This window comes from Copadichromis virginalis, linkage group LG5, assembly GCF_057382275.1.
Source record: "Copadichromis virginalis isolate Kocher_CV1m ecotype Utaka linkage group LG5, C_Virginalis_male_GT1.1, whole genome shotgun sequence".
Classification (NCBI taxonomy): Eukaryota; Metazoa; Chordata; class Actinopteri; order Cichliformes; family Cichlidae; genus Copadichromis; species Copadichromis virginalis.
In genome coordinates, this window is record NC_140622.1 from 9,930,516 (window position 1) to 9,981,129 (window position 50,614).

General features: G+C 42.9%; 1 protein-coding gene across 1 annotated transcript; it reads left to right on the top strand.

Moving 5' to 3' along the window:
• The first annotated feature begins 10,625 nt into the window (after positions 1-10,625).
• Positions 10,626-28,069, top strand: rybpb (RING1 and YY1 binding protein b). The gene is made up of 5 exons (XM_085455785.1): positions 10,626-10,789; positions 11,401-11,526; positions 25,388-25,693; positions 25,782-25,880; positions 26,213-28,069. The coding sequence occupies exons 1-5, from the start codon at positions 10,764-10,766 to the stop codon at positions 26,460-26,462; spliced, it is 807 nt and encodes a 268-aa protein (XP_085311911.1). The 5' UTR covers positions 10,626-10,763; the 3' UTR covers positions 26,463-28,069.
• The last annotated feature ends 22,545 nt before the right edge of the window (positions 28,070-50,614 follow it).

Here is a 50,614-nt window from a genome sequence, read left to right on the forward strand (position 1 = left end):
AAGAGAGCGCCGGGCTTTTACACTCACAGTTGAAATCACTCATGTGCTTCCACTGTGATGTATCACTCTTGAGATCCCCCCCCCCCCTCTGAAAATTACCCTTATATTGTGTCTACTCCACGTGGAGTACTGTTGGTTTTTGAGGTAGCGCTCTTATTCAGGGGGGTTAGAAAGTCCTTGAAAAGCAATTTATCCTCCTCCGTTCACAGCCACCTTCCTACCTGCTCGCTCTCGCAGCTATTTTCAACCATCTCCTCCTCTCATCTCCTGGAGTCCTGTTACTCCATCTTAATTTTCTGCTCCTTTCATCACCTGCTGACTCACCCTTTCCACCTTACAATCCTTACCCTCCCCACCTTCTGTGCCTCCTATATTGCTCTTTCTCTCTTTCGCTGCATCGCACACTTATCACATCCAGTATCATAAGAATCAAATGTGAAGGCCGGCCACGCTTTTCCTGCTTAAATCTCCCCATAATGGAGCCCAAGGGTATCTGAAATTGAGTGTGAAGACTGCATCAAGGTCATTTACTCCACCCTATAACATAGTGATGGATGTCTTGTCTCATTGCTCGATTTGGCTGCCCTACTTGACGAAGGGGGAGCGTATCCCATTGCACTCTGGAGAGAGTGTTGCTTTTGCGTGGAAAAGTGGCTGAAAAGTCGTTCCAAAGAGGTGAGGAAAGAAAATCAAAGATGAAAAAAGGTGAGAGAGATGGAAGAGGTGTAACAGGAGGATGCAGGTACTGTAAACATCCAATAGGAGGCTGATGAGACAGATGTTCAGTGTCCAGATTCTTGAGAAAACAATTGAAGGGATTAAAATAAAACATATTGATTGCTGGATGGATGGCTCACCATCTGTCAATACACTAATCTGCCAAATTGACTTCACCTCCCAGAGCACTGTGCGCTTCCAAACAGCTGGAGTCAGTCATAGAAAACCATAAACACCAGCCATAGTCAGCTGAAGCCTTTCCCAGGCGCCTGTGATTTATAATCCCTTGGATCATGCGTATGTGCACACTTGTGGGAATTACCATAGCCCGTGGTTGAACATGTAGGGCTCAACCCATGTGCTTGTATTGTAGGGGTATAAAGGGTCGTACACTCTGATAAGCTTGGTCAGAGAGTGGACTCAGTCATGTCTCTGCAATTTTTCTTGCTCCATCTACTTTCTCAAAGGCTGCACAGCAAAGCTAGAAGAAATGACCCATGAAGACCTTTTTATCCGATCAGTCATTTGTCAATTGTCGCCATCTTTTTGCATGACAATTATGAAGTCTTTTTCATTTGATTTACTTTTAATAGACTGCTGAATGGCATTTGGCTTTCAATCCTGAGTGTGTGGTGGCACATTTCAGGTTTAAAGTCTGTATTTTTTTTTACGGGCATAGTTTGTGAGGCAGCGCGGTGGAGCAGTGATTGGCGCCGTCGCCTCACAGCAGGAAACTTCCTGGTTCAAATCTGCCGGCCAGCTTGGTTGTTTCTGTGTAGAGTTTGCATGTTCTCCCAAAGACGTGCATGTGAGGTTAACTGGTAATTCTAAATTGGCCACAGTGAGCTTGCTGTGCTGCAGGCATCAGTGATTGTCTGAATCTCTGTAATTAACTGGTGACCTGCCCAGGGAGTTCCTAGCCTCTTGCCCAAAGCTCAAAAACTTCTTTGACTCTGAATTTGATTGGAATTTGGATGAATGGATGGATGGATGGACATATGGATGGATGGATGGATGGATGGATGAATGAAAATTCCTCAGATATCTAGCTCCTGCTTCTAGGTACTTCACCAGCTCCTGTGCTGATTCAGGTTTATATACAAAATACAAAGAATCAATAAAGCAAGACGTGTTATTATTGTTTAAGACTGGATTCACCAGGGAAAATTACAGAAAGTAATTAAAATTGTCCCCAAAGGCAGCTGCAGCATTAACGCTCATCCTTCCAACATATTTAACATGCAAGGACTGCAGTCCCCGGGGACACTAAGAATTAGCTACTGAAAAAAACACACAGCAAATAAAACTATATGCACACAGTAATAATCTGTTATTCTAAATACTTAAAATATCTTTAAAATGACAAAACACAGACTGCGAGTTAACATGTCACTTGTCAAATAAATACATTAGTAAAACAGAATAATAATATTTAATATATACCTTTATTTTCTTGCAGAAGCCCAATACATTACTAATTTTTAAGTTTATATTCAGTATTTTTTCTTTCAATCTAATTTAAAAAACAAATGTGAGGAGAAGGTTAAAATAGTGTAATAATTTAGAAGCTTTATCCTCAATGATAATTTCCATGTTGCTTTTACACATTTAGAAAAGCATTTCTTTAACCAAAAACTAGCACACAGGTGAAATTTCCCCGGTGAGCATTTCAAACTGCTGGAACAAAACAGCCAATCAGAAAGTACCCACTGCAGCTCTGATTGCACACTCTGAGGCAAGCAAGATGAAGTTACAGCAGACACGTCAAGGCAAAAGGACGGGGGGCATAGTTATTCTTTAATAGATAACTTCTTTATGAAAGATAATGTCTGCAAGTTAAGCACAAATCTTTTTCAGCCTTTAGTTATCAGAAGACTGAGACATGAACGCAACGCTGTAAAACTCATAAAAAGCTTTCAAGGGGATGCAGCGCAGCCGCCAGACGCCGTGTCCTCCAGTCTGAGGTGTTGAGCTGTCAGATTTTTAATCAACAGGCAGGTAATTGACAAGTGAGGTGTGACTGTCTTAGTCTTTATTCAGTGTTATGTTTGAGAGTTAACAAAGCGTGAGATTGGGCCGTGCCTCCACGCTGCACATTCTCAGCTTGCAGGCCTTTTGTTCTGCAGCCCTTTGTGGAGACTGCCCCGGATTCATTGAAACTCTCCACTGCTGAGTGAGCTGAAGGAGCTGGAGCTTTTTTTTTTTGTCACACTCTCATTCTCTCCTCTACACACACACACACACACACACACACACACACACACACACACACACACACACAAAGGCTGAAGCTCTGCCAGCATTTCGTGGGATAATCTACCTTCCTGAACGTTTGCTAAAGCACCCCTGCTTCCCTCCCTCCCTTCCCATCACAACCCCACTTCTTCTCTTCCTCCCCTCTTCTCTCCTTCTCCTCCTCCTCCTCCTCCTCCTTATCGGCCCCAGTGTAAGCAGCATGTGGTTTCCTGCCAACTTCTGGGAGCTGTGAGCAGCCTCTCCAAACAGGAACATGAAGACATTCCACCACTGAGGGAAACAGTGTCCTCAACCGCAGCTCCCCTCTCACTCCCCTTTTTCCCCAGCCCCTCCCAACCAAGAGTCTTCCACACAACCCACACAGCCCCGCCGGGGCTTGACCATCTGACAATCAGCACACATAAACACACACAAACAAGCACAAAAACCACAAGAGCGGGCACAGACTACAACCATTCAGCACAGGCATGGAGATGGAAATGAAGAGGGCTGCAAGTCTGGGTGTGTGCATGCATCTGTGTGTGTGTGTGTGTGTGTGAGAGAGATAAACAGAAATTGTGGGAGACAGAGTATGTGCATAACTATGCATGAGAGGGGTGGGAGAGAGTATGTGCATGGGAATGTATGAGAAAGAGAGAGCATTAACCAGAAGGATTGAAGATTAATGTTGTAAAGAAATCTGTGATAAGCTTATTCCACATGATTTATCACCATGTGCTCACACATCAATTTTTTGGCTTGAGAGCAGGAGTCTCAACTTTTCTTTAGTGTGCTCATTCACCCCACTTGCGTGTAAGATGTTGGAGAGGTTCTTCCACTGTATGTGTTTTTCAAAATTTATTTCTTTTTTATTAGTAGTCCATGAAAGCGCTCGCAGAAAAGCAAGCATTACACTGAAGAGCGCTGAGAGAGCTGTTGGAGGGCTGTTATGCACCTGTTACAAGAGTAAATTTGTTTAACATCGCACGAGCGCTCTTTAAAACCAGACGGCAGATCTGGGTAAAAGCAGTAATAACAACGGCCGTGCTGCCGGTAATTTTGATAAATGGGGCGAGTTAAAGAGAGAACAATACAGAAGCAGAAACAAGACTCACCTGGGAACTGCCTGCAGGTGATGGGTCAACTACATGCAATCGTGGTAACATAGTGGAAATGGAACAGACACAACAGGAGTCCAAAAGCTGTTATGGCAAAGTGGGAAGAGGACTTGTGGTGATATCCATTAAGGAATCTGCACTAAAGGGAGGTGGGGAGCAGAAAGAAGGCTTTAAATCACTTAAATGATTATGTACTAGTGCAGAGCCTGTTTGGAGAGTTTACGTCTGCTTAATTTAGTATAGCCACAATTTACAGGTGCGCCCTAAACGCGTCACGTGCAAAAAACGTGAAGTTCGTTTTTTGAAAAGAATACCGCCAGAAGCATACACTCACTGCATGCATGTTTGTACTTTTTCTAAGTGCGATCGTGCAGGAGATTGTGAACTGCAGGTTTCTCAAGAGCCTCTCGTCCAAACTTCATGACTGAACTAGAAAGTTGATTCTGGTCATCTGGATGTTCACAGGGAGCAAAGTTTCGTCACTCAGCTAAGTGGTTTCTTCAGTGTCGGACTGAGACTGGACTTTTTTCTTCTTCAGTTGCTTTGAAACGCTACGTCCAGATTACCAGAATCAATTTCCTGGGATTTCCTTCTCTTGAGCATGCATCGAGACTTTTAGCAGAGGAAACCAAGGATAAAAACAATTAAGCACAATCTAATAAAAACCTATATGTATTTTCTAAACCTATATTTTCACACCTCTTCAAAGACCCGTTTAAATGCTAAAACTGGCCACTCACTCTTTGCACCCTTGGCTCAATTTCCTCTTTTAAAAGGCTTAACGCAGCTTAAAAGTCATCCCGGTCAGACGGGTATAATTTTTATGTTTTGTGTCATTTGGCTCAGTTTGTGTGGTTCCACTCTGCTTTTTGGCATTGGCTGGTATTTGTTGTAAAACACTTTGTGACTTCCTTCCCCTTCAGAAGTGCTATGTAAAGAACCTCATTACTAAAGCTTGTATTTGATGTTATGAAATTAGAATTAGGTTTAGTTTAGGTTTAAAGAAAAGACAAAAGGCTTGAACTTCATTTAAGTGAACATCCTGCGATAGCTGAACACGTATGTGTGTATGTGGGCCCCTCCCCCACACAGAGAGTGGATCAGGCAGCAGTCACTGGTAACAGAGAACAACTTTTAGATAAAATTTCTTGAATTATGAGTAAAATAAAGTTCTCTTCAGGGATGCAAGGTGTGGATGACTGAAGGAATGTTAGTAGGGAATTCTGTGATAGATGATCATTAGTCACTTTTCTCCTCTATGTGAATGGAACAGTGCCAAAGCGAGAAAGAGAAGAGGTGTCCTTAATCTGCAGTCCCATGGCCTTTTTTTTTATCAGCCATTTCTCCCACTTTGTCCCTCTATCTCAATCTTATCTTTTCTCCCACTTTCAAAATGTTCTCAAGGAATGAGTAAACAGAGTGAAATGGCCCATACAGAGATTTTCAGAAACTGATTTCTGGTGTGTTTTCCTGTGTGGCTGTGCTCACCAGCGTGCACGTCTTTCTGTGTGCCCACACATAAACGGTTCAGTGGCATATTGAAATTGCACAGTGGGCTCCTGTGGTGAAATTGCAGAGGAGTTTCTGATCCTCGATGCAAACCGAAGTGCTTGAGACAAAAGAAGGTTTATTTTTCACTAAGTGCAATTGCAGTTGTTGTGCGATGGTGTTTTACTGCTACTCAAGCTTTGGGCAGGTTTCCTGGAGACATCTGATTTGTTTTTGTCCTGTTAATAAAGGTGTAATCTTTCAGCTTAAATACACCGTGACACGCAGGATAGTCTAAGGATTCAGTGAACAGGACTTCATCTCCAATATTTCTTTTACAAGTGAGAACTTGTTCTGTTTTTCTCTCGTGCACTGATATCTTGTCCAGCCTTGAATTGACATGCAGAGCTCCAACCATTACATCATAGTACACATTCGCCTTCACCCTAACGGTACCACTAACACACTTTGCAAAGCTGTGGATTACATTCGATTTCAACATGTTTTACTGCAGCCATGCCAGTTTGTTTTTTTATTCTCTCTATATGCAGTATCTGGCCACAGCAGCTACTATTTGGTGTCCCGTAGGCTTTCCTCTTGTGTTTGTTGGATAGCGGAACATCTGAGATCCCTGACCCCCGTTTTGGTGTTTGAACTGAAGCGTTTTTCACTTTTCAAATATCCAAATGGGCAGAATATTGTGAATGCCTATGAGGAGAAAAACCTTCTGACAGTTTATGCTTTTATCCCCGTTTAAATGCATATCATGTCTCACCACTCTCTCTGACAGCAGGGTTTTCACCCTGTTTTTGACTGTGAGCCATTTGGAACAGCTATAAACATCTTTTTCTTAAGATGCGGTCGGATGACACACTGTACAAAGTAGTTCACTTCAAACATGGAGAGACCTTTAGGGTTAAAGGAAAACTGTTGCATGATGATTAGATTAGAGCTAGGCAATCACAACACCGGGTTAAGGTCCGACTGTGGCGAGGGGGAAAAAAAGGACAAACGAGAACAGCAGGTTTGTGCAAACTAGAGTTTTCTGGATGAGTGTGTTTGGCAGTATGCTTCACGTGAGTGATGGCTGGTTGGACGAATAGCTTCTAAACCACACTCAAATCCACATTTTCAACAAGTCGGTTGGCTGCTATCTGATAGGTGAGAAAAGAGCCAGGATTCAGAGCTTTTTCCTTTTTTTTTGGTCATAATTGACACAACTGTTTCTTTCTTTTTCCATTTTTACAACCTCTTACACTGCTGTGAACAGCACAAGAGACATCTACTAAACAGAAGGTTGGTGGTTTGCTCCCTGGCTGCTCCAGTCTGCATGCCAAAGCATCTTTGAAGATACTGAACCCCAAGTTGCTCTCCGATGCTTTTGCTGGAGTGTGAATGCGTGTGAATGTTAGAAAGAAAGCACTTAGGTGTAGAAAAAAGTGCTTGGGTGAATGAGGTGAATGAGTGAGTTGTATAAAATACTCTTGAGTGCTCAGGTGGAAAAGTGCTATATAAGAACCAGTCCATTTGCCCTTTGGATGGTCCAAAAATGTGCCCATTATCCATCCATCCGTTTTCTTAACCATTTATCCAGTTTAGGATCCTAGCAGGGCTCAAGCCTATCCAAGCTGTTATAGTGTAAAAGAGCGGGTACACCGTGGACAGGTCACTGCACTGTTAACCCTCTATCCCATGTCCTCATCTTTCTATCGTGGCTATTCAGTCCACTTTAAGGATGAGTATTTGCATCAAAAAAGTAGAACATCAAATCTTACAAGTGACTTTTTCATAACCTATCATTCCACCTTTTTACATAGAGAATACATTGATTTCAGCCATGGCAAGAACTCTTAGTGTTAGAGGTAAACAAAGAGGTGTGGAATTCTTCAATATGGACATCGTTGTTTGGGGGTTTGGGCGTGTATGTGTCTTTGTGTATTGTGTCACAGAGCAATGATTTTTGATGAGCATGTTGGCTGCTGCAGAGACTGAACCCGTGATTCCTCCAAACACCCGACATTACTCAGATTTTACACATTCATGCCTAGAAGCAGTACAACCCCAATCTTTTACTCTCAGACGCTCTGCAGCTCTCTGGAGTTATTGGAATTCAAGGCTGCTTCACGCTTCAAACAAAGTGCTTGTTTGAGATGAGGGATGCAGTCAGATCGAGTCTCAACAGTTCTGAGTTGCAGGTAAACCAACAATCTGACAGCGATTCGCACTTTCTTCGAGCCTGGTGGAATTAGATTTCTTGCAGTTTTGCACCGGCGTGATTGGCATGACTGTCATCCTCCTCGGCATCATAAAATGCCTTCAAAGTTCTTTCTGCGTAGCTCACCCCTGATTTGTTTCACCACCTTAATGCCATGCTGTTCAAACTCGGCTCCTCACCTCTCATAAATAATGGATGAGGGCTAACTGTTTGTTTTGTGAAATCGTCTGCGAGTAATGCAAGCGCCTTGCTTAAGGTTGCAGTTGATGAGGGAAATTCAAATTCAAATTCAAATTTTATTTGTCACGTACACAGTCATACACAGTACGATATGTAGTGAAATGCTTGGACAACTGCTCGTGACCTAAAGAAAACAAAAAAAGGAAAGGCTATGAATAAGATAGGAAATAAATATGAAAAATTAAAAAGGGTAAATTTAACTAGGAAGGAATAAAATATAAATTAAGGTTAAAAATGAAATAACTGCACAACACAAATTAGAATGAAGGGTAAATTTAACTGGGAGAATAAGATGAAATATATAAATTAAAGTTGAAAATAAAATAACTGTACAACAAAATACACAATACACAATATAGAACTATATAAGAATGTATGAAGAAATCTAAATATAAATAAATATATACACAATAACAGCAGCTGTACAAGTATTAACTGGAAATGAAGAATATAGTGACCAGTGTTGTGCAAAAACAATGTCCAGAAAGTCCAGTGTGTGTGTAAGAACCATATGTGTGGGTCAGTACTGTGTGGTGGTGTGATTGTGATTGAGAGACCGTATCGCCTGCAGGAAGAAGCTCCTCCTCAGTCTCTCTGTGTTGGTCTTCAGGGAGCGGAATCGCTTTCCTGACCTCAACAGAGAGAACAGTCTGTTGTTGGGATGGCTGAGGTCCTTCACGATCTTCCTGGCCTTGGTCCAGCACCGCCTGCTGTAGATTGAGTGCAGGTCAGGGAGCTCGGAGCGGATGGTGCGCTCAGCTGACCGCACAACCCTCTGTAGAGCTCGTCTGTCCTGCATGGTGCTGTTCCCGAACCAGGTTAAGATGTTTCCCGCCAGGATGCTCTCTATGGTGCACGAGTAAAAGTTCCTGAGCACCTTGGAGGGCAGTTGGAAGTCTCTCAAGCGTCTGAGGTGGTAGAGACGCTGTCGGGCCTTTTTCACCACGGTGTTGATGTGACAGGACCATGACAGGTCCTGCGTGATGTGAACTCCGAGGTATTTGAAGCTGTCCACTCTCTCCACTGGGCACTCGTTGATGACGGGGGTCTGGTAGTTCCTCTCCTGCTTAGTGCTGAAGTCCACTATCAGCTCCTTTGTCTTACTGACGTTTAGAAGGAGGTTGTTCCTCTGGCACCAGTTCTCCAGATTCCTAATCTCCTTCAGGTAGGGAGGGAAGAATCTGCATCATAAGAGCACTTCTCTCACCTTCAGGCCAGATGTTCTGTTCCTAAACACCTCCTTTAATATGCTCTTCATCTGTGTTGTATCAATAAATTAGCTGGGCCTGCACAAATGTTGTGGTCTTTCCCCCCCAAAAAAAGAAAAACGTTGCTCCAAGGAATCATACAGTGAATACAAATGAACTCGACTCACTACACTCTGTGCGAGTGAGCGGTGTATAACTTGCAAGTTAAAACAAACAAACAAAAAAAACCCAGTTTTTTTCCAGGAACTCATTACAGAAGCAGCGAGGCAATGCGTAATGTTGTTTTGACTGAATTGTAGTTATCAGTAGGCCACCGTGATGAAGCTCAATTAGAGCAGCATGCTATGAGCTAAGCAGAGGTAATCACTGGGCGGAGGGCAAACTAACGTGGAGGAATGGATATTCACTCCAAACAGAAAAGGCGAGGGATTCACAATAGGACCTGGAGTCGTGGAGAGCAGCTAATGAGCCTACATGATTCACGCTTGGCCTCCCCCACAGAGAGCCTTGTCCTGGGCAGAGTGGAGGCGCGCAAGAGGTGCACTGCTTGCTCCAGCACATTCCAGGATGCAGCCTGTTAGAGCCGGGAGGGTACAGTGGATAAAAGTTTCTCTTGTATAAGGATTCTGTGTCTTTGTATAGTTTAGAATCAGTCAGGAGACCCAGAGAGTTACTTGTGCCTGCATGAGTAAACAGTAACTTTCCCACTTAGGCATTTTCTGATGAGGAGTAATACGGTCCATGAGACTGAATGATCAAATGTGGCTATTCACAGTGGATGTATTTTAAATGCAAGAGCATTGCTTTTTGTGACAAACAGTGCACATTTAAGTGGACATAATGTATGTGAAAACACTTTTTATAGAGTTTAAGTGTAGGGCTTAATTACGTGATGATGTTTGCGTGCCCATGGAGATTCACCTGCACGTACCTGGGCTTCTTCATTGAGATAACAGCAAGCAGTCCTGGTGAAGGTGAAAACTGATTGAAATGGAGCAAATATCAAATTGTTGACATGATTAAAGAAAAGAAAAAAGAAAAAACACACATTTGTCTATTTGGCAAACCTATGTCGTGTATATATATGTTTTTTTCTGTGAATAGCTTCAGTGTAACGTTTCTTTATTGTTTCCCTGTATTGTTTCTTTCCTCATTTAACTTCTGAAGCGCTTTTAATGCGCTTTACAAGTTCTGTGTATGTTTGTTTAATCACAAGAGTTGCAAGCTGTATCAGCGCTGCAACGCTGCAATCTGTAGATATGTATGTGTGTGGGTAAAGGAGCGGTCTGTCAAATATCTGTAGTAGTTATTAAAATAGCTACTAAATATCCAAGCCAGACTTTTAAACCCATGGAAGATGTGATTGGCTGTTTGCTGGTCACGTGCTGAAGTGCAGTCAGTCGCTGTGCCGTGCCTCGAGCCAGCACTGAGTGGAGCCTGTCTGCCAACAGCTTCAACAGCGGCTCTACCAGGACCATACTACACTCACTGACAATTAAAGGAGGCCCTTTTTCTTCTTATTTTCGAGGACTGTTCTTCACCATGGGTGACAAAAAGAGCCCTACCAGGTAATGCGACCGCTCGCTGTCGATTTCGACTTGTTTTGCGCGTTTTGAGCTCGATATTTGGATGCGTTTCTCTCACACGGGGATCGTTTCTCCCTTTTTCAGTTGGTATGCCACAGCTAGCTAGAATAGTGCAGTCACTATGGCGGCTACTCGCTGCTTTACAGCCCAGTCAGTTAACAGACAAAGGGAATTTTTTCCGAGGATACGCCTGGCATTCCCTGAAACGCTCTTGCGTCTCGACGAAGCCTTTTGCAGGGTCAATGTCGAAATGGGCATTATTTGATATTGGTTTTGTTAGCCGACATGCTAAGCTTCGATGCCGAAATTTTTAGCAGTGCTTGCCTGCCCGCTAGCCTAGCTGGCGATTCAATCGGACGTTGTGGATAGTCGCTCGCTCCGCCGCTGTGGAGATTTATGAACCAAGGAGCTCTAACTGCCGGGACTCGAACCCAATATTAATGACAACACCACCATGCCCCGGGCTTTGCTGAGGAGCTCGTTTATTACACAACGCGCTCTGTTTGTCACAATCCCCTTTCTTGTTTATTCGTGAATTATATCTGTGGTATTTCAGAAACTAACTTGACCTTAACATTTGTGTCGTTTGTAAGGCCAAAAAGACAAGCCAAACAAACCGCTGATGACGGCTACTGGGACTGTAGCGTCTGTACCTTCAGGAACACCGCCGAGGCTTTCAAATGCAGCATCTGCGATGTGAGGAAGGGCACATCCACAAGGTAACGTAGCTCTCGTTCTCCCTCGCTCTCCCACTCGTCTGAGCGTCTCGTCTCCCCCTCCTCCCCCCCTTGCCTTGCCTTGCCTGGCTGCAGCAGCATTGCATCGCAATTTATGGGAATGACAACTTTGATCGACAGCCTATTTGTCCGTGAGTGAATGGGGACTTGTTGATGGACAGTCTTTGCAAACACATCCCGCTGCTGTCTGGATTATCTGTAGTTTCTCGTCTTATGCGTGCTAAACATTGTATTTCGCGTTTTTTTTTAATGCATCCGTCTAGGTAGGCTGCGTGCTTCACTAGCCAAAGGGGGTGGGGTGGGGAAGAGGGACCGTCCTTGATGATAGCTGTACAGCTACGATGCATCCACAACATCGAAGGAGCTGTATTTTGTTTTTTTCCCCTTGTTAACCCCCCATCGAGTCAAACAAGGTGAATGTGTCTGCGCGCCTTTCACCTACCTGTAGGATTGCAGATTGTCATTTAACACTCATACAGTCGGATTTATTGAGCCTGAGACTGATGGGAAGTTTATTTTTGTGGTTATGATTGGCGTTTGGATGCAAACTAAACATGAATTTTTGGCATTTCAAAAGTCTTAACAGACTTTTTTTTACTGCCTGTGCCAAGTAGTTTAAGGCACTCTGATTTCAAAGCATGGCCTTGTGTCTTGAAAATCATATTTGTCAGTCTAAAACATGTAAATTATTAACCAGAAGTCAAACTTGTTTTATTTCTCCTTAATCTGCTCTCAGATATTGCTCTAGATGAATGTCAACATTTATAGTAACGGGTTTGTGTGACTGTTCCAGACATTTCCCCTAAGTTTAACTCAGAATAAAATCTGTGATGTCAGCAGAAGGCATTGTTTTATGGGAAACTGAGATGAAATCATTGTGTAACTTGAATTTCTTGACGGGATTCCCTTTCGTTTTTGTGTATACTCACGCCTACTCTTTCTGTTCTGGGGAATGTTTTTGGTGATAAGTTGCGTGTGCCGTGACCTGTGTTTGTGTGCTAATGTCACCAGTCGCATGGTGGTAATGGAGAGACAGATGAGTCATTTGTGGGTTTGTTGACAAGTTCCCTCGCATTCTAACCTTTACAGCTGTGGTTTACCATAAGCGGCTTGTCTGACACTCCTGGCACATATGGGGAGAAAACACTAGACTGGTTTGCTGAGAATCCAAAAGATTGAGCCCGATCTTAATTGTAAGTCTCCCCTCCCCCCTGATCTTTTTTTTCCCAGCAGCGTGTAGTTTAAGACCACAGCTGATGATGTAGGCTGAGCACGCTGTATGAAAGCAGGAAGCGGAGACGAGTGTGTCATAGCCTTCCTGTTCCATCCCCATTTACCAAGATTTGGCAACAGTCCAGTTTTCTCTATTTGGTAAAGCGCATGACATCATCGGTGTGGTTGTCACACATTCCTGTTTGATCTGAATAGTTAACCTTTGATTAATGCAGCTGTGTAGTTGTGGGGCTGCCTCTTATTCTAATGAGTACTAATTAGCCATCTTTTTCTTCACTGTTTGATGTATTCCGGCAAAGCTCGGGACGAAGCAAAATGCTCTCAGCTAAATGATTTACACTTAAGGCTGTGTGTGGATGTTTGTCTTGCTGCTTTTATCTGGGGCTCTACTTTGGATGTGTGTTTATGCATGAGGACACACGTGTTTGCTAATTAGAGCTCCTCGCTGCTGAAGTTTGATTTGGATCGCCGGTTTGTGTTTGCTACAAGATGAGCGAAGCTGGGTATTGATTTATTCAGTCAGTGTGACATGATTGTGTTTTAAAGCAAGTTTGAAAAAGCTTGTTCTGCGCAGGGTGATTGTGCATAAGCTGGTTCTTTTCACTCCTTCCACGATATAGAGTTCCTTTTCTGTGTCCTGGCCATCAACATCTGGTCAGTCACAAAACTCTCTGTTATTGAATATGTTTGGGTACAACAGGTAGTAACCAGCTAACAAAGTATCTATTTCCTAGTTACGTATTGAGTCTGGGGGGTCTGGGAATCCAGTATCAGAAAAATTCATTCTGTTGAATTTGATGCATCCTATCCTCACAGTGTGCACGAAGCCAGACACCAGAGGGCTGTACTACAAAGCAGTATCGATGTTGGGAGTTTTCAGTGTCATGCACGTGTTTCTCCTTTTGCCTGCTTAGATCACCATAGCAACTTATGCTGAGCATGCAACCTGGTCCAATGCAGGTTATATTCAGAGTTTCAGTGTAAAATTCAGAGATAATATATGTGTTTACGTAGATTTTTAATTTGCTGCCAAGTCCATTTTACACTGCAGGAATTACAGCTCATAAAACACAGATTAGAAATTAATCAGTTTGTTTATAGGCTATTTATCAGCAGGATTTATAAATCACTTTAAATTATTTAGCTACGATCTGGCAAAAAAAAAAAAACCTTAGTGATTTCTACATCTCTTAACATTCAGCTATAAGACCGTGTTAGAGCTGAATGCACTGATGTTTAAATGTGTCAGTTTGAAAGTGCCAGAGCTCTAATGTGCAGCTGTCAAATCACAAATTAAAATCCAGCACTGACAGTGCACTGAGTGAAGATATAAATATATTTACGTATTAATATTTTTTTCTGCTCTGTTGCCTTCTTTCCTTACTTGCAGTACCAGTGTTGGCTTGGCTTTTGCCATTTTTTTGGGGGGGGGGGGGGGTGTAGGCTATTCATTATAAATCTGTTAAATACGCATAGTTGATCCATTTTGTGTTACTTCTGTGGACGAGTAAATGACGCATAAGACAGCCCCATTAATGTGAGCACCCACAGACAGTGAAGAAGAGTGCCTGGGTTAACAAAGTTATTAGTCACTGTTGTGATACATGTTATTGCACATGTGGTTTTACGGTTTCGTTGAACCGGCTAATACAAAAAATCCTGGCCGTGTCAATCATGTTTCGTTATACACCCCTCTGGTGTTGATGGGAGACACACAAGTGACATGGGTCTTGCAGATTTGGAGATGGTGACCTGAATCACACTTTGTCCCCTGACAGCGAAAGGAAACGTAGTTAGCTGTGAGATATTCACCTGTGATTCATGCTAATGGAGACAAAAATGTGCATTAACAAGAGCAAGACTGTGGCATCAGCATGCAGGGAGAGGCCCCGTCTTCCCCAGTCGAGTACTCGAACCTGTTGACCCAGTTCAGCTCAGTGTTGAAACATGATACCCAAGTAGGCTAAATGTACCCTCTGCCACTCTTGACTCTTAAACAAAAAGCACCCCTGCTTTTGCACCTGACCTTCTGCTAATCTACAAGTCCAAACAGCCCGGGTGTTCAGCCTCTGCATTCAGTGCCCGCTCCTTTGGTAATTGGAGTAGGTCTTGCATTAGCATCCCTTGTGGTGGCCGCTATCATATTTAAATGTTTCTGGCATCTGAACCTGATCACTGTGTGAATGTGACACTGTGTTGCTGTGCATCAGTTTGCTTTGTGGTTGTGTTTGGTATGAACCTCTGGCAGCCCCGGGGCCTAGAGAGAAACCATTAGGAGCCCTCTAAAGTTGATTGATGGTGGAGATCACAGGAAGTCTTGAGGTACCTCAGTCTCTGACTGCTGCGCTGTTATCTCCACTCTGTAGTCAACCATTTCAAGCAGCTTTCATCTCTGCTTTGTATAAAACAGGATAAATGGGTGTCTCTGACACGTAAGCAAAATGCAGTACTGCGTTTTGGTTTAAAAAAGCTTAAATGCAAATGTGCAGCTTATTTGATGCGTAGACTCAAGCAAGGCGGCAGAACCTGAACCTTTAAAAGTAGTTTTCAAAGGTCTTACAAGTTAATTCTCAAACTCTAATGAATCATTTTAAAAGAAAATATTCAACTTGGGTTAAGTCTAGTTAAAACGCAGCGACTGCAGATGGACAAGTTAAAGCATGAAAGTAAAGAAAGTATAGCACTGTAATTAAAAATTTCATCCTTTGTGATGCGTTCCAAGTAAAACATATCTTTGAGTCTAGTAGCCAGGTATTTAGCCTAAAATGTAAACTCTTTTGAACACTCCTGTTTTCTTTTAATTTGATTTAGCTAAAAATATGACACACCCCCACACACACATTTACAAGTGAGGCTCTAAGTGAAAACAAGCTAATTCTCTCCAGTCAGCTGCATTTCATGTTACCTCGTCTTGTGTCTTATGACTGTTGCAAACATGCTGCATTTAAGTCAAATGTTCTCAGTTATTGTCCTCAAGGAGATTCAGAGTGGCTGGAATATAAATGATATCTAGCTCTAAAATCTTAATATAGGGTTAAAAAATGAGGAAAGTCCATCAGTGTTTGTATATGTATATGTTATACACACATAGTATAATTATGTCAGTGCGTTTGCATGTGTCTCTGTGTGTGTTTTGTCTGTCTTATGCTATGACGAAATGGTTATTATAAAGCGTGGATTTTCGCACTGTCACATTAAGGCAGATTGTCTGGAATAATGGAATTACATAAGAGGGCGCTCAATTTATATCCGCACTCCCTCGCACAAGCCCCCACTGCAGCCCCCACTCAGAGGAAACTGCTTTTGCTTATCCAGCATTATCAGCATCTGCACCAAAGCCCTGAGCATGAGCGGGTAGCCCTAATCTTTACATGTTAATTGCCGGATTTAAAAGTTCTTAATTACTTCATGGGATTTGGCAGTGTGAGTGATTAAATACAATAGCCAATTTGGCAATCTGACAAAACCGAGAAATGTTGAGAGAGCTGTTGAATCCAGGGGCTCCTCCCATTCAGGAAAAAGACGAGGCACGCAAATGACTGTGACAGTGAGGGAGCGAGGAGTCCTCTGAAAATACAGGAATGAAAGCATGTGAGGACAAAGAGAGGGGGAGTTGTTAAGTGTAAGTAAGGAGAGGACAGGAGAGAAATGGACCAGTAAAGGGACAGAAGGGGAGCGTTATGTCTGGACATTTATGTGTGTGTATTAAGAGAGAGGGGGTTTGGCTGTAAGGGGGATGTGCTCACTGAGCCAAGAGTCTCCGGGGGATAAAGTAGAGTGAAGCGCATCATTTCCCAGGGAGGGAAAGACTGGACAGCCTATTCCATTTCCACTAGCACCACTATTCATCCATGGGAAGAGAACAGCAAAATTTTACGAGTTTGAGAGCGAATTAGGAATCGACTGCCTTACTAGTGGTTTGATCTTGTTGATTGTTTGGTCTTGCCAAGCCACGGGTTATAGTGCATAATAAATCCTGCAGAAAGAGTCCTGGCTGCCGTGCTTGGCAGAACCTTTGCCCTCTTGATGTCGGGTTTCCCTCACATCTTGTTTTTGTTTGCTTGATAACTGTTGTTCCCTTTGTAGAACACAAGGAGAACACAAGCCTGCTGTGAAGGTGTTGTGTCCCCTTTGGCAGCGCAGTGATTTTTTTTTTCCTCAGGAAATTCCAAACCAGGCTGTGTTTTCTCTAAAGTGAATGGGTAAGAATATGATAGGACAGCAGTAATGATACAGTGATCCAGTTGACGGGTAACAGTCGTGGCAAAGCAACAGAAGAGAGGTGAGGTGAGGAAGAGACGTAGTTAAAGGCTGCAGGATTTATAGAGGATGGGAGGGGGATAATGGACGAGGAGAAAGTGACGAGGAAGTGGGGAAAAGAGCAAAGAGAGAATGATTGAGAGGTGGTGGAGAGGAAAACAAATGAGTGATACAGGGTAATGTGACAGTGCTGCTGATGGAGGAAGCTCATATGTGCTCAGTGCTTTTGCAATGTCTTGCTGTCAGTCTGCTTGATGCCTCGCTGTTCATAGCCTGAAAGGTCAGTCATGGAAAGGCTAGTTAAAGTGAAGATAAAGCATTATTTGCACATATTAGACTTCTGTGCTTTAAATTTGTCCATTATATTATCTTTTAAAACACACATAAAGGTATACAGACTCTCTTTGGGCTGTTGGGAGAAGCAGAAATGCATGCCCACAGCAGTCAGCATGGTGCAAAACACTTGTTGGAGAAAAGTTGAGACATCTTGGAGTGATTTCAGTGAATTCTTCTCAGAATGTCATTTCTTGTTGTTCTATTGTTGTATGAGGATGAAGGTGTCAGTGCTTTCAAGAAACCCAATGTCTATATAGAACACCTAATAAAATTTGATAGAAACACAGTGGCAAATCCACAGAGGACCATGAGTAGATTATTTTTTTAATTCATAGAAACTAGGGGGGTAATGTCTGTGGTTCTGAAACTGAGACCAGACCCACAATAAAAGCATTCTTTGTTTCACTGTGTGTACACATATATATGTGTGTATATACACAGAAAACAGCAAATCTTCAGGTATTTATAGCAAAAGAAAATACAGGACACTTTTAAAGTTTTCAGTAAGGTGAGAAATCTGATTTTAATTTAAGCTATAGATTAAATTTAAAAGAAACTAGAAAAAAAACGCTGATCTGTTGCTCTGATTTTCCAAGTAACAGATTTTCTTCTTCTGCAAAGCTCTTTTGATTTTTTCCTTGTTATAAATCAAGTGCATGCCTTTCCTTCACAGAGGTGTACTTTGCCCCCTACTTAAAAGCCTAAACGTACTCTATTTACAGCTTGAGTCAGGCTGACTGAAAGTTAACAAGATGAGTCTAGAGGAAGTAAAACTCTCAGGGTTTGTAGCTGCCTGCAGCTGTCTTTGTGTCTGGATCGCTCAGGGTCTCTCATGCAGTCCAGTTTAAGCGGTGCGCAGCAGTTGGCTGCCGGCTCATCTCTTTCTCTTGCCCCATGGCTACAGTGCAGGTCTCCTGAGGAACACAAGCCTTTTGTAGCCTGGGATTCTCATCATTCCTGTCTTTACCCTCAAGACTCCCCATAACAGAAGCAGATTGGGTGGGATAGGCAGTTGCCCTTAGGAGATGCTCTTTACTGTCAAAAAGACCTGTTAATCCAGGACTAAAGCTCTCTGCAACCATAATCCATTCATTTAATTTTCATTTTAATTATATTTAGAGAATTGTTTAAACATCAGTAACTGCCTGAATTTTAAGTTTATGAAAAATTGTGCTATATCATACCATTTATGTTTTTTTGCCAAAAACAGGCAGCCTTATTCTTAATGCATGTCTAATTGGGCTTTTGTGCTAATTTATCTCCTAGTTGTGAATCAGAGGCTTTTAAAATTTAGATTAATGGGTTGTGTAGAATTTGTTTGCAAAGTCTGTATGTTCCAGCTTAACTATCAATAATTAACATTTCATATCTACTGCTCTTCGTGTAATTTCAGATTGTAGCTGCAGGCTGTAAAATATCATTGCACTAGCTAAATAATGTTGGGCAGTTCTTTGTGTGTTCATGTTATTAACAGTTATCACAGTGTTCTGCAGGAACGTTTTATTCCTCCCTTTTTATTGTCTTCTCTGTGTTTATTTTTCTAATATAATCAAACAAAACTAGTTATGCTTTATGTGCCAACACAAAGTGTGAAATTTAAAAGTAGTTGAACTGAAAAGTAGTTTTAAGTAAACTGAATAAAAACAGGTATTCACTGTATTCAGTCATGTTCAAATCTGAACACTTGCTTGTGTACACACACACAAGCTAGAGTCAAGTCAAAGCTGACTGAAAAACAAGTGGGTTGTTGAATCAGAGTTCCTTGTGATTGTTTGCAGCCTGTAGTTTAACTGACATGATATGCCATTATATGGTAGCTACCACTGGGAAAAATACTATTTCTGGCTGCTTGCTTTTTCTTAAGATGTTTGTGGTAGAGACAAGAAGTGAAGAAGTGATTCGAACATTAAGCCCTCAAAATCCTGAGTGGAAGGAGCAGATGAAGGGCTGAATGCTTAATGCTTCTGGTGGGCAGTGAGAATGATTTGAGAAGTGCTATAGCCCCAGGCTCTTCTTGAGGTGCTTCGGCCTCTGCAGCACACTCACTTACACACATTACTTTACCCATGGATGGCTGGAGGTGACAGCACTGCTCCAGTCTCTTCAGGTGCAAAATTTCATCACTGGGAGCCTAAGCTCTGCACTTCAGTGGAATTTGTATATGTAATTTCTCAATTTAAATTCACATTAAATAAGGTACGTACTGTATTTGGGTCAGTTAAGGCCAGTGTTTCTCACACATTCTTTACCATGGTGGGCTATGAAGCTATATTAAAAGGAATCAAATTATATTCAGTGTCCCACTTTCACATATTTATGCAAGAGTGTCGTGAGCCGAAGGCATTATTTTTCAGGTTGCTGATCATTCTTGTCAATGCAATATCTCAGAAATGCCTTGAGAGAGGTGTTCTTGGCACCAAGGTTCACTTGTACTCGCAGGCAGGGAGGTGCCGCCCACTTCCAGTTTCTGCTGATAAATGATACTGTCATGTTTTTGATAAATCTGTAAGGTCAAAAGTCACGTTCTTTGTGAAACTTCACTGGAATAGCCTTCCAGGGATGCGTGATCCAACAGTTGGATTTACTACAGCAACTAAGGAAAACTACATATTTTGCAATTGGTGACAGATCTTGTGATTATTTAGACTGAAAATGCCATTTTTAGTGATTGCATAGATTTTCTGATCAGTGTTTAGTCAGCTGCCTCTTCAGTCGGTCTCCGTCTGGTTACTGAAAACTTCACTGCTTCAGAACCTCTGAAAGATTTGCTGTGAGTTGCAGTTCCCGTCTTAACCTGTAGCAGGTTGGGTTCTGGTTCATGTGGTACCATGCAGTGCTCAATGGGGGCAGCTGTGCGGAACAAGAACACTATAAAGCATGAGGTGACTTTAATAAGTGCTAAGCAGTGAACGTCTTTGGGTTTTGTTCTGACATCTGAAGCTGTCGCCCTGTACTTTTACTTATTTATTACACATTTTTGTAAATGTTTTTTTTTTCTTTTTTGCCTGAAGGAATTATTTGCTAGTTAAAGTAAATTCTTTCCAGCCAAACAAAGTGACAGTTCATTAAAATAAAAAAAATCTTGCTGATAGATTTTATGTTTGAATTTGCTTTAACTTTCCTTAAATATAATGGTGGGATGTGCTATAGATGAATAACATGCAATCCACAGGAATTATGACTTTTTTTCACCTTATCACCTTAGACATGAAGATACCACTTTACGCATCATTTCAGAGAAAATCTTATTAGCAGTTAGACCAAACAGTTTAGTAGGCAGGTCCCATGAGCTGCTTGTCATAGAAAGTCTAGAGAGACTGACGAGCATTAAACAACAGACTGAGAAACTGTGCAGACAAATCACCATCTTATAGTAACCACATTCATGGCAGCACTGTCACCTCTTGGCCTGTGCTTACTCTAGTCAGGGGTGGCAAACACTGAGTCTACAGAAAGATCCAAGCATAAAGGAACTGCTGAGAAATATGTGTGCATGTAGAGCATCAGTAGGGCTATAATTTCCAGGTCTTGGGGTTGATTACTTGGCAGTATGCTGTCATAAGCTGTTATTAGTCAGACAGTTGTCCTTCTCATTTTCACAAGAATAAAATGGATGGAGCCTTGCAGGATGATTGTGTTACTTTTCATTTTGGGAGGAGCACAAGATTTTTTTTTTTTCCTGTCAGTGTGGCTGCATTTTGTTAAAAGGGGTTGTCTAAAAAAAATAAATAAACTAATGAATAAAACTTTGCAAGCAATTTGCATGCTACAGTCATATCATCAGAAACCTGTATACTAACTCATCTACTTTGAGTGTGAACATCCTGTAATTTGCATATTTGAATATGCTTTGGCTGCAGCAGCTATCCTCAAACCATACTAGTTCGAAGCCTCCTCTCCCATCAAAACGTGAAGGTGATGTCACAGGATGATTATTGGAATTTGTTGCTCAGGACATGAAGCCTGTTGGTTATTACTCTGTGGTTATAGTGCTGGGATAACCAGTTGATGTAGTTTTTATTTTTATAAAAGCACATAAAGATGTGCATTCGACATCTTGTTAGTTCTGGGTCTATTATCATTTATGTATAAAATAACTAGAATAATATGATTTAACGTGTAGCAAATATCAGCCTCTTAATTGTGTTTGTGAATCATTTAGAATAATGAGGTTAACAGAGTGGGACAATCGATTACTTAAAAATAAGGTGTGATTTCCATTGATCGAGATGTTAAAAGCCCGTGACATTCTCAGATGCAGGATCTGAAACATGTGCTCCAGGCTGAGGCTCTCTAGTCTTTCAGCTGTGAGTGGAGAAACTCAGGTTGGCCATGAATGTATGCAGGATTCAAGTTGCAGAACAACTTTGTAGATCACTGAAGAAAAGGAAGCCCCCATTGTTGCTGCGCTGATATCTGAATGAGGGAGTGGGTGACGTTTAATAGCCTGGCTCTTTAGCGGGCTGGCCTTGGCCAAAGAACTCTGTTGTCTCTTAGTTGTCTCACTCTCTCTCTCCTCTTCGCTCAGCTGTCTGCCGCTGCTTTCACTCAGTTTGGCAGGAAATAATTGCTTGTCCTCCACAGCACTTCAAATAAAAGAGCTGTGTTAATGAGGGCTTTCCTCCTTCTCTCTCTCACTCTCTGTGTCCGTCTGTATATCGCACTCTCCATCGCTCATTCCCTCTCTTCATTAGTCTCTCTCTGTGAAGTGCTCAGGCTCATTGTTTTTAGTTTCTGTAGAAAGAGTTGCCTCTGAAATAGCAGCCTCAGCTTTTGCTCCTGGCTGGCAAGTATCGGCTGCTTCTGACCAGTGAGAGCACCAGCTGAGCAGAGGTGTGTCTGCCTCTGTGACAGTTCAGGCTGAGTGGAGCAGTCTAACTATGGGTGTCAGTCTGACTGAATTAGGAGCTTTTAAGCATGATGATAGTTATTTCAGGGCATCCCGTAGAGGGAGGCTCCCCATTCCTCCCTCCCCCCCGGTCTGTGGAATTTGGAGACACGCATGGGAGGAGCTGTCAATCACAGCCTATTGTTGTGTGAAGGGGAGGTAATATGCTGTAAGCCCTCACAGTGGGAAATGATTCAACAGCAGGCTTTACACACTTGACACCTACGCGCACACACACACACACACACACACACGCGCGCACACACACACACACACACACACACACACACACACACACACACACACACACACACACACACACACACACACACACACACTTTACCAGGAATATATTGGCAGCAGTGGGAGGTTGGAGCAATTTCTGCAATTGGACCCTGGGGTTTACTTTTGGTCCTACTCCCAGTATCCATTTTCCTTTGTGCTATATTGATGCTTCTTATTTGATTTGGATATTCACTTGTAAAAGTAATTTTAGCAGTGTTGTAGTTTAATTAGTACACTCCCATGTTCAACAATGTGGAATAATTCAGTAATGAACCGTAATGGTTTTTAAGCAGGAGACTTTTTCAGGGCCTCTATTATTTCATGAAATCCAGTAGCACACACCGTAGTGTCATGCAGAGCGGCGTGTTAATGAGCCACAGAGCAGCAGTGTGCAAAGTCACGATGTATGGTCAGTGAATAAATAATGGGGTAAAGAGAGCAGTGGCTCTGTCATGCCAGCAACAGCTCATGGCTGACTTACAGCTGGCACTGAATCACCGGCTAACCAGCAGGACGGCTTCTGCTGCCACCAGTGCTGTCGACACAAATCTCAAGCTCTGACCAGGGCATCAATTCTGCAATGGGCTTATCAGTCACTCACTCATTCACCACCTCCTTGACTCACAGCACTGGCTGCCACAAAGAATGATATCTGGTCCTGTTGGATCCTGTCTGTTTACTCGTGGCTGTGGGTTAAAGAAGTAGATTTAAAACCTTCAATACGTTCTCATATTTTGTTAGCTGTGCATATTTCCAGCATGATGATGATACTGAATGAGGTCCAGAGATCTGTTGAATTCCCATAGAGAGAACCATCGAGACAGGACAAGGAAAATCCTATGTCAGGAATTCATGTTAATGTCATCGAACATTACGCTTTATCTCCTTGGAGATGTGACACACAACATCCAGTCCATTACTGTAGTTACTAAATTCATCACTTTGTATTTAAAAGCTTTGCTGAGTTTAGTTTGGCTTTTCCAATTAGGACCTCTCATACTCAGCACAGGAAGTAATTACTCCAAATTAAAGTGGAATTGGGATCTCTTTGATGGGAATAGGATAGGGTTGGCAATTATAAAGATGAGATTTCTCCCAGCTTTAATTTTCACCCACAGAACACTCCCAAAACGAGGCCACACACAGGGGCAGCAGGTAGGAGGGGAAAGAAAACGGGCTCCAGAGAACCACAGCAGCTAATGGATCCTGGATCAACAGCCCAGGGCTCATCAGCATTCAGCACAGCTGCTGTATTGATTGAAATGTAGTGCAAGCATTACAACATGATGCTCTATTATACCCCAATTGATTGTCTTGTGATCAGCTGCGGGTCCCCACCCTCTCCTTCTCACTCTGTAATAGTTCACAGCAGGAGGAGAATAAACGAGCTTGATGGAGCAGTTGAGGATTGGGAGCGAATCAGCAGAAAAAAAACAGAAAAGATGGACACAGCTCTGAGTTTATAAGCAGCGGGCCACTAAAAGGTTGGGAGACTTGGAGAGCGGAGATTCAATTGTGAAAGATGTGCGAGGATTTAAGTGCAGAAACAAGAGTAACAGGAGTGGCAATATGATGTTGCTAAATTGAAACACTGAGGCCTGCCACTTAAGCTGCTGTCTGAAAACCACTCTCTACTGCAAGCCACTTAAAACAGTCTGACACACTACAGCTTCATTTTCCAGCAGTAACCCTTGTTTGTCTGGACTGATACTTGGACCAGCAGAGTTTCTACAACTTTCAAGCCTCACTCCGTGACCACAGGTTTACTAAAGCAGTCAGAGGTCAAGGGATGAGGGCTGCCTTCTGCTCTGCTGGAGTATTGTTGCAAAAAAAGAAGAAAGAAAGAAAGAAAGAAACTTCCTGCCAAGATTAGAAATGGTTTTGGAAAGGTTGGGTATACACATCTAACTAGTAGAACTTGTTCCTGTTGAAAGGGCCCCTGAGCAGCCATTAAGCTGTGCCCGGCTGTTTGTTTGCACGCTAAGCTTTTCGAGTGCATGTTTGTGTGTGTGTGATCGTACTTGTGGTTTACTCCTCACCACGCTTGCCCAGTGCTGGCTTGTGATTATCCATGTTGCTGGCTGCGGTTTGGTCTCTGCTGAGTCTCTGGAAGACTACAGGCATCTTTCCCTCTCCCCCGAGTGGCCCCCCCCCCCCCCCCCATGCTGTCAGCTGATGTTCATCATGCAGCAGGTGTGTGTTTTGGCTCAGTCCCTCCGACTTTGGGTTACCTCACAACTTCCCTATTCAGCAGTTCTGTGGCGTGAGACCACAGAAAAGATGTTTTCAGGAACAAATTGTTTTATGTGAACCTCCCTCTCTGGTTAATTAGAAGTTGCTTGTGACATTTATCTTCCTTGTGTTTATTGTCTCTGCTGAATAAGAATGCTCAGTCAGATTGCGGTTTGTGATTATTTGTGTTTTCAAATGAGTTATAAAAAAAGGGCTCTGTGGTTGCTGGTGAGCTCACTGAGAGGGAGCAGCAATACCACGTCCAGCTGAATCTCAATCTGTGACAAATTGGGCCAACCCTACAGTAATCAGATTAGAGGACCTAAGTGACGTGCTGCAAATGTCCCACCTTGTGATCCTGTGCATTCATTTTATTATGACCGTGAGCTAATGAGATTAGTCCTAAAATAGAGCTGCTCCGCCAGGAAGCGGCTGCACAAACCTGCCTGTGCAGCAGCTGGGAGCAACAAGCCTTCCCCCCCGCTGACCTCCACGTTCAGTCGCTTCTCTTCGTCAGCTGTAGCATGACCACGTTGGTCTGTGGCCAAAGTCAGTTCACAGCTCTACTACAAGGCTAATCCATGTTTGTGCCTTGGATCTCCTCCACAGGAAACCCCGGATCAACTCCCAGCTGGTTGCCCAGCAGGTGGCTCAGCAATACCCGATGCCTCCCCCACCCAAGAAGGAGCGGAGAGAGAGGAGCGAGCGCATAGACAAGGAGCGCCCGGAGGGTGAAGGAGAGCGAGCCAACGGAGAAGGACGCCCACAGGTCGAACGTCCAGAGAGAGTGAGGCCAGAGGGAGACACTCCTGAGAAGGAAAAGAGCGACAAGGAGCAGCCAATCAAAGACAAACCCGACAGAGAGAAGGAGATCAGCCCAGCTCTGACGAAGAAGCCCAGCAGCAAAAAGACCAGGTCAGCGTACGAATCACAGCGCATGTTTCTGCATGCCTGCAGTGGTGCTGATATCAATCCTCACTTGTGTGCGTTTGTTTTCCTCCAGACCCAAATCTGACAGCCATCAGAGTTCACCCAGTGACAAACACAGCATACAGTCTGGCAAATCAGCAACCAAGACCAACAAGAACTCTCACATTTCCAGGTGCGTAGCCCACTCCCCTGCTCTGCATGTGTTTCACAGAGCACGTGGTTTAACTTGTATGACTATGCAGTAGTTCTGGTCAGAGAAACTCATCTAGCACAAGGTTAGTGGGAAAGCTCAGCTGATTCACAAATGATCTTTTACACTAAACGCCCACTCTTACTTTTGATGCACTTGTTCTGACTGTGCATGTGTCACCCGATGAATTGAGCAATTTAGTGTAACCACCCCCACAGTGCTGGAAGCCTCCCATTGTTGTTGCTGAGATGCACATGTTGTAGTTGGCAATTGTGACTACTAATATTTAGTTTTTCTCCTTCTCTTCTCCTCAGGCCCAAACTGAAGAACATTGACCGGAGTACTGCCCAGCAGTTGGCTATCACCGTAGGGAACGTCACGGTGATCATAACAGACTTTAAGGAGAAGACCCGCTCCTCCTCCACATCTTCATCCACCGTCACATCCAGCGCGGGCTCCGAACAGCAGCACCAGAGCTCCGGTTCCGAGAGCATGGACAAGGGCTCGTCACGCGCCTCCACCCCAAAAGGGGATCTCTCTGTGGGGCATGACGAATCGTTCTGAGGTCCCGCTGCCATCCTCCACCACCTATGACCCACCCTTGCACCGCTCCCCCCTTTCCCCATGTTTCTGGACACTATGGATCCCACAGGGGGAGGGATTTCACCTTTTCCCATCGCCGACCCGCCTTCATTCCACGATCTCCCCTGGATGCTAAGAGGAACAGTGAGGTGCCATCTTTTACGGAAAACAAGCGCCCCCCGCTTGGCGAATATCCCTCGTGGTTACACCTGTGGCACAGGCGAGGAGAGGTGGCCTACACGGAATAACACCCTCATTCCTTCCCCTCAGCCCCCTCCCCAGTAGCATCCAGACACTTGTATGTATTGTTTTATATTTGTACGTGGATGTGAGGCCAAGTCAACTTTTGTTTGTTTGTTTGTTTTGTTTTGTTTTTGTAAAGAAGAATTCTCCGCTGGGCACAATAACCACCACTTTTTTTAATAACTTTAAAACTATTATTACCTTTATTTATTACCCGTTGCACCTGTATACTTTGATATTCTCCTTTTTATGTTGAAGCTTTGCTGTGTAGCTCTGCAGATCGATCGTTCCTTCAGTGTTTTTACTACAGTCTGAAAACAATAGGACAACACACACACACGTCAGATACAACACACATATACACTCACACACATACACACACTGGTGCTAGATACACTGTGAAGCGGTTTTGCAGATCTGGGATTGCCCATTCGCTCAATGTGACAAAGTGCTGATGAATCAAATTCTCATTCACTTTTCTCAACAACACTGTCTCGCTGAACACTGTCGGGACCTCCAGGTCCGTCTACTTTTTCTGTACAGGTCATTGTGCATCAGAAGAAGGTCACCTAAAGTTCAGACACCTGACTTTTTCAACTAGATTGTCTATGATTTAGTATGCTATAGCAGATCTCTTATACAGTATCTTATGTCTTTAACTGTACAGTGTAGGCTGTTGTGTAAAACACTAAAAGCTGTCAATATTTTTCTGCATTTGGTACTTAAATATTGAGTTTTCTGGCTGCAGGCAGAGCTGTCCTCTCAGCTGGTGAGGAGCCAGAGCATTTTCTGTTGTGACTGAATGATGGTTAAAAGCAGTTCCACTTGGTAAAACCATATCGAGCTGTAAAAATAGACCTGTTGTGTCAAGCTGTTGTGAGTCGATTTTATTTTATTTTTCCTCCTCCACCTTCTTTCTTTTCTTTTTTTGTGGTCCTGAAGTCCACCCAGAAAACAGAGTGCAGAGACAAGAACAATTTACAAAGACTGACAATTCAATTGACTTGTTTTTATTTGTATTAATTTAAGACTCCTGTCATTGAAGGCAAAACAATATTGCAGTAGTTAAATAGAAGACAATTGTTCTTTCAATTTTAATGCAGCAAGGCTTATTTAAGGGTTTTAATTCACGTTCACCTTAGCTGATACTAGACCAACATAATTTCCTTTTAACTGTATGAAATTGTATAAAGAATAAATGTGTATATGATATCTTAGTTTTATTTATTGAAGGACCAAAGGAATTTCATAATGACATGATACATAGACAGATGAATAACAATTTGAAATGCAATTATCTAATGTGTGAGATGAATAACAGTTTAAATAAAGACTAATATAATCCATGTAAATGGTGTTCTTATTGTCCACTCATCTTTGTGCGTGGCTAAATTGGGGCAGAGGTCATCATGCTGTGAGCGGAGTCGAGGGAAAACCACAGCTCCACACGCAGTGGTGGATGTTGCCTCGTCGTGCACACAGTGAGAAGCAGTGTGGGCGTGGGAAGAGCTCTGGGTCTTAAGACTTTGGCCTTAGCGAGCCCCTCTTCGCTCTGCTGGACTACCATTGTACATGCAGCTCCCCTAACGGAGGCCCCAGCTCACAAACTGAGCCGCTCCCAGAGCAACTAAAAGCCAGGTTACGAGAGGTAACCGTCCCCTCCTTTACCCCCCCCTCCATCCCAAAACTAAAAAACCCTCCTAGGAAGTGAGGGGCAGGATTTGATCTGTGTACACTCAAACGCTTTCCAGAGTCACACGTAGGGATGATAATCATGTGTGTTGTCAGTCCAGGAGATGTGTTTATTTTTTTCTGCTTCTGAGCGATGGTTAATATGTAATTATGTACTTTATTGCATTCAAATATGGAATCAGTGTTCAAAGTGAGGAAAAGCAATGTGAATAGAACTTTTAAAAAAAAAAGTGGGACTGCTGGTCAGAGGGGAAATGTTTTGTCCAATTTTTACAGAGAATGAAACCCTGCTTTGTAATGCAATCGGTTAGAAATGGGCCTAAAAAGCCATCTTTTCACCTGCCTTATCTGCAACCACATTCACTTTGACTGAGTACTCCCAACAGAAAGGATTCATGGTTAAATTATTGACAAATGGGCCATTTGCTGAGTATATGAATTATTGCTTGTATATAGAATTTTAAAAAGGTGCAAAAGCAAACACTATGAATACTGGCATTGGAGCTGAAGTCTTTTTTTTTTTGTTTCCTGTTTCCTTCCCGCGCAAGCAGTTCTGTTCTTGTGTGCGACCAGTAACCTTAATTTACTGTGTAAAGATGGTTACATTTTTTAGCTTTGTTTGTCAGACCCAAATATAGAATGCTTGTTTACTGACTGTATAAGCTTAACCGTGAATTCCACTTACGTGTATTATACAAACTCATTTCTTCCTATAACGATGTCTTGTACAATGCTTTTAAAGTTATTGCTCTGTTTAAAAGAAAAATTAAAAAAAAAAAAAGTAGGGAGAGAACAATAATCCATTCTTTGTTTAATCCAGTTTTAGTTTTTTCTTTCTTCTTTTCTTTCTTTCTTTTCTTTTTTTTTTAAACTTATAGCTGATGTGTCATTGTTTTCCCTTGTGAAATGGTCACATTATGTTCCTGGTGTGGAAATGTACTCAGCATTTTCAGCAGATCACAGCTCCCTGTCTAGCTTATAATGTTGAACTAATACATGTTTCTGGCATGTGCACGACTTTGCGCTTATAGGCTAACCCGATCATTTTCCTCTGCTTCAAATAGAAATGTCTATTTATGAATTTTGCTTGTAGTTTTTCACAAATAAAATTGTTAAAGTTATCTATTTTCTGGCTGTTCTGTGTCCTTTGTATAGTGTTCGGGGTTACAAAGCATTGTAGTCACGTTGCAGTGCTTATGTTACAGCAAATGCACGACATTGCTTTTCCTTAAGTCAGTAATCAGATTTCATTACATTACTTACTGATCTAGTGATTATTCAGTTTTTTTACTTACTGGACATTAAAAAAAAAAACCTTTCATGCACGTTTGAGCAAACGTCAGCAGATCTTAGTTTGTTCACGTGACGGGAACAAATCACTCTACAAACTCTGAAGAGTGGCAATATCGAGTTGATTGGAATTTCTTGAGAAAGGACAAAAAAACCATGTTGGCTCTTTGAACACATTTTTAAATGTGAGAAAAGCCTAAAAGTCATTAACCATACCAAACTTAAACATTGGCCAGTCTGCCATTAAAGATCATCGTTTTCAGTGCTGGTGCTATCTTTAGATGTGCCTGTGGAAAGCCAGCGTCTTCCTTGTTAACTTGTTCCTCTGCACTGTGTCGCCTCCGTTGCCTCAGAATCCTCCAGCTTCCTTTTATCTTCAAGAAGCAGACAAAGTTGCAGGGAGGCAAATCTGGCAAGTCCAGCAGGAGGAGAGCGAACGTAGCAGTGGTGTGGCCAAGAAACTCCAATGCACTCACACACTGCCTCAATGACGCGCACCCCATGTTCTTCCTTAAATGCTTCAGGACATTACAGCAGAAATCTGCTTGATAGTCTTGGCCTGAGGGATGATTTCATACAACACATACACGCAAATATTCTCCTGGTCTCCATCCTCACGTGATGGTGCTGCCTTCTGGCTTGGAAACTGAAAACTGCTCATGCGTAACTGGAGACCAGCGCTTCCATGAACTCCACATGAAACTCGAGTGGGTTTTAAGCACACACCTTATATTCCCTCTCTGTACAAGTTTGCAGTTTGTGGTGGTAAAACGGTTCTTCCAGGAAAAGACCTAAAAATAGCAGCGGTGCTGGAATTCGTCTGGACGTGCCCATGAAGGTGACCCTGACTGTGAGACCGGGCCGATATATTTCAGTCTAGGTTCTTGATTTTTATGAAGATGATCCTAAAACGTTTTGATCGCACCTACTGCTTTGTCAAAAACATCAAATGATGTGATATTTGAAAAATAAAATACACCCTTGGCTTCAGAAGCTTGTAACTCTGCCCCAGTTCACAGCAGTAACTTGTAGGTGCCTCCCTACCAGTTGCGATATGTCTGACGATTTTCAAGCATGCACCGCTGTTTTCACTTCAAATCTGTTTTTTTTCTCAGTTTCTTTTCTGTGTTTTCTTTTTTAAGCGCACCTCTCATGTGGTTGAACTCTGTAAAAATATCTTTGTGACTGTAGATGAATCACCACCAAGATCAGCTGTAGGAGTTATCTGCAGATGCTCTAATGAGATTCTGGGATTGTTGCAGACTTCTTTTTATAGTCTGCGATTGGGCTAAATTTGTTGCGGCAACCAACCAGTCCTGAAAACGGTCACGCTTGTGAAATCTTGACCTCTAGTAGTTCCTTAAAGTTATTTATTTCAAAATATTCTGAGATCTTATAAAATCTCATGGGCATTTGCAGCCTTTTCTGAGGGCCTTAGAGAGCTCTTTGGATCTTGGCATGATCAGTATCTGCAGTGGATGTGAGAAGAATCCCGCTGAGTGTGAATATGAGCAAACCTGCTGGGCATGAAAACATCTCTGGCTGTGTACTAAAAACATGTGCCGATCAGCTAGCTGATGCTATTGCCGGCATCTCACCTGCCTCCAGGCAGTCACCATTATCCCTATACCTGGAAAGTCTGCAGTGTCTTGTCTAAATGAATACTGCACTGTGGCAATCACCTCAATTCGGATGAGTTGTTTTGACTGGCATCCCAGCCAGCCTGGACCCTCATCGCTTTGCATTTATAAACAATCGATCCGCAGAGGATCCAACTCCCGCTGCCCTCAAATCTATAGTCCCGCGCTTTGAAAATAACACCTATTTCTGAATACAGTGATTTGAGCCCAACATTCAATAGAATCTCCCTGAAGAAACTAATTGGCAAACTGAGTGCCACACTTCCTGGTGTGACAGTTGGCAGTCACACCTCCCCCACTGTGGTGCTCAAAACTGGAGCTCCCCAGTGTTGTGTGCTCAGTCCCCTCCTGTTCATGCTGCACACCAATCACCGCATCCACAGACATAGCGAGAACATCACAGTGATTTTTGCAACTGGATTGCAAACAGCGGTGAGAGCTCCCGGGAAAGAACAGTCTTGCTGAGGAAAACTTGCTGCTAAACGTGGAGAAAAGATAAGGAGCTGGTGGCTGATTTTGAGCAGGTGTACAACCAATTCCAAGCAGTCAGTATGACACAGAACATCTCATGGTTGTCACACTTCTTCGTAACGGCACAGCCACATGGCATTTCCACTTGATTGATCTAAACAGCCAAAAAGTCTTTCAAAAACAGCGTAGACATTTGTGCAGCTGTCTCGGGATCTCCTGGGAGCGTTACTATCAGTTATAGCCTACAGAACAATTTCAGGATCTGGCAACAGGGGACTATGGGCATCCAGCCTGGTCATCTTCTCTAAGCACCGTTTTTTAAGGCCTAACCTTAAACAGAGACTTTAGAAACTAACTCCAACCTGACAGCTTATCCTAACCACTAACCACAGGATCTCAACGCCTAATCTTAACGGTGGACATTTGGAGGACTACACCTGAGCATGTGGGTTCATTTGTTGACCCTCCCAGCATGACCTGTGGGCCTGCCCCAGGACAGTTATTATCCAGTGCTGAGGTTCGACCAGACAAATGCATTTAAACTGAAACGAGGATGAGTTTTAGTTATTTTACTTTACCAGGACAGCTTAGTTTAGACCGAGTTGAAGAGGAACGTTCATGCCTTTATCTCTCATGCTGGCCATGATTGACACGTGCTGGTCTGTGAATTATCTTTGGCCCTCTACTCGAAACCAATATCAGTTGATGAACTGGATTGCAGAGGGTCTTCCTGACAGTCTAAGCCTAAACTCTGTTATTTTTGGAAACTACAGCTCAGTTATGATGCTGCCAAATGTGGGTTTTATGGCAAATGCTACATAGGCCTGATATCACCCTAAATGCCATAACACCCCTGACATCTGGCCTACATTATGTAGATCTGTGGCAGAGTTGAGGCATCCAGACTCTGAGCCAGCGCTGACAGTCATGGCCAGATGTGACCCATAGATAACTGCAGATGTCAGCCTCGTTCGCTGCCAATGTTGCTATCTGGTCTGATTCTAATTTCAGAGGTTTGGAGATGTTATTCGGGGATATTGCTGCTTCTTTTTTCGTGACGTACATCAGCTCTGTTTTATGTATTGAGAATTTGACTACTCTGTATTGTTTGTTTGACTATATCAATATTTATATGTAGACACTGTTCAGAGATGTCAAACGGTTTCTATGGGATGTACTTACCTGCTCACATGACTGCATTGTTTCATTGTTTGGACAGGGATTTCTGCTGACGTGTGGGTACCTGCATGTCGCAAATGCAGGGCAGAGTGTGCTAACAGAATACTGCATAAAGTAATACACACCTTTTTAAAAAAAAAAACAAAAAACTGCCCTGTGTTTACAGGTGCTTCTTAGTCCACGTCTTTAGTTGCGCTCTCTGCCAGATAATGGGACGTGTATATGGATCAGAGTTGGCTACTATTGATTGAGATGTCGCAGGGAGCGTGTGTTTGTAAGAGAGGAAGCAGCTCCCACTGTGTGGCGACACATGACTTGAGGGAGCCCTCATACTGACAACAGCTTTCAATCTCCATCTCCCTCCAGGGGCAGGTTAGCAGGCGTCTAATGTAGCATTTAAAAGCTCCAGCCCACGACTGCTTTCCTCTGTCACTGCTGGTGATCTGTACAGATAAGAAAGTCAGCTGAAGTGAATAGCTCACGTTTGTTTTAAGGGTAGATTCACTTTGGTGATGAGATTACCCATGAAGGGAACATGGCTCATTCCCTCTGGGTAATGCAGAGCAATGTTTGTCCAAAATCTCTTATTATTTTGTTATTACAATTTTTTGGGTTCCTTAATATTTCTTTGTTTAAAAAAAAAAGTTACATTCAAAAACTTAATTTTCTCTTCATGAAATTTCATTTTTTATTACAATAGTTTGTTTTCATATAATACAAAAAATCTCTAGTGTTTTTACTGCTGTCCTGGGGTCAAATTGAATGTTCTGTTTGAGGGCTTACTGATCTGCATTATGCTGCAGTCACACTGGTGAAAACAATGGTTGGAGACTGCAATATGGAAAAAATGATTGCAACTGTTTCCCGTGAACTTACGATCTCATTGCCTTTGAAATGGTTGCTTCAAAGATGGGGCCCAGGTCTGGAACCATGCAGTCAGTTATCGTCTCCGAACAGTCTTTGGTGTGTGAAGACAGCAGTTAGCCAGAGCCAATCAGCTATCAGCTTACAATTAAATGGGATCACGTTGGCATCTCACATGTAGCGATGTAGTTGCTGAAAAACTGCGATTAACCTGCCACATGACATAAATGCTCTGAAATCGTGATGTTTATGGGAATATAACTAGAACACAACCAGTTGAGCAAAGTGAAGCGTTGCAGATGAGTTGCCCTCGTTAGTGTCGAATGGCTCAGTTTGAGTGCAACATGGTGGCAATCTGTCTGCACTTATAATTCACATGGCAGTTATTTACAGACTCCCTCAGTCTGTGGTTGAAAGTGGTTGTTCAGAGGCTGACGGTTTTGCATGCTCAACCTCGGAGCGATCACTTGGTTGCTACTGCTATTTGCAACAGTTTTGCCTAAAGTGAAAAAATGCAATACAGTCACCAGGCAACCACTGATTTCTTCTGCTCGCTGTCCTGCTATTACTCCAGTGTTATTAGGCAATGTTTAAAATGATTATATAATAAAGTGTTATCTAAGAAATCGTTAAGAACAACATGATGATACTAACACCCTCTCATTCTTTTTTTTAAATTTAAATTTTTTACTTTCTTTGTTTTTTAATAATTGGACACCTCATTATAATAGACATGTTTCAGCTGCAGGCAGTTCAAATGAACAATGAAATTAGCAGCTGGTAAGTGTAATGGCACCCACAGACAAATAGAGCCAGTTACTGCATGCAGCAACAAATACCATAAATCATCGAGAGGCATCGTAGAGTAACGTGACATTAGCAGATTTGAGAATCACAGTTTTCATGTGCTCCTGTCCCTTTAATCAAGACCACTTAAATTCTGAATATTATAACCTTTGTATGTAAAATCATCCTCGAGCCCCAGTGCCTAAAGAGAGCTGTTTCTTCCTCACTAGTTTCTGTTTCCAGTTTGTATGAAAATACTCCATTAGAAAGATTTTCTTAACAGAAAACCTCATTTTTGAAATATGCAGTCTGGACTAACAAGGGTGTTTCTTCTTTTAGGGTTTTTTGGACCTTTTTCCACAGAGCCACAAAAACAACTTCTCTCTTTGATCTTCCCATGAGCTATCATTCATACTGAGCTGTTTTCTCCACCTGTATCTCAGGCATTGTTTATCAGAAATTTGTTTATGCAGTAGTGGCATTTATTACTACACAGAGTGGAGAAGAGCTCAGTTAATGATGGAAGGTCTCCTGGGAGACCATGGCAACATAAATAAGGTGCGTGGTTCAGGATAACCTAATCCAACCGTAACTATAACCCAAAATGTAAAAGTACAGAGGGTGTTTAAGGCCAGACTGGAAGCTGGATGCACCAGGAGAAGTAGCTAGATAGCTTTTTATGACCTGATATTTTTTTAGTACCTCCTTCATGACCTGCTTTTTTCAGCCTTTTCATGACAGTAAATTTCATGACATAAAATGTGATTAGAGTGTCAGTTCTTCAGCCAAGGCAGGATAGATTTTTGGTATTCTTTCCAATACCAAAAAGCTATATATACGAGCTACATGTGCTCATCTATCCTTGAGCCTTGAGTCTTAACCTACCTGCTCCAGCGATGCTTAGGAAACAAGACTCCCTTGAGGGATAAATGGAGTATTTAATAAAAACATTGCTCTGAGGTCACTTCCCAAGCAGCAAGGGCAAAAAGTGAACATGGGATGTGCTTTATTTTGATGTTGCTTCAGAAGATTTTTCCCTCACATATTGCAAAATGTATCCAAACAGAGCAGACAGGATATTAATAATCCATTTGTGTATTCTCTGGAAAGCAAAAGAAGAAATATGAGGTGGCGAAATCTAGGTCTTAATTTTTTGGCTCTTATTTATCCCCCTCTGTCTTTCTTTCTTTCTTTCTTTCTTTCTTTCTTTCTTTGCTTCAGATCAAAGACCTTCTTTCAAACTGTTTCCATTCAGGTCAAGGTCCAAGCAGACTTAAACCGGCTGCCAGCTCAAACTGCCATACTGTGACTAGATCCATATGTTGAGGAAGGGTTAAACATCTGCAGATAAGCAAACCACTTTTATGTGAAAAGGAAATCAAGACGCCTGGTGCAGAACACTGGCAATGTGTGAACCAGAAGGTGAAGCGAGCCATGTTTCCTCTCACACCACAGAATCTGAGATGTTTACAGTGGTTTCAATACTCAGGAAAATAGACGATGTAAATAACTGTGCAACATCATCGACGACTTCAGTGCACTGCTGTTTATTCTTATTGAGCCGCAGTCGGGAAGAGGAAAATTTGAATGACTCATTCAACCCACTTCTTACTCACTACGCTACTCTAGCTGTACACCACTGAACTGATATTGAAAAATTTCAAGAATCAGGTGTGGTACGGTTCTAGTTGTGCATTACACGGGAAAATTCGAACTACAATATTTCCAGGAAGATGGTAACCAGCACCAACAGCTGTCAAAGCTTGTGCTGGTGCATTTTTGTCAGGCAACACTAAGAAAGAGAAAAACGCGCAGTTCTGATCTTTGCTGCACTTTCATCTTTCAACCAAGCTGAACGAACAAATCAATATTTCCTGTGTTGAACAAAATCATCTGAGGAACAGCTGACAAAGCACCCATAAACTGTATATAAAAGATGGACATAATCACTCTGGCATGAGCTACTAGATTCAGGACTCCACAATTTAAAGCATCGACAGTGACATGTTGGCATTTCTTAAACCAGAAGTCACACTAGATCTACGGTTATCACATTTAGGCCAACAAGATTAGTAAACACGCTGCATATATAAACTGTATGGATGCCTGTTTTTAGTAAAAACTTACAAGCTAATACAGTACTTGAATTTCACTCACCGAAACTGGAGCAGAGACGCCTTGGATGGTCTGTACTGCACAGAAACTTGTGTTATTTTTCAAGTAATAACACTGTAGCCTAGCAGACAGCGATCAGCTACAGCTGCCTGTGGATGCACGTCCAAAATGTCCTCGCTACATGTGTTACAAATGGATAATTAGCTACAAAGACCCTAAAGATAAACCAGACTCTAAATGCGTTATTTTCATAGCTGAAGTGGAAGTGGGGATTTACAGCATTGTACAGCAGCTGTTTTGTTTACTCTCAATTTTGATGGCGCTATTAAAGATTAATATCCATTTGTAAATGCTCCAGATAGCTCCAAATAAACTCGGCGCTTTTCCTTAACATTTTGCCGCGACGTTTCAAAGAGCCGGAAAGTAAATAAACGGCAGCTGGAAATGACGCAGGTCGAATGGTCTTACGTTTCATGCATGCGCAGTACAGGAACGTAGAGTTTTCAGCGTGGATGAAAACAATTGAAAACGACAGAGCATTTTTAGACATTTTCAGATGTATCCGGATGGCTAACGCAGCAATGCAGAGTCAAATGAGAGCTTTAGCTAAGTTCCTATAAAATGTGCCGCACCTCCTTGTTCTTAGTCTGTGTTCTTTTTCTTCCACTGTATTCTGCGTTCACCTGCCTCTGTCATCATATTCAGTGTTAGTCTACTCGTGTCTGTTATTTCTTGCTGATTTAAATCGAACATTAGTGTTTTTCTATGTATTGTTTTGGTTTTACTCTTAGACTTTCTATCCCGCCCTCACTCTTTCACCTGTGGTTCATTGTTTCCAGCTGAACCAACTGTTTTGAACACTTCAGGGACTTCTCATTTGTGACACTTTGAAAGTTGAGCTTTACTACTGGTTCTAATCTCAGCTCCACTTGTTCACTTCTCCCAGTACTTTAGAAAACGTTAAACAGTCCTCGCACAGGTCCAGTCTGGGTTTGCTGGCAGATTGGCAAGATGTGACATTTATTGACGGAGGCTACGGAAACCTTGGCAACAAGTGGTGGTAAAAATGATGGTCGCTCTGTGGGCAGAGCCCTGTTCATGCAAATTTGCATGCACGTGGATAACCAGTCAGCGTGTGCGTTTTCAACACTGCAGGGTGTACCCTTGTGAAAGGGCAGCACTGACCCCTTTTTGTCAAAGCAAAACTAAACCAAAAAAGAAATAAATAAAAATGATAAAGCAGCTCACCTTGCTGTTTTTAGGCTTTTTTCCGATGCTGAAAGGAAAGGTTCCCTATCATTTACGCCGTCCGCGCCTTCCTTATCAGCGAGGTCCAGCTGTCCAGAAGTGCCACAGCAGATCCACCACTTACAGTCAAACAAAAGAGATCTATGTTAGTGATGAAGAAACGAATGATTCACTGCTGACACAGTGGAGTCTTCAAAAGTTTCAAATCTCCCGGTAAAATTTGTGTAAAGATATCGTGAAGTGGACACCGCTGCCCTGCCTCTGAGGGCGACGCTAACTTCTGAGTGGATGCTTTGGGTGTTGCCACAGCGTGTTTGTCAAGTAACCGCTGTTGTGCCTGATACTGAAGCATCTTAGCTGTATGCTTGCTCACAGTTATGAAATACAAACACCCCAGGAATACTGTTAGGTAACAAAAACATTTGCAGACTTCTGTTGTGTTCCTTCTGTTGTTGAAATTGATTTTTCTTTCCTTTTTTGGGGGGATATTTCAGCAGGTAGCACCAGCCAGCCTGGCACTTCTCTCCTCTTTAAGTGCAATAAGTGTAGTAGTTTCTAAATAAAGCAGGGATGGGAAATAAACTAGTATTTTAAAAAGCCACATTAAAAGTTGGATTTTTGTTCTATTTCACATAAACTAAACTTAAAGTTTAAGGACTTTGAATGTGCCATGGTTGTTGGTGCCAGTCAGGTTGGTCTGAGTATTTCAGAAACTACTGATCTACTGAGATTTTCCCCATACAATCATCTCTACAGTATCCGGAGAATGGTTCAAAGAAGTGAAAATTTCCTGTGAGCAGCAGTTCTCTGAGTGAAAGTGCCTTGTTGATGTCAGAGATCAACAGGATAATAGCCATACTGCTTCAAGCTTACAGGAAGGCAACAGTAACTCAAATAACCGCTTTTTACAAGCAGAGTATGCAGAAGAGCATCTCTGAGCACACAACACACGGAACATTGAAGCAGATGTGCTGCAGCAGCGGAAGACCTCACCTGGTGCCAGTGCTGTCAGCTAAGGCAAGGAAACTGAGGCTGCAGTTCACACAGACTAACCAGAATTAGATGATAAAAGACTGAAAAGGCAGAAGTGGACAAAACAACACATCCAGCCTTGTATCAACAGTCCAGGCTGCTCCTGGTGGTATGGGGGATTTAATTGTTACAAACTATCTGAATGTTGTTACATCTCCATCCCTTTATGCCCACCATGCACCATCTTCTAATGGTGGCTGTAGGATAACCTGCTCTGTCACAAAGCTCAAATCATCGGTTAATAATAGTTTTTTTTTTTTGCCTTCACTCCTCAGTGGATGTGGTGGAACGGGAGATTCACAATCTGGATGAAGCTAACAAATCTGCCGCACTGTCTGATGCTGTCGTGTTAATATAGACCAAATTCTCGGGGGAATGTTTACAGCTCCATGTTAGATTTGTGCAATGAAGAGGACCCAAATGCTGTGGAAGTACTAGCAAGGTGAATGTATTCATGTGTTGGGAATCTTTTGCAATTAACGTGAGCATAGATGATGATTCAAATAGGCACCCAAAGGCACTAAAGGGTGGCTTACTTGCAGATGGACTCTGATGCAGGTAAAGAGCAAAAAAGGATGACACTTGGAGATCACATCCATAATCACAGGTTATATATAATGGCTATATAAAATGGCTTTTCAAAAAGTACCTAAATTCATAACAATGATGGTTTGAAAGTGTTGATATCAGCTGGCTACTCCAGAAGCACCAATATCAGCCATTGTGCCCAGAGGAGCATCAGCAGACTTGCAGATGGGTTCCCAGATTAGTTATTCATAAACCCACTACTGAGTTTGTTCATACTACAGCAGACTTTTATTAAACAGGATATTACTTATTAGCAGCTGGGATGTGACCATATTTTCCTCTACCCTCGCAGCATCTGGCAGGTGTAAGTATATACTGAAAGCGAGGAACTCACTTGTGACGTGAAACCCATTTTTATTTGATAACGTGCACTCATTTAGCAGACACTCGGGTACCAGTCTAGGTCTAAACCTATGAAAAACTCAACACTTTGTACACATTAAAGCCTGCCCACAGCCAACCCACCCACCTCCATAAGAGGGCCAGACCAAAACAAGCTAAAACATGTACTACTTTCCCCTCTCCCACTGCCAATCTTTTAATGTTTTATGATAAAAATAATAATAATAAAAGGTGGAGGAGCAGTGGATTCTTCATGTGAGGTGGCTATTGTGACCAGCAGCTTGTTAGACAAGCTTTATATGGTACTTAAAGGTCACATCAGTGTGTTTAAACCATTGAAATCAGCCCTTCTTTCTGTCATTGAGGATCAATGTTGTGATAAGCAGATTCCCAATAAAGATAAGCTGTAAAGATCACACATATAATCACTGCCATTGTTACCAGGCTCACACGAACCAGCTGATATAAAAAAGTGCATTGTGAGACATAAACCTCAGCTGTCCCTGTTTAACCTTTACAGCTGTAAACAATAGAGGGAAACACTTATTTGGCGTTCATCAATCAACGTGACATCGACCTTCATTCTGAGGGAACGGATCTCTCATTGCAAACAGCGCTGTGCAATTGTGGCTGAGCAGTGATGATAGCTCATCCCCGAGATGTCTATTTATGGGCAGACGTCTGACTAAAGAGCTCCGTGGTGTAATTCTATTGACGTTGTTATGACAAAGCCCGTGAACATGTCTCAATCAGTGACACACCGTGCCGCGCACCGGAGTCCAGGCGTTAAGTCGTGCGCTCACGGGGGTCCACGGGGAAGCTCCAGCTTCAGCCGTGATTGCTCACCGCATGAGTGAGCATCGCTCAGCCGTGAGTGTTAACCACACCGACACGATCAGAGTGGGCTGCCATGTACGATCGTGCGCCAGTACGCGCGCGAACGACGCAGTAGCAGAACAAAGAGAACAAAGTAAGACTTTTTTTGTCTGCTGAGATCAAATCTCACAATAAAAAGTGGATTTATTGAGCGGCAGCCCGATGCTCATAAAGTGGGACAGTAAATCTCCGCTGAAGAACTTTCCCTCTTGTGTTTTCCCCTTCAGCCTGTCCACGGGTGGACATCCCCCCCCCCCCCTTTTTTTTTTTTACAGCTGCTACATATTTTCTTGCTGTTTAATGCCAAGAGCTAAACAGAAATGCTCATTGCAGGCAACTGTGCACATGAGGGAGTATTCAATATACCACCACCACACACACGCACAGGGACACACACCCCGCAAGCTTCACTGTAAACGCTCACAAGAGCGATCGGCCTGTTTGTTATTATCTGCGGTTTGTCAAGATGATACAAGATAATGAGGATCATTTTATAACCTCAGACCGATATTTATATGTGCGTATCCATAAGCGTCTGCGCGCACATATTGAAAGTGTGTGTGTGTGTGTGTGTGTGTGTGTGTGTGTGTGTGTGTGTGTGTGTGTGTGTGTGTGTGTGTGTGTGTGAGAGAGAGAGAGAGAGAGAGAGAGAGAGAGGGAGAGCACATAATGAGCACGCTTAAGGATAGTGTTAACATGACCGGCGGTGCAGTAAATTATTGATGAACCCCGGAGCTTTGGGAGGCTGGTAGAGACGCTTCACCTGGAGGTCAGAAATTCAGCTTCTGATATGTCACAGCTCGCCCTCAGGGCCTGCTCGCTGCTCTCTGACACCGTTTAGACATGATACTGAGGCGGGAAATACATTAAACATGACCGCTGTGAGTTTTATTTGGATTTGACTGTAGGGTTTGTTTTTCTTCCTAAGATCACATGACAAACTATGTATGCATCTGAGTGGAGTACGCTCAGATTTAAGCAAATAAACCCTTAAGCTGCACGGGCTGTTGTGGGTTCCTGTGCTTTTTTCCCCTTCTCCTGGATGCTCGATCTTCTCTCCCTTAATGGGGCTATATTACTTTATCATTTAGGCTAATTACTGCTGAACAAATGGTTTCTCGCTGCCTGTCAGCCTGCAGTGTGTAATCATTCTTGACCTACTCACTGAACTCTATGTTTTAAGTATGCGAACTGTATAATATTCGCCCTGCTTAATTATTAATAGGATCAAACAGCGTGGGATGCGCCATCCATTTAATCTGTGCTCCTAATAACTGCAGTTGCACAGCCCAGTGAATTCATGGGAGAGAGAGGGGGGGTGAATTGGAGCCAGGATGACGGAGAGCTGATCCAAGCAGGCTTCTGTAATGAAATATGATAGACAGAAACACACGGGCCAATGCAAAACAGTATGGAAAAAGAAACTCATTTCTGGTGGAGCATCTAGGTTTTCCACAAATAAAGGGACATTTTTATTCCTACCTGCAGTAAAAGGTCACATGCGGACAGGTTTCCAAACACCAGAGTGCTCCAGGAGAGCTTATAGGGAGTTCACCCCCACAAGTTTGTTGCCATATGCACGAAGAGTGGGGACGGCCATGTGGAAAATGTTCAGTATCACAAAAATGAAAACTACATGTTAGCTTAAGAGTGCAGAATTTATCTGCAGGAAATTAGGAATGTGGCCAGAAGGAGTTGCTTTAAACTGGGAATATTATCTGAATCAAATGTATGCTAAAAGTGATGCTTAATTGAGGTCTGATCAGAAAGTTCTGGGAGCACATCTCGAAAAACACAGTTTCAAATTTCTCATCTCCAATTCAAGGTAATCTTCTCAGGCATATCCAGGCAAAGTCCAGCATGCTCACTGTTTCTGCGTCACAAGTGTGTTTCTGTTTCAAGCTGGAGAGCTGGGCCTCCAGTTGTTTTAAAGAAGCCACTGGTTCCGAGCCCAAAAGGCAGCACATCAGCTAAGGAGCAGCCAGTGTCTGATTTTTCCAGGCTTCATTTAGCTGTTCACAGAGAATTATTCCCCCCGGGGTGAGACTGATTTCGTGGACTTCTGGGGAGTCCTGAGGAGTCTGGAGAGAACATTGAGCCAAAACAGGGTGAACTGTGGTGCGCAGCAAAGTCCTTTCAGGTGCCAGCTCAGGGGCTTTTGAAAATTCTTTGCTCACCACCTGGACCACATGCCTGATTTGCCTCCCTGCCATTTCTTCCACTTCTTGAAAATGAAATTCAAGTTGAAGGATAAGTGTTTTGCCTCATACAGCAGAGGCACGAGTCCGAAGGGACATAAATGGAATGATACAGAGGGACCTAAAAATAGCAGTGATGCTGAAAACACACCAGAGGCGAACAAGAATATGACCTTGAACTTGAGATCAGCCAAACTCATATCAGCTATGATGTTTGTTGGAAACAATTCCAACATTCAAATAAAAAATAATATATAAACATCAAAATATTGATGAGTATTTCCCTGTAGATCTCATAAATGTGGAACAGCTGCCTGGGCCCTGGACTTACGCTTTCATAGGAATTCTGAACATTTTGTGGGATAAACATTTTTTTCTCTGGGATTTTTCATGATCTTGCAAACAAAACTGTATGTTCTATTTTTGGATTTTTATGTGTTTTGAATATAGTAAAAATACCTCTCTGTAATTATTAGGGACTCACAGAAACAGCACGTTGCTGTGAATGTGCCATTTTGATTTCACGCATTAAATGAGCAGTTGTTGAGAGTTTGTAGCAGCAGCACCCTGGGAGCCACAGCCAGCTGCTGCTTATGCACACGCACGTTTCCACTGTGATTTAAATAGTAGCACTTTACATTGTTAGCTTCTATTAGGTTTTAACATATATAGTTGCTGCAATCAAATTGAGCACAATGAAGTTCATGTCAGAAATCCTTAACGGGCCACTCTTTCTCAACAGACTCTGTAAGAAAAAGAAGTTATTTAATATTAACAAGACTCACTGATGCACATGGGGAGTGAAGGCTGGCCTGTGTGGTCCGACCCATGCCAAAAAAGTTCATGCTGGTTCTGATAGAAAGGTGTCAGTGCATCACAGTTTGTTTTGGACTGCATGGCTGCAGACCAGCCAGGGCGCCCATGACTGGTGTCCTCCAATGGGCACATCATCCAAACTTAAACATGGAGCAATGGAAGAAGGTGGCCTGGTTTAATGAATTGTGTTTTCTTTGCATCATGTACTCTGTGTGTGTGTCCGTCACTTACCTTGGGATCACCTGGCTTTAGGATGCACTATGGGGAGAAGGCAACTCAGAGGGGGACAGTGGAAGGCTTTGGGTAATGTTCTGCTGTGAACCCTTAGATCCTGTCATCCATGTGGATCTTACTTTGACGTATAGCACCTACCTAAGCACTGTTGCAGACCACAAGACTCTTACATGGAAACAGTATTCCCTGATGGCTTTGGCCTCTTTGAGCAGGATAATGCTCCCTGCCGCAAAGCAAAAATGGTTCAGGAATGGTTTCAGGAGCACAGCAACGAGGTGTTGACTTTGCCTCCAAATTTCCCAGATCTCAATCCAATTGAGCATCTGTCGGATGTGCTGGACTTCTGCCAGATTCCTGTACAAGATTAATTACCAGTTTATACAACTGCTTTTATCTGGATGGGTCATAATCTGTAGACACATATAAGCATGCCCATAGAAATAACAAAGGTTTGTCCTTGTTAAACTTTAACATCGCCATCCAAAAGTGTTTGTGGTTTACAGACTAATGAGACAACACTTTCATGCGATTCAAGGCAATGTTATGAACCCATTGTTGTCAAGAACCGTAGTTCTAACACGCAAGCTGGACCCAGAAGCAAAACACAATACGCAGGAATGCACGCAAAATAAACTTTATTTTTTAACTAAAGGTAACCTGGAATAACCAAAGAAAACACGCTATTTTAGTGTTACAAGAAGAGACCGGGAGATAAAGGATTCGGGGACGCTGTGATCAGGACCGTGGGAGGCTGCAGCAGAAAAGGGAGAGAATTACCGGGGAGCAGGGAGATAACAGCATACAACGGGGGTAGAGCTATTCTGAGAAACCATCCTACTCTGACAAAACATCCTACCCGTATTATAATTTGACGGTGACTTGCGACTAAACCTAACCCTACCCCCAACCTTACCCCTAACCATAACCCTAACCATAACCTTAACCTCTTAAGCCCCAAGCCTAACTGATCTCCTGCCTTTTACCCCCGTATCAGGGGGAGTTGGGGCTTAAGAGGTTAAGAAGTATTCCGGATGGGTGAGAGAAAAAGTAGTTAATTTGGCGTTGGTGTTGTGCACATGCGCCGCATCTGCGCAGAAACATTGGGTAGGATGTTTTTCCAGGTAGGATGGATTCCCAGAACACCGGATCGTGGGAACAGGAGGGAGGGGTGAGTGTCTGCGGGAGAGGATTCCAGGGAGACGGAGAGGATGATGACGGGTGGTTTCTCTGAACTCCAGGCGGTAGTGATGTGTCCGTCGCGAACGAATCGGCTCTTAGAGCCGGGTCTTTGACGTGAACGACGCGAGCCGACTCCTCATTGCAAGCTGTGGGTTTGTTTTGTTTTCTTTCTCTCACCCTCTCTCTCTCGCACCTTTTTTCGCTTCACTCTGCATGAGAGCCTTGTGCTTTACGCTGGGATGAGGGGAAAGGGGCGGTAGTTACACTCAGTAGCACAGGAACAGAGCGGGAGGGAGAGACAGAGAAAGAGAGCCAGGGACAACAACGTCACATTAGAAAGGTCTAGTAATCATCCACAACTATTTTCAGTATTTTCAATAGTCCCCCTGATGATCACCTGGGATGGGATGCAGGTGTGAAGACGACAGCCACACCGAAGGCGTGGGCATCCCAACCGCTCCTCAGACACCGAGCCGCAGACCATGACAGCTGTGATGGTTTTGTTTCCCCTTTTTTGTTCTCCACACAGTTTTTTTCTGCATGTAGCCAGAGCCTGCTACAAGTGGACTTGGAGTACAAGTGGACTAAAAACAGGAATATGAAAGTTTCTGGTACCCAAAGACTGGTTCCTTGCCCAAACTTATCTGCAGCTTTAGTTTCACAGATCTGTTTTCATTGGTTACCCACTCGCTGTGCCTCAAAACCATTAGAATTCTCTCCAATTTTCTTTTTAAAGGGAAAATATATCTTCAATTGGTTCCCACAGATAGATGTGTTAATATCAGGAAATCACTTTTTGACACATCACTGCACACTGAGGTTTCACTTGTGTTTGGTGGTTTGTTTTCATATGTGAGTTAAGACTGCGGCTTCCTTTCTGCATAGTGATGCGCACGAGTGAAGATTTGTGTCTGTAAATGTCTGGATTGCATGATTGGACGATAAGATACATGTTCGGTTTTTGCAAATTAACCCAGACACAAGTATCACCACATGTAACTGGTATGCTCAGCACACCCAAAGCATGCTAGAAAACAAAGAAGCTTTTACACATCTGTGAAAACCTGCTGGAGCTCACACCAGTTGCCTCAATATTTGCTGCTTTGTGCAACTCCTTATTTTCTGGATTGGAGAAGCTCAGAGCAAAGTTAGCATGATCCATAGAACCAATGTTCCCTCTAATTTTTCATGTGTCTGAGCGAACACACAAACTCCCTGAGCGGTCCCTTGGACCACTGTGAGCAACAGCAGACGTGTGCACTGTGGTCACGCCAGCATCGAATCCATCCAAGTTACATGGTTAATTAAAGTAATCAAATTACAGCATTTATGTTAGACTACTTTTAATTAACCGCTTTAGCCCACTTACAATGAAAATTAAAAAAAAATCTTGTTCATGACCTGTGTAGCATGTTAACACTATTGGAAGTAAAAAATAACTTGAACTCCAATTTTGAAAACACAACTTTATTTATTTATTTATTGCTCTGACTTGTATTATGAGTCTGTGGTCTGTGAGAGAGTCTGTAACTCTCTGTCTGCAAAATACAGTAAATAATGACCAATGTTGGGCAAGTAATCATATAGTTACTTCTTCAAAAAAGTAACTGAGTTTTGCAAACAACAAAGTTTTTTGCAGCTGTTTACCTAAAAATGCAGCCAAGGTGTTTTTTTAAATAAACATTTCAAACTATTTACAGAACAATCAGCTGTTCTGCATCAAATCTGATGCCACACAGATTATTTGTGCCACTCCAAAAATAATTTCTGTCCACTATGAGATAAAGGAGAACAACAGCCTGATACCTGCAGGCCTGACAACAGGAGATGCATCACTCCTGTAACACCTGTAACATTCAGCAGTTGCCTCATTGTTCTGACACACACAACAAAACTATTGACTACACTACACACTAACTACACAAGATTTGTGCTAAATGTCGCAAATCTCTCACATCTTAAAACACCGCAGTCACTCCTAAAACTTCCCTCTTCCTAAACAACTAAATGCCATGTTGCCATGTCATTTTTTGATTGCTCCACATAGTACATTTTTCCACCAACAGGAAAGGCTGGGGGGCAGAGGTTTGCTCAGCGGAGAGCACTTTCGAGCGTTTTCCTTACAAAACGCCATTTTTACCGTTTCTCCCGCAGTAAATATAAACAACGATAGTATTCAGGAAAAAAAAAAAACATTGCAGATATTTTTTATCATAAGTCTGGTTTTACATGGCCTATCAACACAATTTAAAAACTAAATTGTATAAAACTGAATTAAAATTGTATTTTTTATGTAGAAAATTGTATACTTTTTTTTATACAATAAAAACTGTATAAAAACTGTTATAGTTTTTAAATTGTGGTATAAAGTCCACACTTTTTCCGTCAATTGTTCCGTCTGTCCTGCTCACATCTCCAATGGTTGTACACGTTGTCATTAACGTGGCTTCACTCCACATCAGCCACGCCGCTTTGCTCGCTAAAACACCGGTGTCGACACATAAGGACGCTGTCATAGCCTGTCAACGACGTCGATCAGCTGCGTATATACGAATGTGAATCGCATTACTGGCTGGACTATGGGATAAGGTGGCATCGTTCCAATCCCATACTGGAGCAGCCAGTCACTTACTGACTAACACTGCAAAACAGTGTAATGTATTTAACGTATTTATTTTAATTTCAATTCAGGTTAGGTTTTTTTTTGTGCGCAACACAGATTTTCTGTGCGCAGACACCGTGCCAGCAGTGCACAATTGTGCACGCGCGCAGCTTAGAGGGAACTTTGCATAGAACCACAATAACCGCATGAAATAAACCAGAACTGTCCTTTTAAATCTGCCGCAGTTCACTTTCAACTGCCTGGCTGAAACACACCTGCATCATCTATTATGCACCTGTCAGGAGAATGCTTTAAGTGTGAGGCAGGCATTTAACAAAAATATCTGCAAACTCACTTATGTTCTCCTATTGTGCGTTTGTGACACATTTGAATGAGTGTTTGTGTGCGATCGGGCTGCTCTGAGTGATTAGTGCTTTCCTCATTTGAACACAAACTTTGTTCCACAGACAGCCCCTTCAGGGCCGCTCTACCCAAGCAGCCGACCATCATTCACGCTGCTGCTCATGCACCGGGCTGACAGTTTGGCATGACTCCAAACTTGTGTTTCCATTTGGGAGCCATCCAAACAAAACCTTGAGTGCTCAGCCAAGCTCCTAATGAGCGATCCAGGGAACTAGAGTTAGGCTAACATGAACTCATTCACTCGGGGCGTCCCTGGGCTTTGGTAGGTCTTTTTGCTTTTTTTTCCTGCTGGAATTCAAACATCACAGCAGAGGAAAAGAAATTCACTCTGAGGTCAAACTAGTTCCCCCAAAATGCATTCACATCACAGGATTGCTTAGCCCCGAAGAACACAGTTTGACAGCTTTGCCATTTGTGTTTGAGGTAGAGATGGAATAATGAAGCGCTCAACTCTCAAATCCTCCTCCAACTGGGGGAACCCTTTGCTGACAGTCTACATTTGCAACTACGTCTTTGCTGCTACTGCTCTTACACCTGTCAAATTAAATGCTTACAAACACCTAAAGTCTTCCTCCTTTACAGTAGTATCCCAGATTTCCCCAGTCACAATAAGAACAAGCTAACAGTGCAGAAGATTGTACGCTTAATGTGCGGAAAGCTGAGATTGTTTACAGGAGCAGCTATCACAGACTGACACATGAAGAGACCACTTCAAAAAAAAAAGAAAAAACACCACCTGATGTGCTGAAAAGAAGAGCACCCTTATCACCTCACAGATAACATAATCTGCAGCTTTGGCTGGTGGGGTTTACAGGGATTTCACCTGTCAGCGCCTGCAAAGTTGCTTGCGAAACTCTGATGTTTATCTGAGTTCTAGGTAGTGATTTCGGAGACTTGTGATCTTCTGATCTTCGCGACGGCGAACGCAGCAGAGGTGGCAGCAGCAAGCGCCACAGCTGCTGCCTGCGCTGCTGCAGCTGCGCCGACTGATAATGAAGAAGATGCAGGAGAAGAAGACGAAGGAGAGGAATGAGAAGAGTTGGAGGAGGGGGATTAGAAATCTCGGGGGGGGGGGGGGGGCAAAATAAAGGGGCTTCTGCTGAGACATTTAATTCACAAGTGAGAGGTTGTCGTGTTCCGGGGTGATTGAAAAGTGCCTTAGCTGCTGCCTGATTATTTTCCGAGGCTTATGTGTAGCTGTGAAAAGCCCTCTTCTCTGCAGCAGAGAGCATAATGAGATGTTGAGAGGAGATAGAGCACAATATGTATGAGCCCCAGTCTTATTTCAGGCTCCGGTGAGGATGTCGTCTGGATTCAGGAACGGGGTGGAAGAATGAGGGGGGGAGGGGGGGCATATGGGATGCTACAATCCTGTTGAAGATGTCAGTACCTACAAGGGCTGCGAGCGGTGCCAGCCGACGGCTCCCCGTTGCCAACTGGCACGACCAGCGCTGCATATTGAGCGTCTCTCCTGCAGCGCCCACAGAGCATCGTGGGCCCCTCGGAGTCAGCGAGCCAGTGAATCATTTATGTTCTCGCTTCAACTTGCCAACGCTTGTATGACACACTTTTTGGGGGGAGGGGGGAGGATGTACTGTAAAGGGAATTTAGGTGTAAAACAAATATAACAGGAGAGAGGAAAAGCTGTGGCTCAGCTTTGTTTGCAGCAGTCATGAATCGCATTGGTTGTTTACACCCGTCTCGCTGTTCCCTCGCAGCCTCAGTCAGACTGATGTTTTCACAGTCTGATTGAGATGCAGGGGGACTACAGGCAGAAAAAAAAAAGGAAAAATCAACCCACTCTCTCCACATCACCTCGCTAAACCTCACCACACCACCCCAACCAGCCAAGGCAGAATGAAGTGAAGGAGGTGTCTGTTGGCTTTAAGATAGAAATTGCCTCTGCTCCTCTCATATATTTCATCAGCATTGGAACTCACCTCCATTCTTAGGAATTAATGGCGAGGATTTCTATGAATGTGAAAGCAGGCTGCTGTGCCGTTATGCACCTCTGCTGCTTCATGTGCTGCCGTGGAAACAGGGAGGTAGCCAGCCAGCCACAGCAAATAGACCCTAACCAAAAATCATTAATGCGCTCCGTATTGTCTTAGTGAATCCAGAGTCACTCAATAATGCTTTATGTTGTTTACATTTACGGGTGCTCCTATACAATGAGCGTTCAATAGAGACGTGAAGTCTGTGTAGTGAGTTTTTTCCTCGTCTCCATGCTCCACAGACGCTGTTTATCAAAGCCCAGGGCTCTTTGTGTTAGACACTGGCTAAATGTTTACTTATCAACAGGTACCAGCATCATTT

Excerpts from the sequence above, each read along its gene's own strand:
- rybpb (XM_085455785.1), top strand. The coding sequence starts at position 10,764 with ATGGGTGACAAAAAGAGCCCTACCAG. Across the intron at positions 11,527-25,387 it reads AGGAAGGGCACATCCACAAG|GAAACCCCGGATCAACTCCC; the intron begins GTAACGTAGCTC and ends TCTCCTCCACAG. Across the intron at positions 25,881-26,212 it reads AAGAACTCTCACATTTCCAG|GCCCAAACTGAAGAACATTG; the intron begins GTGCGTAGCCCA and ends TCTTCTCCTCAG.